The sequence below is a fragment of the Peromyscus maniculatus genome, chromosome 19 (assembly GCF_049852395.1).
Source record: "Peromyscus maniculatus bairdii isolate BWxNUB_F1_BW_parent chromosome 19, HU_Pman_BW_mat_3.1, whole genome shotgun sequence".
Lineage (NCBI taxonomy): Eukaryota > Metazoa > Chordata > Mammalia > Rodentia > Cricetidae > Peromyscus > Peromyscus maniculatus.
This window is the reverse complement of record NC_134870.1, coordinates 29,905,765-29,965,771: the sequence shown is the minus strand read 5'-3', so window position 1 is coordinate 29,965,771 and position 60,007 is coordinate 29,905,765. Positions and strand designations below refer to the sequence as shown.

General features: G+C 49.2%; 2 protein-coding genes and 1 long non-coding RNA gene across 4 annotated transcripts; 2 read left to right on the top strand and 1 right to left on the bottom strand.

The window, feature by feature from the left end:
* The first annotated feature begins 1,782 nt into the window (after positions 1 to 1,782).
* Pcdh12 (protocadherin 12) lies at positions 1,783 to 17,825 on the top strand. Its single transcript, XM_006989213.4, has 4 exons — positions 1,783 to 5,294; positions 8,389 to 8,489; positions 10,824 to 10,975; positions 15,826 to 17,825. Exons 1-4 carry the CDS (start codon positions 2,418 to 2,420, stop codon positions 16,233 to 16,235), a joined length of 3,540 nt encoding a protein of 1,179 aa, XP_006989275.3. The 5' UTR covers positions 1,783 to 2,417; the 3' UTR covers positions 16,236 to 17,825.
* Positions 17,826 to 22,037: 4,212 nt separating this feature from the next.
* Positions 22,038 to 36,808, bottom strand: Dele1 (DAP3 binding cell death enhancer 1). Its single transcript, XM_076555075.1, has 13 exons — positions 36,649 to 36,808; positions 35,834 to 35,948; positions 35,633 to 35,750; positions 33,478 to 33,625; positions 32,185 to 32,343; positions 31,430 to 31,518; positions 31,233 to 31,329; positions 28,374 to 28,516; positions 26,859 to 27,017; positions 26,665 to 26,757; positions 24,695 to 24,854; positions 23,761 to 23,988; positions 22,038 to 23,027 (listed from the first exon to the last, which is right to left on the bottom strand). The coding sequence occupies exons 1-12, from the start codon at positions 36,677 to 36,679 to the stop codon at positions 23,762 to 23,764; spliced, it is 1,539 nt and encodes a 512-aa protein (XP_076411190.1). The 5' UTR covers positions 36,680 to 36,808; the 3' UTR covers positions 22,038 to 23,027; position 23,761.
* Positions 36,809 to 42,851: 6,043 nt separating this feature from the next.
* Positions 42,852 to 48,750, top strand: LOC121824163 (uncharacterized). 2 transcript variants are annotated; one of them, XR_013046054.1, is made up of 3 exons: positions 42,852 to 47,281; positions 48,050 to 48,366; positions 48,637 to 48,750. It is a non-coding gene; the product is annotated as an uncharacterized LOC121824163 (long non-coding RNA). The 2 variants fall into 2 exon arrangements; XR_013046053.1 differs by having other exon boundaries at positions 42,853 to 47,281; positions 48,050 to 48,094.
* The last annotated feature ends 11,257 nt before the right edge of the window (positions 48,751 to 60,007 follow it).

Here is a 60,007-nt window from a genome sequence, read left to right as displayed (position 1 = left end):
GTCCACAGTGACTACACTGGGCTCACTTTTTCTTTTCCCCTACTTCCGCAATGACCGTAAGCCCTTGGGGGTCTCGGTCTCTTTACTGCCTGGTGCAGTGGTGGGATGAATGAGGGTCAGACAGTGAGGTCATCAAGTAGGCTGTCACCAGAGGACAATGGGCGTCCACTGTGTTACTGTGCTCTGAGGGGAACCGCTCGGCCCCCCTTGTAGTATAGGCTGTATCTTGCTCACCCAGAGCTAAGAGAGACCAGACAAAGGAAGAAAAAAATAAACAAGGAAACAAAAGCAGAAAGGTAAATTCATGACTGATTTCACATTTGCATGTGCGCCATTAAACCTGCAAGATGAGAAAGAGAAAATGGTGGACCCTACCTGCTGAATGATCTCTGCCAGACCCCACACTTAGGCCTCCATATGTATCACTTTTTTGGTCCTTACTGTAAACTTATAAGATAGATGACAGCCACACTCTCAGAGAAGGAGGCTAGGGCTCAGGGACTCCCTCAGTCATTGGTGTTCTAAGTCTGTGAGGGTCTGGTGGTCCTAAAGCTGTACCCTAGGAAATGGCCCTGTAGACTCAGGACCCCTGCCGTGGCTTAGTGGACTCAGTGAGATGGTTGAGCAAACTCCAGGATGGAAGGAAAGAAAGGACAGAGGAGAGGGAGTGCATGTGGCTACCCCTCAGCCACTCCAAGCCCGACTGCCATGGATCTCCATGCCAACAAGCCCCGAGTGGCGTCACTGTGTCCAAATGGGGCATCTCTGGCCCCAAGGACTCAGCAGTAGACACCCATCTTTGGGAAGTTGATCTTCATTTCCAGCATTTCCAATGCTCCACAGATCTGCAGAATAAACCTAGAAGACGGATGGAGGCAACAGAAGGAAGAACACAGAAGCCACAAGGCCACGGAAGCAGACCGCCCACCCCTCTGGCTTCCTGCACCTCGCCTAAGTGAGACGGTGAGCAGGAGGGAGAACTCACCTTAAGTCCAGGGCTGGGAGGCAAGGCAGCTGCCGTTCACAGGGCTCTCATAAACAAAAGTGTGGTGAGAAGAATTGGAGGAAGAGGGGGAAAGACAGATGAAAGGGAGAGGAAGGTGTGGGAGAAGGAAGTGTGAAAAGTTCGAGACAGAGGAAGAGAGGCTGGGGGTTCCCCAGACAGGGACTCAGGTTGGACCAGATGCAGAGAACAATGGATCCCAAGGATCTCAGGAAGGGAAGGGGGGAAGGGAGCCCTGAAGTCCGATCATACAGGTCCTTCCTTACAGCTTCTGGTAGAGCCTTTGGCACCCTCAGGGGGTCAACGTGAGCAAAAACTACCCAGTGGCCAATGTGAGAGCTCCAACCACAGGCGGAATGAGCTGTGTCAACGACAATACCCTCACCCAAACAACATTATTGTTTGTGATTTGGGACCAGAACCGGGCCAAGGGATTTTCTACATCGTTTTATCCAATCCTCACCATTTCCTGCAGGGAGGACAACTATTCTGCTCCCCACCTCACTTTGAAGATGAAGGAGTAGATGCTCAGGGAGGTCAGTCATTCGTTCCAGAAAACCCAGCTGATAAGTTGCAAAGTCAGAATTCGAACCCATGCCATTTTAGCTTGTGTGGCTTTTCTACTAATAATAGCTGCTTCCCAGAGAGACAAACTTGGGGGCAAAGTTGAGGCGGAGAGTCCAACAAGTATAAGAAAAAGACAGGGGCTTCTAGAAGGTAGGAGAATGGGGGAAGAAGGCAAAAAAAAAAAAAAAAAAAAAAAAAAAAGATGAGGAAGAGAGATGGAGAGCCTGATGTGCCCTAGAGGGACATCAGTATAGGTCAAGTCCTTCGCTCACTCGGCTACACAGTGGCTCCCTGTCCCTCATTGGCTGCCTTGCTGCTGCGTGGACAGCACCTTCCCATCCAGCCCGTCCCAGGAGCCCTGGCCTCATCCTCTTCAGCAACAGGCTTCTCTGCCTCACAGGAAATGCTCTTTCTCTAATTGCCATTGAAACTCCCAGCCCTCCCTTTTCCTGTAGGTGGGGTTTCCATAGGAAAAAGCTGCTTCTCTGTTTCCCCAGCCTAGTTACTGTTTGGAAGTCAGATCCCTACATCCCCCGCTTTACTAGGTCAAGTCTCTCTCAGACCGGTTCCTGCCCATCACTGCTAAGTGGACCAGCTGGTGCGGCTGCGGAGCAGGAATCTCCTCTAGCACTTCATCAGTTTGGAGACTTCTCGGATAACTTTCCACAGAGATGGCCTTGCCTGGGAATCCTGCTTCTTCCAGCATCTTCTAATTATGGGACAAAGTTGTACCGGCAGGTCTGAAGCGGGAGATCCAGGCTGATTGAGCCATTCAGGAGCCACTGGGGGACGTATCCTGCCTTTCAAGAGCTTTGGGTTGAGTCTAGCCCTCCCTGTGGTAAGCAAGATGCTACTTCTGCCATTCCTGCTGGGGCTCTTGGGGCCAGGAAGCCACTTATTCCTTTCGGGGGATTGTCAAGAGGTAGCCACTGTCATGGTGAAATTCCAAGTGACAGAGGAAGTGCCGTCAGGCACTGTGATAGGGAAGCTGTCCCAAGAACCGGGAGTGGAGGAGAGGCGTGGGAAGGCAGGAGATGCCTTCCAGATCCTGCAGCTGCCTCAGGCACTGCCTATTCAGATGAACTCCGAGGACGGCCTGCTCAGCACTTCCAGCCGGCTGGATCGGGAGCAGCTCTGCCGGCAACAAGATCCCTGCCTGCTGTCCTTTGATGTGCTGGCCATAAGGGCTTCGGCTCTGATCCATGTGGAGATTCAGGTCCTGGACATCAACGACCACCAGCCACAGTTTCCCAAGGGTGAACAGGAGCTGGAAATCTCGGAGAGTGCTGCTCTGTACACACGAATCCCCTTGGACAGGGCTCTTGATCAAGACACTGGTCCTAACAGCTTGTATTCCTACTCTCTGTCTCACAGTGAACACTTTGCTCTGGATGTTATTGTGGGGCCTGATGAGACCAAACATGCAGAACTCGTGGTGGTGAAGGAGCTGGACAGGGAAGTCCACTCATTTTTTGATCTGGTGCTGACTGCCTATGACAATGGGAATCCCCCTAAGTCAGGCACCAGCGTGGTCAAGGTCAATGTCCTGGATTCCAATGACAATAGTCCGGTGTTTGCTGAGAGTTCACTAGCACTAGAAATCCCAGAAGACACTGCTCCTGGCACTCTCCTCATAAACCTGACTGCTACGGACCCAGACCAAGGACCCAACGGGGAGGTAGAGTTCTTCTTTGGCAAACATGTGTCCCCAGAGGTGATGAACACCTTTGGTGTAGATGCCAAGACAGGCCAGATCATTCTGCGCCAAGCCCTAGACTATGAGAAGAACCCTGCCTATGAGGTGGATGTCCAGGCAAGGGATCTGGGTCCCAACTCCATCCCTGGCCATTGCAAAGTTCTCATCAAAGTTCTGGATGTCAATGACAATGCTCCAAGCATCCACGTCACATGGGCCTCCCAGATGTCCCTGGTGTCAGAAGATCTTCCCAGGGACAGTTTCATTGCTCTTGTCAGTGCCAATGACTTGGACTCAGGAAACAATGGTCTGGTCCACTGTTGGCTGAAGCAAGAGCTGGGCCACTTCAGGCTGAAAAGGACTAACGGTAACACGTACATGCTGCTCACCAACGCCACACTGGACAGAGAGCAGTGGTCCACATATACTCTCACGGTGTTTGCCCAAGACCAAGGACCCCAGCCCTTATCAGCTGAGCAGGAGCTCCGAATTCAGGTCGGTGATGTCAATGACAATGCTCCTGTGTTTGAGAAGAGCCAGTACGAGGTCTCCACTTGGGAAAACAACCCACCCTCTATTCATCTCATTACTATCAAAGCTCATGACACTGACTTGGGCATTAATGGGAAAGTGTCATACCGTATCAAGGACTCCCCCGTTTCTCACCTAGTAGTTATTGACTCTGAGACGGGAGAAGTCACTGCTCAGACGTCACTGGACTATGAACAGATGGCAGGCTTTGAGTTCCAGGTGATAGCCGAGGATGGAGGGCGACCCCGGCTGGAATCCAGCATCTCTGTGTGGGTTAGCCTCTTGGATGCCAACGATAATGCCCCAGAAGTGATTCAGCCTGTGCTCAGTGAAGGCAAAGCCACCCTTTCAGTGCTTGTAAATGCCTCCACGGGCCACCTTCTGTTGCCCATCGAGAATCCCAGTGGCTTGGATCCAGCAGTTACTGGTACAGCACCAATGGCTACCCACAGCCCCTGGTCTTTCCTTTTGGTGACGATTGTGGCAAGAGATGCAGACTCGGGGGCCAATGGGGAGCTCCTCTACAGCATTCAAAGTGGGAATGAGGCTCATCTCTTTGTCCTCAGCCCCTCCTTGGGGCAGCTATTCATTAACGTCACTAATGCCAGCAGCCTCATTGGGAGCCAGTGGGACCTGGGGATAGTGGTAGAGGACCACGGCAGCCCCCCCTTGCAGACTCGAGTTCTGTTGAGGGTCGTGTTTGTCACCAGTGTGGACCACCTAAGGGACTCCGCTCATGAGCCCGGGGTCCTGAGCACACCAGTGCTGGCAATGATCTGCCTGGCTGTACTGCTGGGCATCCTCGGGTTGATCTTGGCTCTGTTCGTGTCCATCTGCCGGACAGAGAAGAAGGATAACGGGGCCTACAACTGTCGCGAAGCTGAGTCCTCGTACCGCCACCAGCCCAAGAGGCCCCAGAAACACATTCAGAAGGCAGATATCCACCTGGTGCCTATGCTCAGGGCCCAGGAGGACGAAGCTGATGAAGTTAGGTCATCTCACAAGGATACCAGCAAGGAGGCACTAACGGAAGCAGGCTGGGACTCCTGTCTGCAGGCCCCCTTCCACCTCACGCCAACCCTCTACAGGACCCTGCGTAACCAAGGCAACCAGGGGGCACTGGCAGAGAGCCAGGAGGTACTCCAGGATACCTTCAACTTTCTTTTCAACCATCCCAGGCAGAGGAACGCCTCCAGAGAAAACCTAAGCCTTCCTGAGTCCCCACCTGCCCTAGGCCAGCCACACTCAAGGCCTCTGAAGGTACCCGGCAGCCCCACAGGGAGGCTGGCTGGAGACCAGGGCAGTGAGAAGGCCCCACAGACCCCACCAGCCTCCTCCGCAACCCTGAGGCGGCAGCGAAATCTCAACGGCAAAGTGTCTCCTGAGGGAGAGTCCGGTCCTCACCAGATTCTGAGGAGCCTGGTCCGGCTATCTGTGGCTGCTTTCGCGGAACGGAACCCCGTGGAGGAGTTTGCTGGGGATTCTCCTCCTGTCCAGGTACCTCTGGCATGGGCAGCTCTTTTTCTGGCCACCGCCCCCCCCCCCCCCCCCGCCTCCCCCAGAACACCGCCGAGAGCATTAGACACCCTTGTTTCCCATATTCACCCTTAGACTCAGCCAGCACATTGTGATCCAGCACTAAAGGGCACAGTAGCTGGGATCAACAGTTTGTAGCTTCGTGATCCTGGACTAATTACGTTTCCGAGCCTCAGTTTCCTTGATGGTGAATTAGGAACGGTAGTGAGAAGTGTGTGCCTTGCAGAGTTGTCCTGAGGACCAGACCAGTTAATTCCTGTAAAGTACTACTCATGACTGGAGTAAAAACTTGGGGGTAAGGTTGCCTGGGTTCACATCCTGGCTCCACCTCTTTCCACCTGTGGCTCATGGAGAAGTCACTCAGCTTGTAGTTAGAGGTACCCACTTTAGCAGCACGCGCCTCCCAAGACCGCATTAAAAACAAAATGAACCGATCCATGGCAGCGGCGTCTGGCCAGCTGCGTCTGCCTGGCCCGTACGTAGTGTATGCTCAGCAAATGATTGCCACCACCTCCACAAAGCACCTCTCCATCCCTGCTCTCAACCTGCTCATCTTGTCTAGGCAACCGCCCCCTTCCCCCCATGAAACAGTCAGGTCTAGGTGACCCCCCCCAAAGGGACTTGCTTGAGACCCCAAAGTTTACCAGCTGGGGAGACAGTGGGAACCACCGTCGAGTGAGGCAGATCCCACTTCAAACACGGCCACTTAGAACCAGAGAATGTAGGGAATGACCTTTAACAGTGGAGTCTCATTTTCTTCATCTACAAAACGGGAATTACGAAGTCAAACTCACTTGGTCCCCATTGCCCTGGAGGGGAGGATTAATGGGATTTTGAGTGGTAATGTGGTTCATGTCTTGGGATTTACTAAACACAAACGGGAGGTCTTTTCAGGGACGGTGCTTAAGTTACCCCTAACTGCTTCTCTGACGTCTGGGGGGGCTTTCACCATGCAAGGCTGTGTGTCAGAGACATACTTCTGTTGGGCCAGACAATCAGCTCAGGTTTCTCATGGATCAGGGACACAGCTTCCTTCCTAGGAAGCCACTTGGAGGTGGTTTAGCTATTCTCTTAGGAATTTCACCCTGGGGCTCCCTGCAAACCCAGAGGGAACTACAGCCTACTACTTCATTCATTCACTCATTCATCCACCAGCTGCTTTTAGGATGAACTCTTAGGCTGTGCCACTGGACATGACAGGAGAGAGCAGACGCTCTACATGACACACTGGAAAGGAAGTAACACCCATTTGGAATCAACTGGAGGTCGAGAGTAAGATGTCCAGGTCTTTGTGAGAGTTCAGCCGCACAATAAAGTCAGACCTGAGTTCAAGTCCCAGGCCTTGTCTCTGCGAGGGCTGTGAACCTCAGGTTCCATATCTACAAAATGCGTGGGATGGTAACACCTTCCTGCAGCTATTGTGTGGCGCAAATGAGATTAGTTGTCACCAGGTAATTACTAAGTGCTACCTGGGTTTCTATCAACACGTGATTCATGCACCTCAATCACCATGTGACCTCAGTGTCGTTATTATTCCCCTGCTACTGAAGGAAACTGAGGCTCAGAATCCATAAGCGATTTTCTAGGGCCAGGAAGATGGGAGGTAAGGTGGGGACAGACTTAGAGTGTGAACCTAAATCCAACTCCAGAGATTGGGTTCCAACTGTGAAGTGACTCTGAATGTGAGGATGCAGCGCTGGCCTTGGCCTTCGGGTTGTACTTACCTAGTGTTGCTTGGGTGAAAGGTAACAGGGGCCTGCCTTTTAAGGGCTACTGGGCCTGGTGAGGAGGCCGAATCTACCTGAGGCAGGTCCTTGACTCTCCCAAAGTCACCGTGCAAGCCTAGTTCTGGCCGCCCAGAAGCAGCATTTTTGAGGTAACATCCCTGAGTCTTAGTATCAATTTTTTCTCATTAACACTGACAATGCTGTGGAGAATTCAAACCCACTTCAGAGACTGAGAGATGACGAAGCTGCCGTCTCAGTAGGTCTCAAAACCTGCCTGAAAGTTCTCAAGCTAGTGCCCACGAAGGAGAGCTGAGTCGGCCGAGGTTGGCTCTGCTTCCTCTCCCTCCAGGACCTTGGGGTGCAGGACCCACATCTAGGCAATCCCCACTCCGCCCGTCTTTCTGAAACGCTACCGTTTTTCCTAGTCTTTGAGAACCCTCAACAGAAGCTGTCTTCACTGAATGTCCAGACCTTCCAGTCTCTGGCGGAATTCCTGGGGAGCCTTAGGTCTCAGCAGGAGTTCCTGGCACAGAGCCAGAATTCAAACAAACATTTGTTGAATTGCTTGAAAGCCGGGTTTGGTGGCGCAGGCCCTCGGGAGGCTAAGACGAGAGTTCAAGGATAGCCTGCCCAGCATAGCAAGATCCTGTTTCCAAAGACAAGAAAGTAAATGGATAGTTGTGACCCCGGTGCAGTCTCTGTACCTCTTCCCTGCCTTCCTTGTGAACCATGAACTTCCAAAGACAACAGGGGGTCCCTTTCTCATTCTTACAAGTCCCACGGAAGCGTTCTGCCTGGCACAAAGAAATGCTTTTAAATACATGTCCATTGATCGACAGGGTGAATAAGTGAATTGGCTAAATGATGCCATTTCTGCCCTGCACAAGGCAGTCTTGCATATCCCCGCCCCCCACCCCCAGTTCAAGCCAGAATGCTTGAATACTGCTCAAAGGGAAAAATAACCCTTGTAGACAATCCTTATCAAAATACCCACTGGATGATCCAGAAATGGCTTTTCACTCCAACCCTCCAAGTCCACCAGTCACTCCAGGGAATGAGCTTTCTGGGGATGGTTCCAAGGGTCTCCATGCTGTTGCCTTCAGCTGCCCAGGGCCTGCAGTGAGGTGCCAAAGCCGGGAAGCACCCTCCCCCAGGTCCCTGTCTCAGTCACACAGGTCCATTCCCCCAACCCCCTATCTGATCGCAGAAGCATCTGAAGCCAGAGGAAAAACTATAAAAAGAAAGCACCAGCATTGAGGGAAACATCCGGCGAGGAAGCGTGCTGGGTCGGAATTGTGTGGAGTCAACAGATTTTTCCTGTCTTGTAGCAAATCTCCCAGCTGCTGTCCTTGCTGCATCGGGGCCAATTCCAGCCCAAACCAAACCACCGAGGAAATAAATACTTGGCCAAGCCCGGCGGCGGCAGCAGGTAAACGGCATGTAGCACCCATAGCACAGTCTCCTTTGGGCCCCTAGGTCACCCTCCCTACAGCCTTGGTGAGTGTGGAGAGATGAGCACCCTGTGAACCCAGCCCAGGGGGTACATGCAGCAGACAGCACCCATCCCCCACTCTGGAGGCTCCATCCTGGGGCCACTGTATTTATGATATTTACAGGTCCCAGTGTCGCTAAGGAAATGACTTCATCTCCTAGCTCCGACTATCTCCCCTGATTGCTTGATTGGTTTGAAATCTGTAACTTTCACCTTTCTTTCTCTTGGCCTATAAACACGCTATATAAGGATGTAGATGTGAGGGTCTGCCCCTGAGGGCAACCCTGGAATTGAAGAGACCTCAAGAGGACATCAAATCCTATTCCTCGCTACGCATGGAGAAGCAGATTTTCCTTCTGCAGGCTCAACATTTGAGTCTGTGGAAATAAACTACCAACAGACCAGTGAACAGGAGAAAAGCCATAGTAAATTTAAAAAATCATTTTACATTTATTTACTTTGCATATGAGTAGGGGAAGTGTGTGTGTGGAGGACGGAGGGTAGCATGTGGGTGTCTTTCCTCTCTTTTTCATCATGTAGGTTCAAGGGATTGAACTCAGGTCATTCGGGTTTGCCGGCAAGTGCCCTTAGCCACTGAGGCATGCATCTCACTGGCCCCATAATAGTTTCTTTAAATCATTGTTTTATGTGATACAGAAGAAGCCTTTAGATTGAAGATCCAAAGACCCATTTTTAAGATTGGGTTCAGTGTTTCGGGACACCCGCGAAAATAGAATTGGATAAAAAGGGTATGAGCAAATTGAAACTTAGACCAGAGAGGGAGTCCCTGCAAGGCCTATCTGTGTGGCTTCTGGCCTGCTCTACTGGGCAATTCCTTGATTCCAGGCACGGGCCAGGAGCTTTGCTGGAACCAGGGACTTACAACCTGCAATCAAGCTGGGCAAGTCAGAGAATTTCTTTATTGCCAGCTCTTACATAGAAAGTGTGTGTGTGGGGTGGTGGTGGTGGGAATTCAAGTGTGCTTTTAGGTTTTATGGTTGGCTTTGGGAAGAGCTCTAGTTTCTATGACCTACTTTGGGAAAGGAATTCTAGATTGCTATCTATTCGCCTGGGGGTGGAGCTCTGGGACAGGAGGTCAGGGGGACAGATTTAAAGGCCTTCACATTTTGACATGCTTTCCTGAGCCCTAACAGCTCACATTCCGGAGTCACGGGTCTGGATTTGAATTCTTGCTTAGTTACTTAGTCCTTGGGGACCTCAGGCAAGCTGCAAAAATCTTCTCGGTGGTCAAATGGGAATGCCTCTTCTGTATAGGCTTGGAGGGTTCCAATGAGTGAGCGCCTGTTACCTTGCGTAGCATGAGGCCTGACTTGGGATAGTTGTGACCCTTACCCCCAGCTGACTACTTCCTGGCTGACCTCTTCATAGCAGCAGAAATGATCCCAGTGAGGAATGAGGACAACAGAAATCAAGCAGGAATCATGGGACTTCGAGCCCCTCAGGGAGACTTTTCACCTGTAGGGATGGGCTTCATGCTGAGTGACTGTCAGAGGCCTTGGGGGTCAGTGAGACATAGGGGCCCCAGGGTAAGCCAGGAAGCTGGGGTGCAGGTGTAGATATGAGTAGTTTAAGGATGCCCCATGCAGATGCACCCCCTCCACAGACCTGTTCCTCTGCTCTAAGATGTGGCCTTAGTAGGAAGGAAGACAGGGTCACTCATTCCATAGTGTTCGTCAAGTGGATGCCAGGCCATGCTCTGAGCACTTGACAAGTGAACAATGAATAAGAAAGGCAAAAATCATGGGGCGGCGGTGGTGCACGCCTTTAATCCCAGCACTCGGGAAGGCAGAGCCAGGCGGATCTCTGTGAGTTCGAGGCCAGCCTGGTCCACAGAGTGAGATCAGGGGCTGGTTCTGGGTAGATGACCACGTTGACTGAAGAAGTTTACTAAATGCCACTCTGTGCCATCCCCATCGAAGGTGCGAGGGAGAGACAATAGTGAGCAACACTACCACCGGCTTCGTTTCTCTTCCGTGTGCCTACTGTGTAGACTGTTGCAGGGCACCATGCTAAACCTTTTACCTATGAGGTCTCACTTACAAAACCCTGTGAGAGTTACTACTTATGACTCCCATTTCATAGCAGAGGAAACAGACAGCAGGAAGACTGGGAATCAAGACCCAGTTCACTCCCAACTCTCTACATCAGGCTACGCCCCAGTTCCCTGTATAGGTGACGGATGATCTAGATGCCGTGAGCAGACAGTTATGTGAGAAATCCTCAGCTGAAATCCGGTTGGCTTCTCCACAGGGCTGCCATCCCAGACACAGATGGCCCAGGTGTCAGGCCTGGTGGCCCAGCAGAACCTGACCTGGAAGAAGGCCCCCTAGGCCCTGAGGAGGACCTTTCTGTGAAGCGACTTCTAGAAGAAGAGCTGTCAAGCCTGCTGGACCCCCATACAGGTAGGGATGCCCCAAAGTCACCCCTGTGCTGTCTCTGTGTCCATCATCCATCATGCATACAAACTCCAAAGTCGTCCAATCCACTGTGGGGAGGAGTGTGGCCTGGAGAGGGGTGTGGCCAGCCTTTTATTTCCACTGCAGTCTCAGAAAGTGGTTATCTATCTGTTTATTTAGTTATGTGGTTGTGGTGGTGGGTTTGGTTGTTTATGACAGGGTTTCCCTCTTGTCAACATGTAGCCCAGGCTGACCTTGAAATCCTCCTGCTCAACTTCCCAAATGCTGGGATTATAGGCATGAGCTACCATGCCCAGCTTTCCTTTGTTTAATGACCAGGTTCTACTTTTTTTTTAAATGATTTATTTATTTATTTTGATTTTATGTGCATTGGTGTTTTGCCTGCACTTTTGTCTGTGGGAGGGTGTTGAATCCCCTGGAACTGTAATTACAGACAGTTATGAGCTGCTCTGTGGGTGCTGGGAATTGAACCTAGGTCCTCTAGAAGAGCAGCCAGTGCTATTAACTGCTGAGCCATCTCTCCAGACCCCATGCTCTACTTTTTTAAAATCATTATTAAGAATAATGAACAGGGCTTGAGAGATGACTCAGACTCAGTGGTTAAGAGCACTGACTGCTCTTCTAGAGGACCTGGGTTCAGTTCCCAGCACCCAGAGGGCAGCTCATAACTGTCCGTAACTCTAGATTCAGAGTATCCAACACCTTTTTCTGAACTTCATAGGCACTAGGTACATACATGGTGCACAGATATATAGGCAGGCAAAACATATACATAAAATAGAATAAATAAATCTCTTAAAAATTAAAAAAAGGTGTGTGTGGGGGGGGCTGGAGAGATGGCTCAAAGGTTAAGAGCACTGAATGTTCTTCCAGAGGTCCTGAGTTCAATTCCCAGCAACCACATGGTGGCTCACAACCATCTATAATGAGATCTGATTCCCTCTTCTGGTGTACAGGCAAACTTGCAGAAAGAACACTGTTTACATAATAAATAAAATAAATCTTTAAAAAAATTTTAAAAAAGAAAGAGAATAACTTAGCCCTGGGCTTGACTTAGGGTCACTGCTGAGTAAGCAGTTACTTAGTTCTTGGCCTGGGTGCCAAGCACCAGGAAAGCCTCCAGGCAGTCCTCTGGGGTAGATAGTACCAAGTGCAATGGACAGGTGAACAGAGACTCAGGAAGCAAGCTGGCCTGACCAGAGTCTCCTCGGTCCTGGCTGGGAGCCCAAACCTGAGTAGTATAAAGTCAACTGCACCGTTGCGTGTGGCATATTTAAATAACCTTTCACTCCAGAAAAGAGACAACTTCTTAATGTGCTAATTGAAGATAAAGAAATTCTTTGTTTGTTTGTTTGTTTTTTACCAAAAAAAAAAAGAGTTTCGGGTTGGAATGTAGCTCATTTGGTAGAGTGCTTGCCTGCTCCTGGGTTCATGTCCAAGCACTGCATTAAATGGGCCTGTTGGTACAGGCCTTTAATCCCAGTGCATGGGAGGTGGAGGTACAGGCCTTTAATCCCAGTGCATGGGAGGTGGAGGCGGGAGCGTCAGGAGTTCAAGGTCACCCTTGATGAATTCTGGACCAGTCTGGGCTACTTAAGACCCTGTAAGAAACAATGAACAAAGAGGAGGAGGAGGGTGAAGAGGAGGAGGAGGAGGAGGAGGAGAGGAAGGCAAAGCAATTAGGGTTTTTCTTGTTTGTTTGGTTTTCAAGACAAGGGTTTCTCCGTGTAGTTTTGGTGCCTGTCCTGGATCTTGATCTGTAGACGAGGCTGGCCTCGAACTCATAGAGATTCGCCTGCCTCTGCCTCCCGAGTGCACCATCGCCACCACCCAGCCAAAACAATTAGATTTAACTATAAACATACTATGAATTTTAATGCAAGACTCTGCCAGCCAAGTGCTGTCTGTGGGAACTGGTCTACCTCCCTTAAGTGACACACCCTACCCCTGGCCATCCCATCCTCTGCTTCTGCAGTTAGTTTATTTCCGTCTGGCCGCAAGGTACAGCAGGTTTTGCCCTTTCTGGGGCTAAAAACCATAACAGGCACTGACAGAGTGCTTTTTGGTGCAAGTCACCTGCTGTAAGTTTCTCTGGAGAAAATATGAAGAAAAAGGGGATGCTCATTATCCCCATTTCATAAAGGAAAAAAAAAAAACTGAGGATCAAGAGTGTTTAATGGTTTGACCAGGGTTACTTAGCTAATGGCTATTCATATAGGCAATATGGCTCTCAATTTTAGAGCTGTGCTGTTCAGTATGGTAGCCACTGGCCACATACAGCTATTTAAGTTGGAATGAAGTGAAATTAAATAAAATGAAACATTGTGTCCTTAGTCACACCAGCTACACTTTAGGGGCTCAGTACCCACATATGGGTTGGTGGCTACAGTTTTGAATTCTATCACTGACCAGCTGGTGCCAGAACCCGTGGACTCAATCCTTGACCTGTCCTGCCTCCCCACAGCCCAGAAGGCACTGGGCAATGTGAATGGGAAGATGGAAAATGGGAGTGGGAAAGACTTTGCTGTCCAAAATCTGGATGCCCTGGGGCTACAGAGAGATGTGTTTAGACTGGGGACTTGGTGATCAGATAAAAAAAAAAGCCATCTGAAGATGTGGTAATGATGACTCAGTGGGTGAAGTGTTTCCCACAAGGGTTTGAGGACCTAAGTTTGGATCCCCTAAAATCCACATAAAATCCAGGCATGACAGCATACAGCTGTAATCTCAGTGCTGAGGAGGCAGAGACTGGAGGGTCCCTGTGACTTGCTGACTAGCCAGCCTAGCTGAATTGTGAGCTTCCTGTTCAGTGAGAGAATCGGTCTCAAAAAATAAGTTGGAAATCAGGTATAGGGGTGCACACTTTTAATCCCAGTACTCAGAAGGCAGAGGCAGGTGGATATCTGTGAATTTGAGACTAGCTTGGTTTACATAAAGAGTTCCAGGCCAACCAGGGCTACAAAGTGAGAACTCACCTCAAAAAAGATAAAAAAGAAAAGGAATGAGACATCCTATATTGGCTTCTGGTAGCTGTACACCCACACTGGAGGGGTGGGGTGGGGTGGGGTGATGACTATTTTATTAGTTTCATAAACTCACTGAATTTGTAATGAAGGTTCACAGTGAACGCATCACCAAATTCCAGCTGTTCTCATTTGCCCCGTAACTTCCCATTCTCTTCCGAGGCTGACCATGAACAAGGAAAGGCTGGAGTCTGTCCCACCAAGAGTTCCAACTCTTATGTCTCAGAGTCTCAGGGAACTAATGTTTACAGTCTCCCAATGTCAAGGGTCAATCATCATGTCCATTAATCATACAACAGACACTCACCAAATCCCAGGCAGGGGGCCAGACCCCTCCTGTACAGTCCAGAACTGAAAACAAGAACCAGGGGGATTATTCACTGATCCAAGCAAACGATTAGCTGCACGTTAGAATGACCTCTTCAAGTTGCAAAAGTAGCATTCTGGTAATGTAGGAAATATAGGCAAACAAACAAACAAACAAACAAACAAAAAAGAACAAATCATTTATGCCCAGAGAATTTGGGTTAACATTTTGCCCTGTTTCCTTCCAGCATCTTCTTCTTGCACCTGAAGCAAGCTTTAAATATCTGTTAATATTAACACATGTTCTCCCTCGTGTGTGTGTGTGTGTGTGTGTGTGTGTGTGTGTGTGTGTGTGTGTGTGTTTCATAAGCAGGAAACTGGATTTCCTTTTTTCCCCTCCTGCTTGGCCTTTGCTTTGGGGGCTGGAATTCATGTCTGTTATTTGAGACAGTCTGATGCAGTCTTAGCTGGCCTTGTGCCCCGTGTAACCTATTCTATCCTGGAACTCCCAGATACCCTTCTGTCTCAGCCACCTGAGTGCTGGGATTACAGGCACGTGCCACCACATCCAGCTCCTAGGAGTATTATTTTGAGACAGGATTTTCTGATGGAGAAATAAGAAAACAGTGTGGTGGCCACATGAGAATCTAGGGGACATTGTTTAAAAATCCCCCAGCACCAGGCTGCTGCTGCTGCTGCTGCCCCTTGCCCCATCCCTTCCTCAGGACGATCCTCAGACAGGCAGCCCCTCCTCAGCTGGACACAAGACAAGTAACAGTGAGGGGGAGGGGAGACGGGGCCAGGTAGTGACAGTGCAGGCCCTGTCAGCCCTGGGAATTCCAGAGGAGCACCCAGGGGCAAGAAGGCCATGCTTCCTAGAGAGTGGGTACAGTTGGGGACTACCTGGGCCTTCAAAGTTATCAGACCTAGGTCCAATCTGGTTTTGGATCCCTAGAAAACAAGACTTCTTTGAGGGTCAGTTTCCTCATCCTTAAAATGGAGATAAGACTCTTGACCTCAAACATCTGAGTAGGTGAAATTAGATAATTAAGCAATTTCTTGGCATACAAGCAGTTAATAAATGGTTATTATTCCTTCTTTTTTGTTTTTGTTTGTTTGTTTTTGAGCTAGGGTCCCTGGAATGGCCTGGAACTTGAAGATCAGACTGGCCTCAAATTTGCTGTGACTCTCTTGCCTCAGTTTCCCAAGTGCTGGGATACCAGATGCGTTCCTCCATTGCCAGGCTGAAACAGGCTAATTCTGTCTATTCCTCACGCCTCCTCCAAACTAAGCTCTTCCGGCTTTGGTCAGCAGTTTTCCTGCCCAGGGAGCTTGCCTGTCAAGGCCTCTTCCTTCCCGTCCCTCTCTCACCGTGTGGTGTCCCCCACCATTTCCCTTTCCTTCTGTGTCCACTGCTCCTGACCTGCTTACGGCCCCACCCCGCCTGGCTTCCCGGCCCTTCCTCCCCTGCATCTAGCCCTCACCATGTCCCTCCTTGCTCTGCAGGTCTGGCCCTGGACAAGCTGAGTCCCCCTGACCCAGCCTGGATGGCGAGACTGTCATTGCCCCTCACCACCAATTACCGAGACAACTTGTCCTCCCCTGACGCTGCAGCTTCAGAGGAACCGAGAACCTTCCAGACGTTCGGCAAAACAGCCGGACCGGGACCCGAGCTAAGCCCAACGGGCACGCGCCTGGCCAGCACGTTCGTCTCGGAGATGAGCTCACTGCTGGAGATGTTGCTGGGGCAGCACACGGTGCCGGTGGAGGCTGCGTCCGCGGCTTTGCGGCGGCTCTCGGTGTGCGGCAGGACCCTCAGTCTAGACCTGGCCACCAGCGGTGCCTCGGGCTCAGAAGCACAGCTGAGTAGAAAGAAGGCAGCGGACAACAGACGTGACTGTGGCAGGAATCTATGACCATGCTTGGTTGGGAGAGCTTTGGATCCAGGAACCAGGTCCCCCCGGGAGATGTTAGGGTATTCAGACCCTGAGGATCTCAGGGAATGAGCTGATTTCTAATATTGTGGAACTCACTGGCCAGAGACTCTAACTTTAGGGTGACTGATGCTGTTCCCCACAGAGGAGGACTAACAGGTAACTGGCCAGAGCAGACCTTGTAACAGGGACCCTGTGGCTGGGCATTATGGAGGACAGGGGCAGCTTTGGCTCTCCCCGAGGAATTTGTGGTAAAACACAGAGTGTAAAGAGTTGGCCCTCAGGAGGAACAGATGCCACAGACTGTAGTATCATAAGCAGGAGGGTGGCCTCACTGGATACTGAAGGCTGGCAGAGGGCTGGCTCCTGGGGGACCAGGCAATGCTCTCTGACCTACTAATAAAGGAAAAACTGAAGCTCAGTCTCCTGTTTGCCAGAGTACCAGAGTGAGGGCAATTTGTCATCTAATTCCTGCTGGGTCATGGCAGGAGTGGGTCACACTGGTTCACAGTGACAGGTACGCAGATAATGGACATGTGTGTTCTTGACCCCACTGCACTATGTTATCCAACAACATGCTTCTCAGCTGGAAAATCCGAACCAAGTAAAGCAAGACTGTAAATAGAGTATTTATATGAGCCAGGCACCAGGCTTTAATTTGATTTTTTTCCCACAATGCTAGGTTGGTGGTATTACTATACCCATTTCACAGATACGAAGCTTGGAAAAGTTGAATGTCTCTCCCAAGAGTGAGCAGGGAGTAGATGCAGAGCCAGGATTTGCGCTCAGGCTGGCCCAACACCAAAGCCCATGCCATCAGCCGTGGCACTAGATTGCCAACCAAGGAATAGAAAAGGAGAAGTCCCTGAGATGCAGGCTTGCAGATAGAAGGCATCCAGGCCCATGTGACTGCATGCTTACAAGCACGGGTTCAAAGGAGCTTTGCATCTGCACAGTGCCAGTCCCGTCCCTTTCCAGGGAGCGGCCCTTCAGATGCAGAAGTCATCTTTTCTGACACCCCGGCTGGGGAAATCTTTCGCTATTGGCAGGCTTGGGTCTGGGAATTGAGGCCCCGGAGGATGGTATGTGAACTGGGACTATGAAATCCATACTGACAGCAGCCAGCCTTCCAGGGGTGGGAAGAGTGAAGAAATAGCTAATCTGTTCCCAAGGCTCTTTGTTTCTGGAAATTTCCAAGCAGTCACAGCTAATTTAGGATAGTATGGGGGGCTCTCCTGGACACTGGAGGCAGAGATAGTGTCTGCTTCACTTGTCCTCTTCAGGGCCCGGAATGCAGTGATGTTAGTCCAGCTTATAGATGAGCAGTAGGAGACGTAAAGAAGTTAAGCATTTCAGAGGCAAGGTCTGGGTCTCTCATGGCCTCACTCCAGGTCAGGGTGATCGTACGAGACCTGTGATTTTCAAGCTGGTTTGCAGAGCTGCTGGGTTCCAGGCCACTGAGAGAGGCCATGAACGCCAAGTGAGCAGGAGCTCCAGCTTGTCCAGCCTGGCACAGTTGACACTAGAGATACTTGTTGAGTGGCTATATGAATGAATAAATGGGTAAAGAAATGCCTCAGAATTTATGTTTATTTATGTTGATACTCCAGGTAGGACTTTATTGGGGGGGGGGGATAATTCTATGCAAAAGCAAAGTGTAAAGACAGTAGTATAAAAGTAGACCATGCTGATCTCACACACACAAGTTACTAGTGGATTTGCAGGTGGAGGAGAGATGGAGTGGGGAGATGACCTAGGGATGCTGGAACCATGGCTGAGACTCGGTCATCAGAAACACTAAACCAAGCTGGGCAGTGGTGGCACACACCTTTAATCCCAGCACTTGGGAGACAGAGGCAGGAGGATCTCTGTGAATTCTAGGCCAGCCTGGTCTACGGAGTGAGTTCCAGGACAGCCAGGGCTTTCACAGAGAAACCCTGTCTAAAAAAAGCTAACTAACTAACTAAATAAATAAAAATAAAAACAAAAACAAAGTGGTGGTGGTGGTGGTGCTGGAGAGATGGCTCAGCCTTTAAGAGCACTGGCTGCTCTTCCAGAGGTCCTGAGTTCAAGTCCCAGCCACCACATGGTGGCCACAGCCATCTATAGTGGGATCTGATGCCCTCTTCTGGCAGGCAGGCATATATGCAGATAGAGTACTCATACATTAAATAAATCTTAAAAAAAAAAAAAAAAAGACAGACTAAACCATTGTATCTCACTAGTCCTAAAACCCTGGTCCTTGGCTGCATACCAGACAAACCTTTGTACATAAGGAGTTTTATCTGAGCAGAAGATACAAAGTCCTCATCAGATTCCCAAGGAAACATATGACCTGTAAAAGTTTATGCAGCATGGCTTCAAGACACTAAACCATTTGCAGACCTACAGAGTCTGAACTTTTCATTGTCTCAACTCTTCACTAGAGCTGAGGATGACCTTGAATTCTTGATCCTGCTGACTCTACCTCCCAAGTCCTGGGATTACCAGTGTATGACTGTCACAGCCAGGAGAAACTCTTCATTTTACAGCCAAGGACATAGAGAGACGAAACCACCGGTGACTTGCAGTCAGGACTGAATATATTCTACATTACAGTGGCCTTTTTGTTTTTTTTAAACAGGGTCTCACTGTGTAGCCCTGGTGGCCTGGTAGACCAGACTAGCCTTGATCTCGCTGAGATCTGCTTGCCTCTGCCTCCTGGTTGCAAGGATTAAGGGCATGTACCATCATGCCTAGCCACTTCAATTTTTACTTTCTTTAGCAGGGGTGGGAAGCACACATACCACAGGGCATGCCTGTGGAGGTCAGAGGACAACTTGTAGGGGGTCAGGTTCTCCCCTTCTACTACACTGGTTCCAAGGATCAAGGTCAGGTTGTCAGGTTTGGGGGCAAGCATCTTTCCTGCTGAGCCCCTCTTTAGACGTCTCTCCTGTTTCTTTCTGTCTCTCAGATGGTCTCACAGTGGAACCTAGGCCACCTTGGAACGTACTATGTAGCCATGGATTGAACACTTGGCAATTCTCCTGCTTCGGCATCCTGAGTAGTGCTATTAGCCACGTTAGACACTATGCCTGGTTTCCATCCCAGGTTCTTAACCTACAGTGTCTGGGCTTCAGGATCTATGGACGGCTAAACCGCATGCCGAGCAGGGATGGGATGCACTCTCCTCTGGGCTGGAATAGTGCTTTCATCAGATTGTCGAAGTGGACTTCGACTTCAACTTCACTAAGACTGAGGGCCACTGCAGCCCTCTCAGTCTGTCCTCGGCACCCCTGCAGAACCCAGAGAACTCCTGGGCAATGCTGTTTTGGGGTGGGTGTGTGTGTGCGCTAGGGCTGGTGCCGTATCCTGCGCCCAGCGTCCCTTCCTAGCTCGCTGACACCAGCACTTTTCCCCAAAATGGGCTCCGAGCGAGCGAGCGAGCGAGCGAGCGAGCGAGGCAGTACATATGGTGACAGAACTGGGTGTGCTGAACAGGAAGGTTACAGAAATTTCTTGACATCAGCCAAGATGTCAAAGCTAAGGCTTTGGACATCACTGGAAACAGTTTCCACCAAGATGGGCTCTGTCCCCTGGGAGACAGAGAGAGCAGGCGAGCCAGCAAGCACTCAGTTAAATGTCGTCTTAATTTGGAAAGCACAGAGGGACTTTTTTTTTTTTTAAATCAATAGTCAGCCGTTCTCCAGCACCAAGAGTGCAATGCAGTGTTCACTCAGCCCGGGGGCAGCTCCGAGATTGACAGGCAGCCTTCCCGTCTGTCACCCAATTTCAGCTTGGCAGCTCGCTGACCCTACCTCTCCTCTGACTGAAACAAGAATGAGATGGCAACGCTACCCTTGGGACTCTGGAGGGAACCAAATTCCCAAAAAAGACAGGGTGGGGGAGGAGGAAGACTCAGTATAGGATCAACTTAGCACATCATATTTACCTGCCAAGTAGGTCAGCGTTTTCTAGATCCTCCTGGGAATGGTGTATACTATGAGGGCAATACAAACATCACTCAATAAACTTGTCTGAGTCAGAGTCTCTCACTGTAGGCCTTGAACTCAAGGCAATCCTCCTGCTTCAGCATCTCGGGTGCTACGATTAAGCCACACTTAGCTATATTTTTTATTTCTTGAACAATTTCTAAGTGTCAGAAGTAGCATAATGATCATAGAGAGGAGAAAGGCATAATCATTCATCCACCCACAAAATAATTACTTAAAGCGCCTACTATGTGTAGGCTTGTTGCTGGGCACAAAGCAGACATGTTGAATACACACACCTTCGCTGAGCATCTATTAAGTCCTCTGCACTCTATCAGCAACAAAGACCTAGTGATCTGAATGGTTGTGTTCCCACCACAGCATCATGGCTTCCAGGACCTCAGAGTATCAGTACAGCTTTGCTCAAAGGTCTCAGGGCTGAGGAGCTGGTTCCATGGCTAGGCTTGGAACCCTGTGTCGCCGGCACATAAGCCTCGCTGGCCCTGCTGTGGGGCCATCTCCCTGCTCCCCTCTCACATTGTCCCTCAGGGCACTGATGAGTCATGACTAGAATTCTAATGGCAGAAGCATAGCAGTGTGGGGTCTGTCCCTGAAGCCTGTCCCCTGGGGCTGTGCTGAGACTGGCAGAGACTGAATTGAGGCCACAACGCCTGCACAGCCTGGTTTCCCCCCCCCCTCCCATAACATGTCTTATGACTTCTACCCTTCCCTCTCCCCAGGCAGAGGCTCTTCTTTCTGAGACTGGAGAGTTTGGAAATACCCCACCTCAACCTGGGTACCCAGACTGTTTGTGTTTAGCTCAGCAGGGACTGAGTGGGGTGAGAACCTCATGGCACCATCCCAGCAGACACTCGGATCCAGTCTGACCGACATGGTTGGGGAAGCAGGAGGGGCTGGGGGGACCCAAATGACTTAACAGCTGCTGGGTGAGACCCCTGAGAATGCTCGTGGTGACATTTCTCAAGGCACCCAGGAAGGCTGTGGCCTCAGTGAGAAACCCTGGTCTTACTGCAGGGCTCCCTGGAGCTCACGCTGCTGATGTGTGCGGTGAATCTATAAAAAGGGGCCATCTGGGGCAGTGCTTCCCAAACTTACTCGACCACAGAAACCTTTCTCATTTATTTATTTTTGCCATAGCGGTTAGGGTACTGCAGGGCTTCAAACTCCAAACATGGAGCCCACACCGTGCTTGGGACACTGCTCTGAGTGCTGGGATATGACCGGGTGCCCACGGCTAAGGAGCATGGTCTGTGGAAGGCATCATCGAAGGTGTCCAATAGGGGTGAGGATGGTATCATGGCAAATCTGGGTGGGAAGCAGGGAGCAGGGGGGCCACTGGGTCTTCAGGGGAAGGAAGGTGCTGGAACAGCACAGCACACACAAGTTAGGAGAGGCAGAGGCGGGCAGCAGAAGAAAATGTGAACACTTACCCCTGGAAAACCCTCCCATCTCGGAACAGACCATGCTGGCTAGGCGAGGAAACAGTCACGGGGGTGGGGGGGAGGTGGGGGGAGGGCTGGTCCTCAGTTCCTCCCACCCCCTACCCACAGCCACATTTCTGCTATTGAACTTGGGCTAATTTCCAGAAGCCAGGGAACAGATATTCACAAATTCAGTAATTGGAGTCATTAGCGTTGACTCAGAAGTCATTTTTTTTCTAAGTCTCTCTCTTGGAGAGCTTTTAAGACCCTTTAAATTGGTTAATGGAGAGTTTAGAGATGAGGATGGAGCCTTACTTTCTGCTCCCCCTGCCCATCTCCCTGGCTCTCCCCAACACACTCAAGGGCAAGAGTGAGGAGATAATCCACCAGCTGTTTTATTAAACACTCGTATATTCCTACCTGACCTTTCCCAAAAAGGACTCACAGTCTCGACTCTCTGACTCCAAGACTCCAGGTCCTAATCTCTACTGATACCCCACACCTGCAGGGTGATGATAATGTTTCCAAACACCACCACAGTGGGAACTGGGCTGGAGTCATGATGTCAGCTTCGATCTTCATTCAGGTTTCTTTTTTCTTGTTTCATTTTTGTTTTTTGCTTTTTGAGACAGGGTTTCTCTATGTAGCCTTGGCTGTCCTGGAACTCACTTTATAGACCAGGCTGGCTTTGAACTCACAGACATCCCCCTGCCACTGCCTCCTAAGTGCTGGGATTAAAGGCACTCGAATCATGCCTGGGGGTCTGGTGACTCTTTTTTTGTTTGTTTGTTTGTTTTGTTTTGTTTTTCGAGACTGGGTTTCTCTGTGTAGCTTTGGTGCCTGTCCTGGATCTCACTCTGTAGGCCAGGCTGGCCTCGAACTCACAGAGATCCACCTGGCTCTGCCTCCCAAGTGCTGGGATTAAAGGCGTGCGCCGCCGCCGCCGCCGCCGCCGCCGCCGCCGCCGCCGCCGCCGCCGCCGCCGCCACCACCACCACCCAGCCCCTGGTGACTCTTAAGGCCATAGAACTGTGGGCATCACTCTACCTTCAGGCACCTAAGCAAGGACTCAGGCCCTTTCTGCAGTGAAGTGGCTGTACCTCAGTCCTTTGAGGCAGAAAGGCACATGCTACTGTCCTTGGTCTACAATTGAGAAAATAATGTTAGAAAATCAGGTCACTGCTTCCAGGTGGCAGAGCCAGGCCAGTGGCAGAGCCAGAACCTAGGTCTTGACACGCTTCTTTATGGTGCTGGGGAGGTGCTGAAGGTTCCAGGAAAGTGAGTAGCTAACTGGCCTCTTCTCTGGGATTCAAGTTGTGATATCTCTGAGAACTCTTGGGCTCCATCTTTCAGGTAGAGGTCTGAAGAAAATTCAAACAGACACATGTAAGCATCCAGGCAACCTCTCCCTTCCACATCAAAGATGAAGATGATCATTGAGTCCATTGGGGATAAACAGGCCGAGAATGTTGCCGACACTCAGGATTTCCCAAGCATCAGCTACTCGTGGGAACACCTCCACAATTCTGTTATCTTCCGGATCTGCGCTCCATTTGACAGGATGCTTTAGGTCGATTCCCTGACCCTTTTTTTTTTTTTAAAGGTTAGTTAGTTTTGTACATAAATGCAAAAGAACTATAGGCCAATTTGCTCATTATATTTGGCATTATATAGTAAACATATTACTAAAGTAAAGCATCTTGATTTACATGCCACGTAAAATCTTGTCAACTACCAGGGGCATGCGCACATCATGGGTGCACACATCACGGGTTACTGGCAAATTATAATATGGTCTGAGCTGGGAAAACTGAGGCACAGGAACAGAGAAGGTTAGTTATTTGCTCAAAAACAAAGGCAAAGGTGACAAATAGGGTTCCTAGGGTCACTGAATGAATATTTTTGGTGTTACTTGTGAGGCTACCAAGTGGAAAAAAAGACAAATTCACTGATTAGCCACGCACCCCAAACAGGTGGGCACCTGAGTACCAGTACTGGATTGTTACTCTAGGAAGGGGTACTAATACCCAGTTTTTGCCACCCAACCTCCATCCAGTCCACCCTCTCCCTAGCCAGGGTTGCATTTTATCTCACCTTAGCCGAAACCCAGTCTCAGGAGACTCCTTTCCAAGGATGGATTAGCCCTGCTGGGGGCTCCATGGCTGGCTCCAAGATGGTTCCTTCCGCAGAGGAGGCCGAGGTTCCCAGTGCTTGAGGCATGAGGGAGGCCTGAGGCGCCTGCCAACAGGGTGTTCAGGCTACAGAGGGAGGGGCTGGAGAAAGACTTCAGTCCTGTCGTGGCCAGGTGGCCGGGCCCTGGGGCTACAAGAGAGGTGACAGCAATGTTTGTCCGTGCAGTTCTCCCACAGGATCTTTAAGTCAGGGTCTCTACAAAGTCCCGGAACTCACTATGTAGGCTACACTGGTCTCAAACTCAGATCCCCCTGCCTCTGCTGCAAGTTGCCGGGATTAAAGGCGTGGGCCGCCACACCTGGCAGAGCAGGACTTCTTAAAGGCGCTGGCTCTCCCCTGGCATTGCTCGTGGGGCCCAGCCCCAGTGACTCAGGAGTGAGTGGGGCTCTCATAGCCTAGAACGGTACCTCAGTCAGCCTCAAGACACTGGCTCTCCCAAAAAACCATGACAGCAGCCATCACGTCCTGGTTTACTGGATACTTACCGTATGCTAGACTCTGCTCTGCTTTATTTTCAAAGGCGCTGTCTGGCTGTGTTACCCAAGCCAACCCGGGAATGCACGCCTTAGCATCGCAAAGGTTGCGACTCCTGGCAGGCACCACCAGGGCTGCCTGTGCTAAGGACTTAAGCTGTACCGCTCCTCTGACTGTCAGAGGAGACGCCAAGGCTGAAAGGCGCGGAGCCCAGGTCAGTGACAGCAGAGGTCAAGACACGATGACCTTGCTCTGAAAGCTGGACTTCTAACTGCCAGGACGGACCAGGGGACCGGGGGCTGCCGCCCTTTGTCGTCACAGGGCACTAGCTTGGAAGGAACCAGGCCTTGGCTTGCATTACCTGCCGCCTCCACGTTAAAGAGGGTCCGAAGCCTCTCCCGGGCGGGTTCGTTCCCCAGAGCTGCTGACTGCTGGTAGCACTTCACAGCCTCGCCCAGATTCCTCCGGACGCCCAGGCCCCGCTCGTAGCATATTCCCAAGTGGAATCTGCTCTGAGAGTCCTAAAGGAGAAGACAGACAAACGGAAGAACTGGAATGCGTAGCCAGGAGTGAGGTGGAGTCAGGTGGGTATGCTGAGCCTTCATCCGCGCGGTCGGCCACATTCCAAGCCCCTCAGCTGTGAAATGCCCAGTGCTTGCCGAGGAGTTAGGTCCCTCTGCCTGGGGAGATGCCACCCCACCGTTATGAAAGCTTCTCTTGCTGGGACTGTCTGAAAAACAACTGCCGAAGGGTTTGGCCCTAGATGGGAAGGACACGGGGAGGTGAGCTTTGGCCTCTGACAGAAGGCCGGAGTACAAAGTATTCCCAAAGATGGGTCCGCCTTCCTGACTCCACCTGAGAGGACTGTAAAACAGAAACCACAGCACAAGCGTGTCTTCTTCAGGGGCTCTGCCCCTGGCCTGCAGCTCTGGGCTCTGTGTCCTCACTGATGCAGCGCTCCTCTGTGAGACGGAACAAGCAGGCGTGAGAGCCTGGCTTGCAGGCTAGCCTTCCTGGCTTCCAAGCCAGGTGCCTCAGTCTCCTCACCTAGGGAACAGGGGTAACAGAAGCACTCCTTGTTTAGGATGTCTGCATGAAAGGTGCTCAGGACAGTGCCGCTAGTGTCAGACTCCCCTCCAGCCTCTCACACCACTGAGCTCTCCTCCCTTACTGGAGACCTCTTATCATATTTAATCCCTCAATTAAAAAAAAATTCTATCGACTCCCAACCATGGTCATGGTCCCATTGCTCCTTTATGCGCCACACGTTTCTGCTACATACTCTTTTCCCTTTTTTTTTTTTTTTATATATATATATTTCAGGGCTGAGGACAGAACCCAGGGCCTTGCACTTGCTAGGTAAGCGCTCTACCACTGACTCTGTTCCCTCTTAGGTGACGTGAAGGCCAGTCTGTCATGAATGCAGCAGACTTGGAGCTGCAGCAGGGCAGACATGAGACCTGACGACACCACTCCGTCCAAGCCCCTAGGCACCAACCCAGTTCCCGAAAGGTTCAAGAGTGGAAGGGCTATGTCCCCACACAGTGCTCCAGTGTCCTACACGGGGAAGTGACACTGTGCACACTGCCTGCTCCAATCCAGGGTTCCGGACCCTTCCAGGTACAACGGGAATCCAGTGAACCACAGATCACCGTGGCATTTCACAGTGATAAAGAGCTCTGAGATTGTCTACACGCAAAACAGCTTTTTTTCACTTAGTGCTCCTGAGGTCCAGGTAACCATTCCCCTGGCATTCCTCATCAACATCCCAGGGAACCAATTCTCCGTGGAACGAACTGGGCTATGCCACTTGAATGCCAACACCCAGGTCAGACAACCCAGTTTGCCTCTCTCACGGGTCTGACTTCCCAGGCCACCACAATGACTGGCCACGGGTACAGCTTAGAGAGGTCGCACACCTGTCGCCTTGGTCTGATGCTCCCACTAACCCTGTGAAGCAGCAGACAGTTAAAGTGGGGATTGTTATGCTTGTTTTAAAGGTGACGAGACAGGTCTGAATCAAGAAGTGATGGCCCGATGTGTGGTGAATGTGTAGCAAGCAACAGGCTGGGTGGCTGGTAGAGAGGAGCCCTGCTGTGCCACACTTCACAATGTCCGAGCAAGTATTTCCACTTCAGCCTAGCGGTATCCCCACCTTTAAGCTCAGCATCCCAGTGGCCCTGTCCAAGGTCACACAGTGGGAGCCATGACTTGGCTAGCCCAAGGCTCCTGGAAAATATATCTTGAGCCCAGAGCTCAGAACCAGTTCCCAATTCCTTTTCTTATCAGACCTGATCCCCGACATGCACAGACCAGAGATCTCACACGCACCCCGTTGCTGGCTGCCAGCCATAGGTATTTCACGGCTCTCTGCTCATCCAGGTGTGGCTCCTTGGTGAAAAGCACCCCAAGGAACGCTTGGGCCTGTCAGGGAGGAAGGAAATGGGCATCTTAGTCACTTCCAGGCTCTGCATACCCCACTGAGAATAGACCCCGCCGCCGCCGCCGCCGCCGCCGGTACTCACCTCGGTCAAGCCAGAGTCTGCAGCCTGCTTCAGCATAGACACCGCCCTCTGGCCCTCAGGGTCTGACAAAGAGCCTGAACTTTGCAACAAGCACCGGGCATAGCGATACCGAGCCAGGCTGTGGCCCTGGGTGGCGGCCAGGCGGTAAAAGAGGATCGCCTGGGGAAACGAGAAACAATCAGTCTGCAGGTAATTTGCCTCTTCCTTTGCATGAAAATTTAAAAATCATTCAAATAAATACATAATCATTATAGGTTAGTCAAGTAAATGCTGTTAAGTCAAATTTAAAATCAGAAACCCAAAATACAAATGGAAAACCCCAAGATATCCTGCCTCCTAAAGAGCATTAGGACTTTTTTTTTTTTTTGATCCATTGTCTTTTTTTGTTTTTTTTTTTTAAAAAAGATTTATTTATTTATTATGTATGCAGTGTTCTGTTTGTATGTGTGTCTGCACACCAGAAGAGAGCACCAGATCTCATTACAGATGGTTGTGAGCCACCATGTGGTTGCTGGTAATTGAACTCAGGACCTCTGGAAAAGCAGTCAGTGCTCTTAACCTCTGAGCCATCTCTCCAGCCCCGATCCATTGTCTTTTTGAGAGGAGTCTTGATATAGAGTTCCTGCAGCCTGTTACTACCTATATAGCCCAGATTGGCCTCAAATGTGTAAAAATCCTTCTGCCTCAGCCTCTAGCGTGATGGAATTATAGGTGTGTGTTACCATGTTCAATTCAGATCATTCTTTGTAAAAATTTAGTGTATAGGCTTCCAAGTCGTCCCCCCCATGGATATATTATTATACACACTGCACACACTGTGTATACATTTACATATGTATGTTTGTGTGTACATGTGTATACATTATGTATTTTTATTTTATTGTTTTTATTTTGTATACATGGGTGTTTCGCCTGCATGTATGTCTGTGCACCACATGTGTGCAGTGCCTGTGGAGGCCAGAAAGGATGTCCGACCCCCTGGAACTGGAGTTATAGGTGGTTGTGAGCCACCATGTGGGTACTGGGAATTGAACCCAGGTCTTCTGAAAGAGCAGCTAGTCCACTTACTGCTGAGCCATCTCTCCAGCCCTACCCATTATATTTATGTATGAATACACACTCATACAGTGGAAGAGACATAAGATTATAGCATTAATATCTCCCCTGTCAATACAGCTCTGATATGTCATTGTTAAGGCCCCGTAGACATAAAGGAACAAGTTGATTTCCCCTTTCCTTTCACATACGGCTCAACAACATATTTTACACATGACACCCTTGCATACTTACCCTTTTATCTTAAAATTAATCTATTTATCAAGGTATAATCTAGGCTCTGAGAGTACAGTGCAAAGAAAGCAAAATGCCTGCCCTGCCTGAGTTTGGAGTACATTAATTTAGGATTACTTTGGAATCACAGTTGGGCTCCAGTGAAGCCGGGGCAGAAGATGAACTATTAGTCCCTCTGTTTACTACTCATTTCTGAGCTCCCTGGCTCTGGGGATGGGACAGTACCTTGCTGAGGTCCCTAGGGGTGCCTCTGCCATGCTCGAGACACAAGCCCACATTGTACTGCGCTTTGCTGTAGCCACGGTCTGCGGCTTTCTGGAAGTAAGAGAAGGCTGCTGTGTAGTTCCCTGTCTTCATGTTCTCTGTCCCTGTAGAAAGCATGGAGCACAAACACATTCCCACTGTGACCTTCCACATGCTCAAGCAGACCCTCAGGTTGCTCATCTCCTCCCAGAATCCCTCTTTGTCTTGTGCTGATACAGGTGTGCTGCATTTACTTCTCAGCTGGCTCACTGGTGCCAGAGACATGGATGGGGGTGGGGGTCGGAGGTTTGCTGCCAGAGATGGGGTGACTGTGCTTGCTTATTGGCTAATAGTTCTGGTTGCCCTTTGGGAACAACCCTTCCCCTGGGCTGTCAATCACAGGCCTGTGCTCTTCCCCACCACGGAGACTTTGTCAGGAGCGTGAATCTTAATCAGGTTGAGAAGATTCTCATGAGGAAAAAGAACTCTTATGTGCTCTGACAGCAGCAACCTTGAGACACTATCACGGCTGGCCCCTGGGTCTCTGGAGCTTCATGATCTCCATTCCCCCTGAGGCTCGACAGGTCAAGAGATCCCAGAGATTCTTTGGTTTATGTCAGCTAGACAGGGTTTCCACTGCACACAGGCGATCTTGCTCAGCTAGTCTAATGGGTCAAGGAGGAAGCCCTAGCAGAAGACAGCCAATGCCTGGCTGACATCAAACTCCAAAGCCAGGGCCCAGTGCTTTGCCCCGGCACTAAGGAAACAGGAACTGCACAGGCAGGACTAACTTTGCCAGTTTTCATCTCTGCTCAAACTGGCTCCTGCCTGAAGCCCTGGGTTCCGCCTCCATCACCAGGTCCCCCATTGTTTCTCCTCTAGAACCTTCAGACCACACTTGGGGTTTCAACTCTTTTGAGCACTTTCCTAATATACCAAACCTTTGTCTATGGACACAGCTGGTACAAAAGAATAAGCCCCGTCTCCTCAATTATACTGTAAAATCCTCGAGGCAGGCAGAACAAGAACGGAGAAGTAATTTTGCATGGGATGAAAATTCTACATAAATGCAAAATATGATTATAGCTTGTGCTGTCTTTGTGCTCTGCCACAGGGCTCAGCACTTGCTGAATAAATGAATATATGAATGGGGGAGCGGGCAGGAGGGCTCTGAGAAGAGTCTGCCCTCAAAATCACCCACAAAAACCACATTCCATTCTGCAAGCAGAGTTAGACTCACGGCCCTGCCTCCTGAAAATCCACTGTCCAGAGTTCACTGAGTCCTCTGTCCTCGGGAAGGAGATGCGATGGGCAGATGCGCCCACCACTCACCAGCAGCCTGGATTCCTCTCCTCCTCTGTCTCTGCTGTCTCTAACCACAGCTAAGCCTCATCACATCCTCCTAGTTCTCAGCAAGTCTTCCTGCTGGGCGCACGTCCCCCTTCCGGCCCCCCTCAATCCATGCTGGTCTGTAAACAGCCACCCAGATCTTTGGAAGAGTAAGTCAGATCACATGACCATCCTCTTCCTGTCTCACGTAGGAAATCCCTGCTCTCTTTCTGGGCTCACAGGGCCGTCCGTACCTGAGCTGGCTCCTGGCTGTTTCTCTGACTTCATCCTTCTGTCCTTTCTGTGACCGCTAAGTCCCAGCCACAGTCCCCTCTCCTTTGTCCCTTAACTAGTAAAGCTCGGTGCGGTGCTGCCACAGCACCTTTGCTCTGGCTCCTCCCCCTGCTGGAGAGCTCTTTCTCCAGATGGGAACAAAAACAGCTTGCCTTTGTCAGTCAGGTTTAGCTCAAGGGTCTCCCTTCCGGCATATTTCTACATGAGAAGTTGTTCCTTGCCCAAGTTAGTGAGACATCCCCTTGTTCAATGTCTTCATAACATTTATCATCTGAAATTCTGTTTGTTCATTTGTTTTTTGAGACAGGGTTTCTCTTGGCTGTCCTGGAATTTGCTCTGTAGACCAGGCTGGCCTTGAACTCAGAGATCTGCCTGCCTCTACCTCCTGAGTGCACCACTGTATCTGGCCAGTTTACTGTTTACTATCCTTCAATTCCCATGTGAACACCATGGGAGCAAAGAACCACCGTATCTCCAGGACACAGAGCAGGCACTAGCAAAGGTGAACATTCAGTAAATATGCTCTGAATGAACTCCAGCCTCTCACCCACACAGCTACGAGGCCCCAGAAAGTGCTGCTGGGAACCCAGGGTTCCATCTTAGATGGCTCGAGACAAGAGCCAAGTCACCGCAGACCCAGGACAAATAGCCAGGTCATGTGGAGTTCCCAGACTTGATAAGGGTTCTTTCCTTCCCATTATGCACTTGGGGCCCGCTGCAAATGGCAGGAGCCTGCTCTTTGCTAAGCGTGGCAGAGAATGCTGGGTGTCCTCTAAAATTTCCTAATGCCTACACAGGACAGGACTGTCAAAGAAGCACATGGCCATTTAGCTGAAGACTACATTTCTCAGCCTCCTCTATAACAGATGGCCATAAGCCTACTTTGTGGCTTACGTACCTCTATAAAGGGCAACTTCAAGGTCATGCCCTTGAAGGAAAGCAGTGGTCCTCTAGCTGGCTGAGTCTCTCCTCCCAGCTGCCAAGAACATACACAGGAAGGCAGGAGCTGGAATGACTAATACTGAACTCAAGATGAGAGCTGGCTTTAAGACTGGCTGAACGTATAAGAGTTAAGGATGGATCCTGGACCCCTCTGCACCACGAAGCCACATCTGGTCTACCTACCTGGGAGAAGATAAACACTCTCTACTCTGACTGTATTCCACCCACCCCACTCCCTTTCGCCATCCCCCTGCCTTGAGGAGGGGAACCAGGTACCCAGGAAGTTGAAAGCGATGGCAACGCTGAGCTGAATGAGTTCCTGGATGGAAGACACAGCCTCCTCTAGGGGAAGAGCCTTGGGCTTGTCTTGTTCCTGGGGAAGACACAGAAGGAGCATCATGGGATGGTTCACTTGGATCTCCACCAGCCCCAAGAGTGGAGTGGGTACCCAGGGTACCAAACCTGGACCGTACATTTTTTTCTCCAGGAGGGCAGGCCTCGGTTGCCTTTGCCTGGGATGTGACGTCCCCGCTGGCATGCAGGAAGTCAAAGTCACCGAGCTCTGCAAGGGAAAGGCCAACACTCGGCAGTCAGGGAGAGGAGAAGGATATGACTTCTCCCTTCCTTTCTCTCCCAGTCTGCCCTATCTACGTCAGTAACTCAGTAACTCCAGAAAGCAAGAGGCCTCATAGGGGTGACAGCTGGACACACAGAAAACAGAAGTCCACCCACCAGCCCCTCCCCCTCCTGTGGGGTGTCAGGTCCACCCACCAGCCCCTCCCCCTCCTGTGGGTGTTAGGTCCATCCACCCCTCCCCCTCCTGTGGGTGTTAGGTCCATCCACCCCCTCCCCCTCCTGTGGGTGTCAGGTCCATCCACCCCCTCCCCCTCCTGTGGGTGTCAGGTCCATCCACCCCTCCCCCTCCTGTGGGTGTTAGGTCCATCCACCCCCTCCCCCTCCTGTGGGTGTCAGGTCCATCCACCCCCTCCCCCTCCTGTGGGTGTCAGGTCCATCCACCCCCTCCCCCTCCTGTGGGTGTCAGGTCCATCCACCCCCTCCCCCTCCTGTGGGTGTCAGGTCCATCCACCCCCTCCCCCTCCTGTGGGTGTTAGGTCCATCCACCCCCTCCCCCTCCTGTGGGTGTCAGGTCCATCCACCCCCTCCCCCTCCTGTGGGTGTTAGATCCATCCACCCCTCCCCCTCCTTTAGATACTAGGTGAGGTCCCACCTTCTTCAGGTAGGTTCAGAAGGCCAGCTCTCAGGGAGCAGTCTGAAGGACAGGACGGGGGCTGAGCTGAGGGCTCTTTCTGGCCCAGCCTTGGTTCCCTGAGGCCAGTGTACGTAGGAGCTGGGTGGTCAGGCCTGGGAAGAACGTGCCTCCGAAGTGCTGGAGAGAGCCAGCAAGGTCAGGTGAGAAAGAAGGGGATCAGCTCTTTGGGGGCTGGGAGCACTTGCCAGGCAGTCCTCCCCGAGGTTTGGGGAGGCCAGAGGAAGAACTGTGAAACTCCTGAGACACCTCCCTCCCACGGTTCCTCTTCTACTCCCTTTGCTGTCCTTCCTCTACAGCAGCGGTTCTCAACCTGGGGGTCACGACCCCTGTGGGTGGCTTACGACCATCGGGAAACGCAGATATCTACATTACGATTCACAACAGTAGCAAAACTACAGTGAGGAAGGAGCAACATAAACATTTTATGGTTGGGGGTCCCCACAACATGAGGAACTGTGTTAAGCAGCTGTAGCATGAGGAAGGTTGAGAACCACTGCTCTACAGGGATCCAGACTTACGCTGACCTCCCACCCTGAGCAGAAATCACCTGAACTCTCCCAGGGCCAGGGAGTGCCCACCTCAGTCACTACTGTAGCCCAGCACCCAGCTTTCTGCTTAATGCTGACACAAGAACTAATACTGCAGCTGACAATGACCAAGCGCATACTATGTGTTAGGTGCTGTGCTAAGTCCTTGACACATTAACTAATTTGGTCTTCCCAAGGAACCCCATTATTATTATTATTATCATCCCATTTCACAGATAAAGAAACTGAGGCATGGGGAGACTACAACTGATTTCTTCAGGGAACACAAGAGTGGTTAGGAAGCAGTAGTTGAGGGGTTGGGGCTCTTAAAGTCTGACTCCAGAGCTTTGATCACGTGGCTCTATGTTTTCTGCACACAGCCCAGAATACACTCAATAGTTTCAGTTACTGACGAGTGACTGACTGCAGGACTGAACCTAACTGGTTGGGGAGTGGGCAGGAAGCCACACCCAGGGTCTAAAGTAGCCTAGGTGTGGGGGCTTCCTCTCTGGGAGGTGACAGAAGGACACTGCGGAGCACTGAGGGCAGGCAGGGCCCACACCCAGTGTGGACAGCCCTTCCCCACACTCTTCTTCCTCCGCCTTCAGATAGGAAAGGCCAGGGGCTGCCGATGGCTCTTTTCCTGAGGTGGGGCCAGAGACACTTCCTGGCCCAGAGACACTCCCAGCCTGCCCCTGCTGCCCCTTGCAGATCGAGAACTCACAGGAGTGTGGGTGCCACCAGGAAGAGTGGAGGAAGCGGTACAGGGGATCGCGCCAAGGGCAGCGGTCGGCTGGCTGAGGCCCTGCTACCAGGGGTGCGTGGAAGTGGATCTGCCTCGCCAGGTGTAAGGCCAGCACGGCCAGAGTGCCCTGGGAAAGAAAGCAGCATGTCAGGAACCCAGCCCCCACCTGTCAATCATCACCTGCCGGAAGCCCTTCCTTCCGGACTAACTGGGGCAGCTCCGCACCACGTACTTCCACAGCACTTGAACCCGGCCTTGGCTGTTCTGTAATCCTTTTCCATCATTCACTTAGGGTCTGTCACTCCCTTTTAGTCCGCAAGCAGGACACAGGCAGGGCCCATGGACCATGCACATTCTGATATCCCTGGAGCCCAGGGCAGTGTTACATGAGACTGGGTGCCTCAAAAATGCACGCTGAATGCATGTGCCAGCAAGTGACAGAATAAAAGGGTCTAAGCAGGCAAGAAGATGCTGCGGTAAGTTGGAGCTTAGCCTAAAATACAGGGACAAGTCAGAGTCCCCAACCAACCACAGGAGTGCACACGTACAAGTGGAAGTTTGAAAAGGTGTCACAGAACAGCTGAGCTAGCTCCTATCCCAGGAGCTGCTTGCTCACCCCATCATCCCGTGCTGGAGACACCCCAACACTTGTTTGTTGCAACAGGAACTATGCCCAATAGCAAGTTAAGACAGACAGCGCCTGTGCCCTCCTCATGACATTGCGTTAAAAGAGACAAAACCTAAACTCACTGAGAAACAAACACAAGAACCTAGCGATTATGCAGAACACCAAGAGGAAAACAGATCAGAGGGTTACAAAGAGCCTGAGAGGAAAGAGGGCTGGGGTGACGACTGGGCTGCAGCCAGAAGGAAGAAAGACGAGGCGCCATCACTAGGAAGGTAAGGTGAACGGGGTTGGAGGGAGTTTGTGTGCAGGCCCTTCCACATGGGTCATGGCGACAGAACCTAGAGATGACAACAGGCCCTTGGCATCTAGATCCAGGTCCCTCAGGGAATCCATGTAGTACTGACCTAGGGCTCAGCTCTGTGACAAAAGAGCAACATATTCCCTTCTCTGTGGTATGATCTGCCTCCAGTCCACAGAAATCCAGACAGCCATGTCTATGTCATGGAGACAGCACAAGTTCAGCTCTGCTGATGACACCAAATTACAGGTTTAAAAGAAAAAAAAAATAAATGTGGCCGGGTGGTGGTGGCACACGTCTTTAATCCTATTACACAAGAGGCAGAGTTGGAGACCAGCCTGGTCTACAGAGCAAGTTCCAGGACAGCCAAGGCTACACAGAGAAATGCTACCTTGAAAAACAAAAACAAAAACAAACAAACAAACAAACAAACAAAGCAAAGCTCAGAGGGGTCAAGCCACTTGCCTACTGTACCAAGCATGAAGTACCTGGTTGGGATGTGGCAGACCCAAGAGTGATATATGCATCCATTTCAACAGCCAGAATCTCTACATGGAACACTGCCCGTGGGGTCAAGATTCTGCCCTATGACACCTAATGTTTGTGATGCATCCCTGACCTTAGAGATCGGTTCGACAAATATTTACTGAGCAAATATTAGGCATTGGGCTCTGAATTAGGTGTTTCTACAAGATATCCTAGGTGAAGCAACCATGTGGTACAGCTTGAATGTCAGGCCAGCAAAATCTGGTTGCTCTACTTAAGAACCATGTGACTTCAGGTATATTACTGATATTCAAAGACTGAGTGTCCTTGTCTAGGAAATGAAGGTTAAATTCCCCTTGCAAGACTTTTGCAAATATTAAACAAGATAATGTGTGCATAAGAGTTCATGTTGGTAAGTCATACTGTCCATCAATTTATTATCATTTATGCTAAGCTCCATGAAGGCAAGAATTATGATTTGCTTGTTCTCTGCTCTGTCCCTAGTGCTTAGCTCAAATGTGTTAAATAAATAAAACCAAATGGAGAAGAATAAATGCATGGCAGAGGCTGGAGGGATGGCAATGTTTCCATGAACATGCTCAGGGTCGAAGACCTCACCATGTAGATATGATCTTGCCCTTGTTTCTAGACTAGGATGTTCTCCCATGCAAGATCATTCTCCTCTATGCTGAAGGTACAGGACAGGGCTGGGGAAGCCTTACCCATGAGACGGCATCCCGAAGAGTGTTTGGGGAGACGGGAGCAGACATCCAGTGGAAGGCATCTTTCCACCCACGGCACTTTGGGTCTCCATTTCTCCTTGGACCATAGGAGCCTGACCTAAATTACAATTAGAGGCTGTTAAGTTCTGTACAAAATGGGAGCAGGAGGCCACATGTGACAGAATGTTAAGTCTCTCTCACCTGTCAAGGCCGGGTTTAGGAAGCAGTGGGGTAGTGAAGGTTGTCTGAGGCCCATCTGAACTGGTGGGCCTGGGTGGTACTCCTAGGCAGCCAGGTCCCAGCAGGCGGGGAAGAACTGTGGGAGCAAGAAGGATCAGTCACACCAACAGCCATGGGCTGAAATAAAGATGGCCTCAACAATCTTCCTTCTAATCTGTGAGGGAGCCCTACCCCAGGAACCCAGGAATCACTGACATCTATCTGTGCAGTGGTTTTGTTTTTCTGGTGCTCAGGATGGAACTCGGGACCTCCAGCATTCTAGTCATGCTCTCTACTATTGAGAACCTTGCAGAGGTTCTTAAACTAGGGTGCAAGACAGAAATCTTTAGAGAGTAGTAGGATTCCCAACGTACCACCCCCAAAACTAATAAAGTCAGACCCCTCAGAATGAAGCAGGTTTATTTTTGAAAAGATTCTCGCGGAGTTCCAACACTCTCCTATGAGTGGCAGCTTCTGTTCTAGAACCATAAATCCACAGACGCACATTCTCACTATACTGAGCACGAGTCTCTCAATTCCTCCTCTTTCATTGGCTTTCTTTTGTTGACTCCGCCCCTTCTAGAGCTCCGCCCACCTCCTTGGCTTTAAGCTCCACCTTCTCCCCACTCTGCCCTACCAGGTCTCAAATTCCAAGGGCTCCCGACTCGCCCCCTACGCTCCGCCCTCCCTGCCCCTAGCCCCGCCTACGGCCGCCCTGGCTGTCTTCCCGCGGAGCGCGGAGCGTTGCAGTTCCGAGGCCATGGCCTGCTGGAACTCGCCTTGCAGATGACCCTTACCTCGCCCCAGGAGCCCTGTCAGGCGCCACATGTCGTGGCCGGCACCATAGAGAGCTCGCAGCCCAGAGAGCAAGGCCGAAGGACCGGACAGGGTCCAGCGCGGCCGCTGCGCAGTCCCCAGAGGCCGAGTCCCCAGCCAGCCAATCAGCAAGGAGCCCTGCCGGAAGGACGGTGCTCTCGGGAGGAAGTGGTGGGAGGGGCGGGCTTGGCGCTGGCGGGGTGAGATCGACAAGGACGCGATGTGGGGCCGGGGCCGAGGTGTCCTCTGTCGCCGTCGCAGGAGCCGCGGAGGTGCGCGGATGCGAATGGCGGCTGCTCGGTGGGCCGAGGTTACCAGGGCAGGTTTTGCCTCCGGCTTCTAGCCCGGGTTTCTCTCTTTACATTTGGGCTGGTCGCTTCCTGAGGCAGGATTTTTCCATCCTAGGAAATCCTCGCCAGCGACCGGGCAAGAATCCCAGCACCGCACAGATAACAGTCGTTCAAGGCCCCTTTTCCTCCCTTCTCAGCCACAAGCAGTTGTGTCTCTAGTAATCTCACCAAAATTGCCCGGTTTACAGGCAAAGGACATGTACTAAACCTCTCGTGCAACCCCAGTGGCATCTGATTTTACGTTATCAGGTTATAATTCCATCCAAGGAACCACCCTATAAATTCACTTAACAAAAGAGAGAGAAGTGGGGTGGTTCTTCGCGACCCTTTGAGATGTAACTTAACCACCAAAGATATATATGTGGCTAATACGAAAAGAATTGCGACTGCCCCGCGAGGAGTCCATACTTGGGCATTGCCTTGCCGTGTTTCCCTGTGCGCCTTCTAAGCCTCATGCTTATGCCCATGTTAAAGTTATCTTTAATACAACCCCAGCTCCTCTTCATCATAGTGGTGAGTCCTGAAATTCTTTTCATCCTCTAAGCCAGGAATCCTGGTTTGGACTGGTCAGAGTCCCTAACATTAGGAGAGCTCAGGCTGCTGAAGGTAACTGTGGTGCTTTTTTTCCTGTCCCCTCACTGCTGATACTCTGTGGTCTGGTTACCCCGTGCAAGGATCGGGTCAGCTGGAGCAATCGGCACTACTTTTTCCTCATGTGACAGGCTGAGTCTTTTGAGTGGCTTTCAAAATACTTAAGGATTCACAGGCCCTGGTCAGTCAGAGCCCTCCAGTTCAGTTTCAGGCAGTGTTTTTTTGTGAACTGGTCCCACTTTTACTGCTCTGGAGTTCTATGGGGGGGGGGGGTGTTCAGACTTCCTCCCTCCCTTCCCCCAAATATGTGACTTTTAGGTGGGTGGAAGTCTCTGGGATAAGAGTACTGGGTGTACCTACGGTTAGACCCAGGCATGTGGCAGGAAAGTTGTGTTTATCTGTTAAACGATCTCGAGCCATATGCCAGCCACCATTCTAGGATCTGAGAAGACAGATTGATAAAGAGCACTTGTGGCCTCCAAAAATACATGGCTCCAGTACATTAAGAGTAGACTGAAGTAGGTGACATTAAGGCTTTAGAAGTGGAGGCAGGAGGATCAGTAGTTCAAGGGCATCCTCAGCTACATAGGTCTAGGCCAGCCTGGGCTACATGAGGTCTGGTTTCAATAAATAAATTAAAAAGGAGTAGACTCTGAGATAGGCCTGGGGACATAGGCCTGTAATTCTAGTACTGGGGCTGAGGTAGGAGGATCACAGATTCAAGATATAATGAGTTCTGGGCTGTTCTGGGCTGTATAGTGAGACCTTGCCCCAAAAAGAGCAAGAACGAAGTCTGTAGGGCTCAACTTAAGGCTCAGTGTCTGATGCCAGGCCTGTCCTGCACGAGACCAAGTTCAATCTCTAGCACTGACAAAAAGCAAATGGGCCGTAGTTCCACAAATAATGCTTTGAATACTAGCTTTCTGATTTCCTAGCTTTGTGGTTTTTGCAGGGTGTTTTTTGTTTGGTTTTGGTTTTGATTTTTCAAGACAAGATTTTTCTGTGTAGCCCTGGCTGTCCTAGAACTCACTCTGTAGAAAATTTAACATTTCCTGCTTTTTTTTTTTTTTTTGGTTTTTCGAAATAGGGTTTCTCTGTGTAGTTTTTGGTGCCTGTCCTGGATCTTGCTCTGTAGACCAGGCTGGCCTTGAACTCAGAGATCCACCTGGCTCTGCCTCCTGAGTGCTGGGATTAAAGGTGTGGGCCACCACTGCCCGGCAACATTTGCTATTTTTATTATTATTACTATTATTGCTTTTTTTTTTTTTTTTTTTTTTTTTTTTTGAGACAGGCTTTCTCTGTGTAGCCCTGGCTGTCCTGGAACTCGCTCTGTAGACCAGGCTGACCGCGAACTCAGAGATCTGCCTGCCTCTGGGATTAAAGGCCTGTGCTACTACCACCCCTTTGCAGGGTTCTTAAGCACACTTGGCCTGTTGTCTGTAAAATAGGGAAAACAATACCTCATGTAATTGTGAGATTCAAAACAACATATGTGTTTAGCATAGGTTCTGGTACAAGAAATATAAATTAGTATTAATTATAGTAGTGGAGGAGGTAAGCAGGGAACTGTAAATTATATTTTCACAGAAGCATGAGCAGTGGGTAGGGGATATATCATGGAAGGATTCATCCATGTGGTTTGCATTTTGAGTTGGGCCCTTAAACACAAGTAAGTTTGTCAGATGAGAAGGGGAAGAGCATTGCAAGCAGAGGAAACCACATAAGGTCCAGGAGCCTGAGTACGGGGAACTGTTCAGAAATGTTCTTGCGTGGGGATCAGGGACAGCCACCTTTCATAGCCCATGTGCTGCCTGAAATAAAACCTCAAGGGTGCTGGCTTGGCTCTGTTCCTCCGGGGACTTCTGGGCCCTCTCTCCTCTCAGCCTGTCTGTAGTTGGCTTTCTTCCTCAAGGCTCAGCCTGATCTCAGGGCCGCAGTGAAGACTCCCTAACTGGTGGAGCCCTCGCCACTTACTTCTCTGCTTTTCCCAGTCCCCGTAGTGCTTAATTTTTACTGCACAGTTTAGCAGTGATTATATGTTGTCCTGTTATTTAATTATCTCGTCTGTGTAAGCGTACCCGGTTCCTTCCCTCAAGGGAGGGGTGGCATCTTCCCATTTTGTGTCCCACATGGGGCTTAACACACACTGTCAGCCCACAAAATATATTTCCACAATCTCTCTTAACTGCACACAGCCAAAAGCACCAGACCCTTATCATGGGATGACTGATTTGAGCAAAAATGTGTTCATTCCATGTACGTTCATTGAGGTCCTGGCCTGTTTGAAGTTAGTTAAAGGAGTTTGAAAGAGAGACTAAGGTATCTGCCCCCATACACAAAATGGCATTACAACCAGGGGTGGTGGCACACACCCATCATCCCAGCAGGTGGTTGATTGAAGCCAATGGATCATGAGTTCAGGACCAATCAGATGCCTAGTAAGACACTGTCAAGGAGGAAGAGGAAAGAAGGAACATTTTCCCCCCAGAATCTTGGGAATATCAAGAGACGACTTGAATGAGAAGAAGTGTGGAGGTAACTGGAACCCTCACATCCATTCTGTTGTCAGTGCAAACCACGGTGACACTGTTGGGACGACACTGACTTTTGTCTCTACTAGAAATGCCAAGGCCTGAAGCCATCAACCATTTCTTCTTTGCTCTCACAGTCTGTTTTTTTTTTTTTTTTTTTGGTTTTTTTTTTTTTCTTTTTTTTTTCTTTTTTTTTTTTTTCGAGACAGGGTTTCTCTGTGTAGCTTTGCGCCTTTCCTGGAGCTCACTTGGTAGCCCAGGCTGGCCTCGAACTCACAGAGATCCGCCTGCCTCTGCCTCCCAAGTGCTGGGATTAAAGGCGTGCGCCACCACGCCCGGCCCCACAGTCTGTTTTTGGATTATGGCCCAAAGTCAAGTTGATTCAATCCTTTTACAAAGGCCAGCTGTTTTCATTAAGAACCTATTGTCTAGGTACCTAGTAAATCACTTCTTGTGATGTGTATTCAAGCTATTCTGTTCTTACAACAGGAGTAGTGTAGACATTTGTTGTTGCCTTTATTTTTGGAGACATTTTAAATTTATACTAATCAAGTTTATGAGAGTTTATTCAGTGTTAGAGAATGCCTGGAGTACTTAACAACTTTTTTAAAAAATGGATGTGGCCCAGTATAGTGGCATATGCCTATAATCCCAATACTCAGGAGGCTGAGGGAGGAGGATTGTCATGAGTTTGAGGGCAGCATAGTCTACATAGTGTGATATAGGCAGCCTAGGAGATCCTGACTCAAAACAGCAAAACAGGTCAAAGCAGCTTGCTTTTGCAGTGGGCAGCAGTCAATGCAGAGATAAAAACGGACCCAAGAGCTGAGAAGTGACTGAGCACTCAGCCCTAAATAATGATCATCTTCCAACCTCCAAGACTTAAGGAAGACTTTTGAAGAGGAGGCAGAATGTAAGAGCGAGAGGATGAGGAGGGGTGCTGTGAAAGCTGTCTTCAGGACATGCCATGGCTCTCACTCGTGAACTCATGGTAGCTGTGGTTCCCTGCACAAAATCAAGCCAGCTACAATTCTGATACTGTTGAGAGGTGCTTTCCAGGCCCCACCCCGTATTTGAGGAGCCATTGGCAGTTGATATCTTCTGGGAGAGGGAAATTTGTTGTTTGAGGATGTGGCTGCTGGCGGGTGGGTTTCCCATGCTCCAGGGGATGGCCCCACATCCACGCACATATGGGCAGCTGATATAACCTTATGTGCCATCAAAGGAAAAGGAAGATTTGAAGTTGAGAAGGAGATGTGTTGGAGAGATCCAGAGGAAGTTGGAGAGGGAAGTGGGGGTGTGTATGTATAAGTGTATGCAATCATATTTCATTGTTATATATGTATGAAATTCCCAAGAATCAAGAAAAATTATAACAAAACCCTGCCCTCACTGAGGAAGTGATGTAGTAGGGCGAACAAAGCCAGTAGGCAATTAAAATACAGAATGGCATTTAGTTATTTATTGCAGCATAACAAACACTCCAGATCTTGGTGGCTTAAAACTGTCATTATTTCCTTTGGTGCAGTAAATGGGTGGGACTCAGCTGGACTGCTGTCACTTGAAGTCTCTCACGAGGTTGTAGTTTGGTGGCAGCTGGAACAGAAGTCATATGAAGACAACTGGGGCCACAGAAAGGCTGGGCGTCTTCTTCATGTAGTCTCAGGGCCTCTCGACTCCACTCGGCCTCCCCATCTGGGCAGCTGAGCTTCTTACCCAGTGGCTCAGAGTGTCAAGAGCAGACCTGGCAGACCCCTCAAAAATGAGGCCCGGGACCTGCACTGTTTCCCTTCTGCGCTCTGTTGGTTAAAGCAAGTTGGGAGGCCAGCCCCAAATTAGTGTGGAAGGGGAGACCCCAGAGCGTGACTGGGAAAGTGTGGTTCTTCGGAGACTCGCAGGATCTACAGAAGGGACTGTGCAGGAGCTCCATATAGGATGACAGTGACTACAATAACAGCTCTCCTCCTCTTCCTTTTCCTCCTCCTTTTCTTCTTTTCCTACTTTCTTCTCTTCCTCCTCCTCCTTCTACTGTATGTATGCATGCAGGTGGGTATGCGTTCCCAGGCACATGCGCACAGAGGCCATAGAAGGACATGGAGTGTCTTCCTTTATCACACTCTACCTTATTCCTGTAAGACAGGGTCTTTCACTAACCCAGAAGCTTCCCGTTTGGGTAGACTGGCTGGCCAGCAAGCAAGCAGGATCTGCTTGTCTCTGTCACCATCCCCACGTTGGAATTGTTACGTGCATGCATAGCCATGCACAGCTATTTCCATGGGTGCTGGAGGTCTGAACTCAGGTCCTCATGCCAGCACAGTAAACTCTCTTACCCACTAAACTATGTATCCAGTCTCCATGGGTTGACTTCTTTCAAAACTGAATGAAGAAGGGCCAGAGATATAGCTGGGGTGAGGGAATGTAGCTCAGTTGGAGGAGTGCTTGCCTAGAATGCATTAAGACCCGTGCTCAGTTCCCCCAGGACTTCATAAACAAGGCATGGTGGCACATGCCTGTAGTCCCAGCCCTAGGGAATTGGAATCAAGAGGATCAGAAATTCAAGGTCAATTTCAGATACATAGCAGATTGGAGGTCAGCTTAGGAGGCATGAGACCCTATCTCAAAAAAAAAAAAAAAAAAAAGAATGGTAAGGACTAGGGACTGTGTGCGTGCGCGCATGTGCATGCGTGCGTGCGTGCATGTGTGTGTGTGTGCACACATGTGCAAGCGTGCCCATGTAGCTGTTGTGTGGGATAGATTGGGTCCAGGAAAGAGGTCAAGTCCTCATTGTCACTCTGTCTTTTCTCAGCCAGCAACCTCACATTTGTCACTGAGAAGGCTGAGTCATTACCTCAACATTGGTATTAGTTCTTTTTGCTTTTTACTAGGTGGATTTTTTTTTTTAAATGCAAACTCCTTTTTACAAATGTTTTGTTTTGTTTCATTTATTTTTAAAAGAACATTTTGTCGGAAACCTGCTGCCTGGTAGGAACCTGGACATGGGGTTGGTCAGGTGGTTAAACAATTTATACTTGGGTGTGAAGTGTGCTGAGGAAGAACCTGCTGGCAAGGAGCAAGGAGCATGCCATTGACCTCTCAGATAAAAAGATATATGAAATTGAAATTATCTTTTCATTACCAATGAAAAGGTAATGTAGAAGAGGGCAAAGAAGGTCGTTAAAAGAGTTTCTACTCTAGTAAAAAGTCAAATAGTACTAAAGGGTTATATCAAAATGCAGCAGACCTCTGCTACATGCTCTCTACCCTCCAGTCCGGCTCCCTGGGGGCGGCCATTTTCAACTCTTTGAAGTGTCAGGAAGCAGCGCAGAAGAGCAGGAGTTGTGTGACATCAACACAGTGCTCCCACTGACTGCCTGGTTATCTTGGACAGGTTAATTATCTTTTCCCTCAGTTCTCTTATCTGCATCATGGGACTAAGGAAGGTAGTACCCTTATGAGAAAACACAATGAGTGGGGACTCCATGTGACGGTGATGATGATGATCAATGAGTGGGGACTGCATGTGATGGTGATGATGATGATGACGATCAATGAGTGGGGACTCCATGTGACGGTGATGATGATGATGACCATCAATGAGTGGGGACTACATATGATGGTGATGATGATGATGACCATCAATAGTGGGGACTACATATGACGGTGATGATGATGGTGATCAGTGAGTGGGGACTACATGTGATGGTGATGATTACAATCAATGAGTGGGGACTACATGTGATGATGATGAAGGAGGAGGAAGAGAAGAGAACTTGAGAGCCACTGTGAACATACTTGGACATTAGTCACACACCATACAAATAAATAGAGGGCACAGTTGTGACTTGGGGGACATGACAAGAACCCAGACTCAGTTGGAGAAGTTTGAGCTTCTCCTTTGTTCTAAGCCCAACTGTTTGTTCTTAGTCCCACTCCTCTCCTGTCTCTTCTACAACCTCGCCACTGTAATTATCCTGATCCTCATATCAAAGCATTCATCTCTTCACTAAGTCTTTACCATCTACCTATGAAATATGCACAGGCCTTTCCTTGATCAAGTCTTTTAGTTGGTCCTCCTGCTTCTTCAGTTATCAGTCTGTTTCTTTGTCTCCACTGCCACATTTCTCAACATGAATGCTGCCTCTTGTTTCTGTAGGAATCCCTGACTTCAGCCTTGGCATCCACTTCCATCTGTCTTTCTGCTGCACTGGGCACTAGGCCCTCAGAGCCCACCTCGTTAGCCACCAGGGTACATTTGGACCCAGAGGATTTGACTGGGTTGGCCACATTACTCCTTCAATCTTACCTACAAAGACTCACCATCCCGCTTCCCTATTTCTGTCTGTGTTTCTCCAAGTGATCCAGGAAAGCAGCCTTGAACTCCAGGTTGGCTCAGTCCCTTCTCAGTCCTCCTCGTGTTAGTTTAGACTGTCATTGAAAATACTGAAAACTCACTGAAGCTAGCATCTGTTGCATCAGAATCTGGAGGGGTAGGGGTGGGGATCTAAGGAGTACCAACAGCCGGAGCCTAAGAAAGATAAAAAATGTGGGTTCAGGAGCCAACCAAGTGAGCCCCTCCACAGACTGCTTTATGGGTTTCTTGTGGTCTGTACAGACACCCCTAAGGTGTCAGACACTCCCACACCTAGCTGATCCCCAGGTCGTGCAGAAATCACCCTCTTGCAGCATGTGCTTGAATATGTCTGTCCAGCTTCCCCTGAGACATCCCTACCTCGTTAGCTTGCCTCCGCTGCCTTTGTTTCTGTGAAATGGGGTCCTTAGTACAGTGATTGGCACACCGAAAGGCCCCAGTGAATGGTGACAAGGGTCAGTCTTGTCATTGTTCTCTTTCCTGCCTGTCAGTCCTAGCCCACCTTCTAGCCACTTCTGTTAGAAGTTCTGCTGCGACCTCAGGTCCGCCTTTCAGAGTTCTCCCGATACCTGAGGCTGGGCGTGTGGCTCAACTGGTAGAGTGCTTGGTCGCGTGCACAAAGCCGAGCTCACTCCTCAGCACTGAATAAAACTGAGCGAGGTATCTCATACCTGTGACGCAAGCACTTGGGAGGTGGAGGCAGCAGGGTCCCAAGTTCCATCTTGTCCTCCACTATGGAGCAAATTCGAGGCTAGACTGGCTACATGAGACTCTATCTTAATTTTAAGAGGGGAGGAGGGCTGGAAAGATGGCTCAGCAGTTAAGAGCACTCATTTCTACAGAGGACCCAGGTTCCATTCCCAGCACCCACATGGTGGCTCACAACCATCCGTAACACTCTGGAACATAGACATACATAGGGGCAAAATATTCATATATGTAAAATAAATCTATTTAAAATTTTTAATGATTTGTTTTTATTTTATGTACATTGGTGTTTTGCCTGCATGTGTATCTGTGTGAGGGCTTTGGACCCCCTGGAACTGGAGCTACAGACAGCTGTGAGCTGATATGTGGGTGTTGGGAATTGAATCTGGATCCTCTGGAAGAGCAGCTGGTGCTCTCAACCATGGAGCCATCTCTCCAGCCCCTAAAAAAAAATTCTTTTTAAAGTAAGAAATAAAGGCTGGCAAGATGGCTCAGCAGGTAAAAAACTCTGGCCACCAAACCTTACAAGCAGGGTTCTATCTCTGGGCCCCACGAGGTAGAAAGAGAGAAGCTCCTCCTACAAGCTGCCTTCTGACCTTGCTGCATGTGTTATGGCATGCACACTCACACAATAAATGTGATTTAAGGAAACAAAGAAATTTCAGATATGGAGGAGGATGCAGGCTTCGGAGTGCTGGGGGCTGGGGAAACTTGAAAAAGCTAGGTGGTCTCATCAGCTCCTTGAAGAAACCCCTGTCTGGCTTGAGCCAGGCCTCAGCTCGGAAGACCCCGAAGCAGGTCCTCCCTGCTCCCAAAGCCTGTGGATCTAGGTGTGGCTGCCGTTGAAGCGCAGCATAGAGGATGCGAATCCAGCCTTTCACAAGCTGGGGATGCTGAGAGATGTAGCAAGATCTGCAGCGCTTGCAGGGGGTGAGAGGTGAGAGCAGCACCCTCAGGGCAGTGTGCCAGGCTCAGACTGGGGCCTTCCCCAAGGGCTGGCAGCCAGAAGCCAGAGGTGCTCCCGATTCTGCTGAGCACTCGCAGGTCCTCTCTGCACCCTTGAGAGCATTTCTCATTAGGCTCTATGTGCGAGCAGGGTGCCTGGCTTCCTCGGGTCCAACAACCGTGCTCTCCCCGCCTGCTCCTGGGTGGTGGCTCCCCTGCCTCTGGACTGCAGCTCCCACTCCCACCGGCGGCACAGAACTGGGGGTGGAGCAGCCTCACAGCTGTTTGCTCCCAGGCAGCATGGCTAAGTAGTTCACAGCTCTGGCTCTGAGTCAGAACCCGCCCATTTCAATCCCTCTGCTGCCATTACTATCTTTGTGGCCCTGGGCGACTTAACTCCGTTATGCTTCATCTGTGCAGCAGGGATAATGATAGACCTTCATACTGGCCCTGAGCTTTACTATGATAATGCAGAGAAGGCACTCAGCTTGGTCCGCCTCTACCTCCTGGAGCCCAGGGCCCTGTTCTTGTTCCTTCTCTCTTTCTTTTTAAATTTTATTTACTTTATGTACGTTGGTGTGAAGGTGTCAGATCTCCTGGACAGTGGTGGGCTGCCATGTGCATGCTGGGAATTGAATTCCGCCGGAAGAGCAGCCAGTGCTCCCAGCTGCTAAGCGTCTCTCCGGTCCCTGCCCTGTTCCTGTGGAACAGCTAGCCCCCTGCCTCAGCACTCTGCTGTCTCTCTCCCTCCCATCTGTGTTGCCCTCTGTTCACATGTCCATCTCCGCCTGTGGGCCAGAGCACCACTAGGTCAAAGATAACATTGTATGTGTCTGTGTTCTTGGTGCCCAGCACAGGGCTTGGCCTATTTGACAAGAGGAATGTGAATTCACTGTTGGAAGGAATTGGTGAGGCCGTATAGAAGACCCAGAAGACGGAGACTGGAGGGATGGCTCAGCAGTTAGGAGTACGGGCTGCCTTTGCAGAAGACCTGGATTTGGTTCCAAGCTCCCACAGAGTGATTCACAACTCCAGGGTATCTGACACATTCTTCTGGCCCGCACGGCCACCAGACTCCCACGTGGTGCACATACATGGAGACAATGAAGAAAAAAGCCAGGTGTGGTGTGTGCATTTCATTCCAGCACTCTGGAGGCAGAGGCAGGCAGCTCTCTATAAATTCTAGGCTAGCCTGGTTTACACAGTGAGACCCTGTCTCAAGAAGAGGAGGTGGAGGAAGAGGAGGGGGAGGAGGGGGGAGGGAGGAGGAGAGAGATAGAAGGGGGTGGGGTGTGAGAGGAGTCATTCTGTCCTCAGAATTCCATCTGGCTTTAGTGGCTCACCTTCCACTCTGGTCATTTACTGCACTTCAAGAGTCTATTGTCACAGGCTTGGCCTGGGGGCCAAGAATACTGCAAGGACCACAATAGATTGGGCTACTGACATTATGGAGCAAATACCAGATTTATGGACATTAAGCATATAACCAAGTTAAGGGTACATTTCATCCAGGAAACCTTGCAAGGAAGGAGAAGCCCAGGCTAGAACAGAGCACATTTGGGGGAGGGAGGAGGCAGTAAGAGTTTCCTGGGTGATGTGAAGGGTAGGCTGTATTGAAGCAGAAGATGAGAAAGAACCTTCCACAGAAGGCCTCAGGCAGAAGGGAACAGGGCTGTTGGGCAAAAGATAAGGTTAGCACAGCTGTAGCCGAGCGATGGGATGGGTCAAGACCTCTACAAGGCTGCGGAGCTGGAAAAACGCATCCTGCAGATCCACAATGAGAGATGTGCGCCTCTGTCCTAATGATAATAGCTCACACTTATTCAATTTTGTGTATATGTACACTGTGCTAAGCACCTTGTGTGCTTTTGTCGTGTACCACCCACAGTCCTCTAGGAGCCTGTTACTGTTATTCCCACGCTGCCTCGGGAAGGTAAATCTGCTCAAAGGCGATCAGCGGGCTGCAGTAGCTAGGATTTGAATCCAGACATCAGGACCCAGCACCTTCTTTCCTAACCCTTGGGTGGTCCAGCCAAAGAGCTAAATGAACATCTCGACCAACCGCACGCTACTCCTTAGCAGCCCTGGCCCCGGCAGGTCAGGTATGAGCACCCTGGCTGCGGGGTTGACCTGGAGAAGCTGTCACAGAATCGCCAACCTGGACTTCCACCCGCGTGGGACGCGACCGCAGTGCGGAGGACGCTAGTGCGTGTGCACGCGCGCTGTCGCCGCCGCTGTGCGGGCTGCAGCCGCGAGCTGCCCCGGTCCGGTGGCGGGGTCGCCCCGCGGCGTCCGGCAGGGGGCTCTCGGTCCCAGGCTCCCCGAGCCAGCCCACAGCCCGGTCGCCTGCATCACATCCCCTCTGTCCTGGGGGGGTAGGGGGTGGGGTGGGAAGCGGGCTTTCGTTTCTGATTTAAAGCGACTATTTTAAAATGGTTTTCTATTCTTTTTTTTTCCCCCTGCTTTCTCTCACAGCCAGAATAATGGAGAAAACGACACCAAGAATCCATTCCAAACGAACAACCAAGAGGAGATGGCAGCTCCCAGATGTTGATGTTTTGTTTTTTGACATAAATCTTCGCACTCATATGGGAGTTTTCATTGATTCATGTTCCCATCTGCTGAATTTCCTTTTATTTATTTAATATGGCTTTTTGGGGAAATCTTGCTTCGAAGCTCTGGAGAAGCATAAAGCGTGGCAACCGCTGCAGTCCTCCTTCCTCTTCCAAGCCGAGGCTGCTGGGGGGCAGGGAGATGCGGTGGCGGCCTGCAGAGGGGGTGCTGGGCGTCCTCGATGGGGGTGGGCGCTGCAGACCTGCGCTAACGTGGCGATTCTGCCTCTTGGAGCCTTCCAGAGGCAGGGAGAGGGAGGAAGGGAAGAAGAGGGGGTAGACTGGCCGACTTCCTTGTGTTTCCTGCTAACCTTCAATACTACGCTCCTTTTCTTTCGTACTAACATGCAGTTTCCTTTTGACACATTGGGTACCAGGGAACATCTAATAGTGGACATCAATATTAATATGGTGGTGTATCTCCCCCTCCATCCTGTACCCTTCCACCCCAATAGTGATCCATCAGCAATTACAGACTCCAACTCGGGAATCAGCCTGAATCTTGACGAGTTTCCAGAGGGAATGCCTGAACAAATTAACTTTTTAGAGCTTTGGATTTCCTACATAGAAAATAAGAATAATTACTACATCCTTGATACAAGTTATATTTTACAGATAAGGAAACCGATGCAGAAACAAATTGGGGCATTGTCCAACTCATCTCCACCCAAACACACATCTCTACAGACCTGACCACTCCAGCTCCTCCCAAGAATTCAACTTAAACCATTTGCCTGGCAAATATCAGAGCCTTTTTTTTTTTTTTTTTCATGAGTCAGAAGAAAAGGCTAGAAGTGAGTAATTCAAAAGGATGGCTAATTGAGAACAATATTCACTGAACTTGGAAAAATAGGATCAAACTTGGGGGAAATCTAGACATCATCCTCTTGGGTCCCTCACCTAATCCGTACTGTCCTTTCTGACAAGCAGGGAGACTTCACTTTTGCTGGCACCTGTTCTAGTGGAGGATACTTTGAGACATTAAGAGCCCCTAAGGCCAGGTGTAGTGGTGCACAAGAGGCAGAGGCAGGTGGATCTCTGAGTTTGAGGCCAGCCTGGTCTACCTAGAGCGTTCCAGGACAGCCAGGCTGTCTCACCCTACTCCCAAAAAAGCCCTATAGATTATGGGATAGGAGTATTTGAATGTTAGAGCCACACAGACCACACCCCTTAAGACCTATCTTTGTCCTATAGCTGTGAAGGTCAGTTCTGAGGAGAATGGAGTTTCCCATGTTGTGTGGCCTTTTCCTGAGAAGAATGAACAGATGTCTGTTCATCCCAGATAGGGCACCAACCACAGACTGAAGAAACAATCTTAGCCAAGTCTAGCTTGGTAAGCCAATGAGTTTAATCAGGAGCCTGGGTAATGGTTTATGTACAGGAATGCTTTCAACTTATGGGCAGCTACACCACTAAAGAAAAGCCTCTCTCCCAGCAACCAGCACCTGCCTATGTATTATCCTTGGGGAGGGCCAGAGCTGTGTGAAGCCCTCCTCCCTCTGTTACTGATGTTAATGGGCCCAGTCTTGTGTGAATCTCATGTTCTCATAGCTGCTGAGAGTACAGTTGGACAACAGCCATGCCGTGCCAGGAGGACAGTGCTCTACGACACCTGAGGTCACTTGAAGTGTAGCACTAGACTACAGTGCCATCTTTTGGGGGTTGACACTGCTTCCCTATGCATATATCTCACCCAGCCCAACCTTCTCTCCATGTTCTGGGGGGAACCTCTCCTGGCTCGGCATATGCACCTGGATATCTGAGGTGGAGTTGGTTCTGTGTTTCTGAGTCTTTGCACACATCTGTAACCTTCATCCATCCATGCTGTTTTCTGGAACCCCTTTGAACAGTAAACCACACAATATTGGCTCGTGTGCTTCAAACGGCCCAGGAAGTGGACACTCAAAATGTGTTCAGTGAAAAATGAGATCATATGAAAGACTGTTCCTCTTCACTTTGCCCAAAAGCCACCTAGGCTGAAACCATGACTTCACTGGCAAACTAAAGCCTACTCATCCAATCCATTATTTGTCCTTGAGATAGCTGAAACAGAGCATGCACCTCACATAAAAATCCAAAAAACAGGGGCTGGAGAGATGGCTCAGCGGTTAAGAGCTCTGACTGCTCTCCTGGAGGTCCCGAGTTCAGTTCCCAGCAACCACTTGGTGGCTCACAGCCATCTGTAATGAGATCTGGTGCCCTCTTCTGACCTGCAAGGACACATGCAGGGATTCTGGATCTTTAGCTCCGTGGTCGAGTGCCTGCTTAACATGAGTGGGGCCCTAGTTTGATCCCAAGATCACACACAGAAAAGATGGAGAGCGTCCATCACAGACATGTGCAATAGTTACGATATGTGTAACCAGATGGCGATATGGGGGACGGTTAGTTAACTGCTCATATGCACATTTTGGGTATCTTCTGGACATGTTACACTTCACAATAAAGTTGTTTAGATATAACTTACCTGGTAAGTTGTGTGGGCGCTGAGGGAGACAATGGGTTTAAAGCTCTAGCCAATAGTAGTGTAGTAGGCCCTCAGTGGAAACGAGTTTTTCATGGTGAGGGAATGATTTGAAGCCGTGGAGAAGGCCACATAATCAGTCACTGTCAATATTAAGAAAGCCCTTTCCTCCAAAGCATTGACTGCCTATTTTTGTGTGTACGTATATATGGGAGTAGGGGTGTTTACTGATGTGGAGAAATGGACAGCTACTAACCCAGTGCAGAGTTGGAAAACATTACTCTGAAGCCCCCAGAGAAGACATGGAGGGAAGGGATAGGAAAACTGGCTGACTCCAGAGGTTCTGGACGAGAGGCCTAAGAGCTGAAAGGAGAAACTTCCACAGGACTCATAGGAAGGGACCAGGTCTCAGGTTCCAGTAGACCCCTGGAGGGCTCACCTAAGCCCACCTGGCTGTCTCATGCTTTGGGCAGCGTGGACGAGACTTGAGAAGCCAGCCCAGGCGACAGTGGGTTGGCCCAGGCCCAGCTCATTGATGGTGAGGAAAGCCGTTCTGCTGATCGTGCTCTAAAGGCACCGTGGAAGTGGCCAAGAGTGCTCACCCAGCCAAAAGGCACTGGAATCAGCCGGGGAGGCCAGGGAAATCTGGCCAGAGCCTTCTAGCCAGGAGATGCCAGCAGAACTGTGCACCTCTGGATACAAGCCTTTTGAAGGTCTCAGAGCCAAGACTGCTCCGGCCAAGCCAGCCATACGCTCCAAGATAGGGCTGCCCAGACGGAGCCTGGTTTGGGGTACTGGGAACGGCCTCTTTTCCCCAGTGTCTCTGTCTACCCTGTGATGTCACCACACGATGCCATAGACGGGACCACAAACAACGGAAGCGTGTTCTGCTGCTGGTACTGGAGGCTAGAGAGCTCAAGATCAAGGAGCCATATTTGACAAAGGCCTTCCTGCTGCACTGTAACATGGCAGAGGGGCATTGCAAGCACACCAAACAGAAAGACAGGACAAGAAAGAGAGGGATAAGCCCGCTGTCGGAGCCCTCACGGCTCTATCCTTTCTTGAAGGTCTTCCCCTTAAGGTCGGCACAATGGCCAATTTCAGATTGAGTTTGGGGACGGATGTGTGAGACCACAGCACCACCTGCCTCCACCCTGTGTGTTGACACACGCCCTGGCCAGTGAAAGTACCAGAGACAAGATGTTGAAAGCTTGAACCCACAACCAACACTGTGGATGCTCTTGACCCTTTAGGATTTCTTTCACTCTCCTCTAATTTGTTCTAGTTAACTTAGTTCCATTATTCAATTCTGTAGGGGCCCCCAGACACAACTGATGCCATGTCGGAAGTACCATTCAGGCCATAAAACGCAGCACGCAGACAGCACCACCCGCCAGAGTGAAAACAAAGACCTAATCCATCAAAGCCCACGGTTCTGGGAAAGTCTCTAAATGGACTCACCTTGCTTTTCGCCTTCTGTAGTTCTGCTTCTGGCTAGCTGTTCTTGCTAACTGAAGTATGTCAACACAAAATATATGAGTGGTTTTTTTTTTGTTTTGGGGTGTGTGTGTGTGTGTGTGTGTGTGTGTGTGTGTGTGTGTGTGCTCACCCTGAGAAAGACTACTGAGTATTTGGGATCTCGAGCACTCAATGTAGCTACCGGCCAGCTAATAAAGACTTTCTATTGGCTTAAATCCATGCGTGAGCAATCTTCTCTGGTGGATACCCTACAACTTTTTACCCTGTGTCTACTGACCCCATACAATATCCAGGTGTCCTTTTTTTTTTTTTTTTTTTTTAAGGTACTGTAGATGCTGGGGTTATTATGATAAACAAGGAAGGCATAAATTGAAGTTTACAATTTAGGGGCATGTTTTAGTTAGGGTTTCTGTTGCTGTGATAAAACACTATGACCAAAAGCAACTTGGGAAAGGGAAGGGTTTATTTCATCACAGCATGTAGTCCATCATTCAGAGAAGTCAGGCCAGGAACTAGGAGGCTAGAATTCATGCAGAGGCCATGGAGGAGTGCTGCTTACTGGTTTGCTCCTGGTGACTTGCTTTTTTATTTATTTTATTTTATTTTTGGTTTTTTGAGACAGGGTTTCTCTGTGTAGCTTTGGAGACTTTCCTGGAACTCATTCTTAGCCCAGGCTGGCCTCGAACTCACAGAGATCCGCCTGGCTCTGCTTCCCGAGTGCTGGAATTAAAGGCATGTGCCACCACTGCCCAGATCTTTTTTATTTTTATTTTGTTTGTTTGTTTGTTGTTGTTTTCTTATGTTTTTTTCAAGACCAGATCTTACTATGCAGCTCTGGCTGTCCTGAAACTCACTATATAAACCAGGCTGGCCTCAAACTCATAGAGATCTATCTAACTGCCTCTGCCTCCCAAGTGCTGGGAATAAAGGTGTGAGCCACCATGCCTGACTTCAGCCTGCTTTCTTACACTGTTCAGGACCATAGGCCCAGGGCTGGCACTGCCGACAAAGAGCTGAATCATCCCACCTGTCACTAGGAATATGCTCCATAGGTTGCCTGCAGGCCTATCTGATAAGGACATTTTCTCCATTGAGGTTCCTTCTTTCCAAATGACTCTAGTCTGTGTCAAGCTGGCATAAAACCAGCCAGTCCAGGCGGAAAGAGGTGCAGAAAGTTTATAATTATGACTTGTGTTAGCAAAGAGAAGCTCAAGTATCTGTTGATGGGAGGTAGGAGCTTGTTGGTTGGCTTGTTTGCATGTGGCAAGGTTTTGCTATGTAGCCTAGACTGGGCTCAATCTCATGGTCCTCCCTCCTGAATGCCAGGGTTACAATATGTATCCTCATGACGAGCAGATAGGAGGCTTAATGTAGTTTAATGATGCTTCTCCCTGGACTATCTATCAAAAGTTTGAGCTCCTTGTCAAAAACTTTCACATCCTGGACCTCATACCAGAGATATCAAGTGAAAATACGTCTCTCTGAAAATAGGACTCAACCAGTAAGACGGGAAAGCAGGGGAAAGCCTTTCCTAAGCAAGCATGTCAACCTGGGTGGGATTCCTGGAACCCAGGGAGGAAGGCAAACATCCATCCACACAAGTGCTGTGGCATGCAGGAGCCTGCCCTCTCTTACACACACAGTATTAATAAATAAAGTAAAATAAAATTGAAAGTGGAGCACAAGTAATCTGCTTTTTAAAAATAGATAAAATGTAGCTAAGGAAAAAAATCAGTGCACACATACTTCCAGTACCCTATAGTGTTTTTCCAATGGTGTGCAATCACAGCTCTGTCTAATTCTAAAACACTTTGGTCAGCCATCAAAGACATTCTACCCTTAGGAACCAGGCACTCCTGTTCTCTCTCCTGTAGTCTATTTCTGTGGATTTGTGGATCCTGAACATTTCATGTAATAAAGTAAATACTACATGACTTTTTGTATCTGGCTTCTTTCATTTTTATGTTTTTGAGGCATATCTGTATGGTAAGTCAATATTTCATTTTCTTTGATTGTTGAATTATTTTAGCCCTTCATCCACTGATGGACATCTGGGTAGGCCCCACTCTTTGGCTGTTGTGAACACATCATTGCTGTGAACATTCTTACATATGAATCTCATTGGGTAGATGATGTGCAGATAATGTCTATAACACAATTTGTTTGATTAGATGTTTTCAATTCTCTTGGGTCCACACCCAATAATGTAATTGCTAGGTTATATAGTAATTCTCTGTTTAACTTTTGGATCATTTTGTTTATTTGTTTTTGTTTGTTTGTTTGTTTGTTTGTTTGAAGACAGGGTCTCATGTAACCCAAGCTGGTCTTGAACTCTTTTTTTTTTTTTTGTTTTTGTTTTTGTTTTTGTTTTTTTGAGACAGGGTTTCTCTGTGTAGCTTTGTGCCTTTCCTGGAACTCACTTGGTAGCCCAGGCTGGCCTCGAACTCACAGAGATCCGCCTGGCTCTGCCTCCTGAGTGCTGGGATTAAAGGCATGCGCCACCACCACCCAGCTGGTCTTGAACTCTTGAACTCCCCTGATCTCCTGCCTCCACTTTTCAAGTGTTAGAATTACAAGTGTGCATTACCATACCCCGCTCTATATTAACTTTTTGAAGAGTCACCAAACCACTTTGGTTGTTGACTCTTTGCCTGTTCCACTTTGGTTTCCATAGGAATTCACAAATAACCATCATCTACATATTCTTGCCAACACTTGTGATTCCCACTGACTGTAATCATCATCATTGATGTGAGGCAATATCTGCATCTTGATAATGACCAATGCTGATGAGCATCTTTTCATGTACCTATTGGCCATTTATATGTCTTATTTGGAGAGATACTGTACTGGTTTAAATAAGAATGGCCCACATAGGCTCACACATTTGAATATTTAGTTCTCAGTTGGTGGACTTTTTAGAAAGGACTAAGAAGTGTGTCCTTATTGGAGGAGATGTGTCACTGGGAGTGGGCTTTGAGGTTTCAAAACCCCACACCAGGCCCAGTCTTGCTCAGTTTCTGCCTTGTGACTGTAGAGAAGATGTGAGTTCTCAGCTACTGCTCCAGCACCATGCTTGCCTGCTGCCATGCTCCCTGCCATGATGGTCACAGCCTAACCCTCTGAAACTGTAAGTAAGGCCCCAATCAAATGCTTTCTTCTATAAGTTGCCTTGGTCATAGTGTCTCTTCACAGCAGTAACTAAGACAGATACCTAGTTAAATCTTTTGATCACTTTAAGAACTGAGGTGTCAAGTCGGGTGGTGGTGGCGGCGGCGCCGCCTTTAATCCCAGCACTTGAGAGGCAAAACCAGGCGGGATCTATGTGAGTTTGAGACCAGCCTGGTCTACAAAGTGAGTTCCAGGACAGGTTTCAAAGCTACACAGAGAAACCCTGTCTCAAAAAACAAAAAACAAAAAACAAACAAACAAAAAGAACTGAGGTGTCTTTTATTGTTGAGTTGGAATGATTATCTATCTATCTATCTATCTATCTATCTATCTATCTATCTATCTATTTATTTATTTATTTATTTATTTATTATGTATACAGAAGAGGGCACCAGATCTCATTACAGATGGTTGTGAGCCACCATGTGGTTGCTGGGAATTGAACTCAGGACCTCTGGAAGAGCAGTCAGTGCTCTCAACCTCTGAGCCATCTCTCCAGCCCTGGAATGATTCTTAATATATTCTGAATACCAGAAATTTATTGGATGATATATAATTTGCAGTTAGAAACAAAAGGTTTTTGTTTTAATTTTTTGATGGTATTTATTTACACAAATGTTTTGAATTGTGATGTAGTCTATATATTGTTCCATTGTTGTTTATATACATGCATATTTACTTAGTTATATATAAATAGTCTCACTATAAGCCCAGGCTAACCTTAAGCTCAGAATCCTCCTGCCTTAGCACCCCAAGTACTGAGATTACGGGCATAATGCTACTCCCAGCTTGTTGCTTGTAGTTGGTTTATTATTATTATTATTATTATTATTAGTAGTAGTAGTAGTAGTAGTAGTATATTGATTGATTGAGGGGCATGTATTTGCCACAGCCCAAATATGGAGGTCAGAAGCCAGCTTGTGGAATTCAGAGGACAACTTGTGGGAGTGAATTCTCTTCTTCCACCATGGAGGTCATGGAGATTCAACTCAGCTCACCACTCTTGGCAGATAGTGCTTTACCCTCTGAGCCATCTCATTGGCCTCGTTGCTTGTAGTTTTGACATCAGAGTTAAGAAACCATTGCCCACGAGGCATTCACATGTCTGTGGGAAGGAGAGGTAAGAGACTAACCTGGGTTTAGCGAGAATCTTTCTCAAAGGAAAAGAAGGAAGAAAGGAAGGAAAAGAAACCATTGCTAAACTCATGGTCATGAAAGTTTACCCTCATGTTTTAGTCGAAGAGGTTCGACAGTTCTTGCCCTTATATTTAGTCCATGGGGGTTAAAGTTTTTGTTGGTTTGTTTTGTTATCACCACTAAATTGTGGCAACTTGTTACACACCAATAGGAAACTAGCACAGACATGGAACAGGAAAAGGTTTTGAAGCTGCTATATGTGGTGGTATTCTAATTGTACTGAAATGTGATTTTGATTGTATGTTAATAAATAAAGTTGCCAGGGGGTCAGAGCTATTAGAGCCATAGACAGAGTGTGGCGGTGGTGGCACACACCTTTAATCCCATAGATCTCTGTGTGTTCAGGGATACAGCCAGCATTGGAGACATATGCCTTTAAGACCTAGGGGGCTGTACATTCAGACAGTGACGAGGCAGTCACGTGTTTAGATTTACAACCAATGAGAAGGAAGAACAATAATACTATAAACAAGACGTATAGACAGGATATAGCTCTCTTTCGGGAAGCTGGGACAGCAGAAGGAAGGGTGAGATTTTAGCTCTGAGTTCTGACCTCTTGGCTTTCTCTTTTACATTGTTTCTGTGTTTCTTATTTAATAAGACGGTTGGTTACATCTACAGCTATAGGTATACTATAAGCTGCTTTGAGGCTTGGCCTTATGACCCACCAGTTCAACATTGTTCCAAGTGTCTGTTGCAGATAGGGACATTCATGGACCACCCAGAAATCCCTGATCGAAAGATACTGATATATCTCTTCTTTTAATTGCAGCTCTGCCCTTTTCCTGTTCTTCTTGTTCTTCTTTGTTGTTGTTTTGGTATGGTTTTTCAAGACAGGGTTTCTCTATGTAGCCCTGGCCATCCTGGAACTTGCTGTGTAGACCAGGCTGGCCTCAAACTCACAAAGATCCACCTGCTTCTGCCTCCTGAGTACTGGGATTAAAGGCGTGTGCCACCCCCTCCCCCACTCAGATATGCCTTCTTAGACAAATGTGTTTATACTTTGAGAAACCAGCTCCCAAGTTTGCTCCTTGGCTCCGGTAGAAGCCAAATGCTTGATCTGGAATACCATATGGCTATATGACATTTACCTGTCTATGACTCAGTATTTTAAAGGATACATACAAACAGCTGTGTGGAAAGGATAGGTAGGCCCAGGCATGTGGATAGGGAGGTAGAACATCCATGCCCTCTCCAGGAGTGTCCAGCTACCTGGAAGCTCTTTAGTGAATTTTTGTACATGATGTCAAGTAGTGTACATTAGTTACTTCCTGAGACAATGCTGTGTCAAAATACTCGACAAAAGCTCCCAAGGAAGGGGTTTTCCGGGCTCACAGCGTGTTATCACCGGGAGGGCATTGCAGGCCTTGGGGGCGGCTGCTCATAAGTTGCCTGTAGTTAGAAATCAGAACGATGAACGCTGCTCCTCAGCTTTCCCCCTTTTCTTTCAGTCCGAGACTCTTGCCTGTGGAATGGTGTTGACCACATCCAGGGTGGGTCTTTCCTTTTCCATTAAGCCTCTCTGAAAACACCCTCGTAGATGACACACCCACAAGTGTGTCTCTTAGGTGCTCCTACAGTCGATCAAACTGACAATCAAATTAACCGTCATAATAGGGGCAATGACTTCTGGGACTTTTGTTACCTGTTTGTTTGTTTTGAAGTAAAGTCCTGACATACAGTTCAGGCTAGCCTTGAGCTGAGACCTTTCTACCCCAGTGCACCAATTGCCAAGATTATGGCTTTTCTATCATATTCAACCTCTAACTTATTTTTTTATGTATAGATATCCAGTTGTCCCAGCACCATAAGAGATTCATCTTGGTCTTAGAACTTTTGCTAAAAATCTGTTGAGCACAGTTATATGAGCTTTTTCCTGAGCTCTCAATTCTTATATACATTATATATATATGACCAGGCTGGCCTCAAACTCACAGAGATCCACCTGTCTCTGCCTCTCAAGCACTGGAATTAAAGGCGTGTGCCACCATGCATGGCTTCAATTCTATCATGGTAGATGTATTGACCCTTAATCAAGTATCAGACTATTTTGTAACTTGTAGCTTTGAAATCAGAAAGTGTGAGTCCTACAACCTGGTTCCTTTTCAAGTTGTTTTGGCTTTCCGGAGCCCCTGCAGTTTCACGTGGACTTTGGGATCAACTTTTTCATTTCTGCACGGAATCAAAAGATCTGAAGGCAGAGCCCAGGAGTGACTGAAAAAAAATAAACACATAAGTTATGGGTAAATACACATAACTTAAAGTTGACTGCTTTAACTTTAAAAATGCATTCACTGACTCTGTGTGTGTGTGTGTGTGTGTGTGTGTGTGTGTGTGTGTGTGTGTGTGTGTGTGTGACAGCACACGTGTGAGGAGGTAGACGACAATTCTGAGTCAGTTCTCTCCTTCCACCTTTATGGGGGCTCCCGGGACCAAATTCAGATTCCCTGCCTCATGTGGCAAGTGCCCGATTTTTAATTTTTTGAGGGACTACCATACTATGTTTTCGTAGAAACCGTACCATTTAGCATTCCTGTCCACTGTACCCAGTTCCCAATTTCTTCACGTCCTCACTAATACTTGTTATTTTCTGAGATTGGGTTTCCCCTGCCCCCTTCCTTCCTCTCTCTTTTCAATACTATGAAATGACATGTCACTGTGGTTTGGCGCAGAATCTTCATTTTAAAATAACTTTTTTGGGGAATAATTTTAGACTTATAAAGAAGTTGCAGGTAGTAAGGAAGCCCCTGTGTGTCTCAGTCAGTTTCCATCTCCCCAAATGTTATCATCTGACCGTGGTACTTTATCAAGTCTGAACAGTGGCTTTATTATCACAAGTGTGTATATTCATGCACATGTACGAATACACACACACACACACACACACACACACACACACACACACACACAAAGAGACTCTTCC

What these genes read in the sequence shown, in the direction of transcription:
- Dele1 (XM_076555075.1), bottom strand. Translation starts at nt 36,679, where the DNA reads ATGTGGCGCCTGACAGGGCTCCTGGGGCGAG. An exon ending in GGCTGGCAGCCAGCAACGGG is followed by an intron (nt 24,855 to 26,664) that starts GTGCGTGTGAGA and finishes CTTCTCCTTTAG; the next exon opens with GACTCTCAGAGCAGATTCCA. An exon ending in CTTTAACGTGGAGGCGGCAG is followed by an intron (nt 23,989 to 24,694) that starts GTAATGCAAGCC and finishes CCTCTCTTGTAG; the next exon opens with CCCCAGGGCCCGGCCACCTG.
- Pcdh12 (XM_006989213.4), top strand. Translation starts at nt 2,418, where the DNA reads ATGCTACTTCTGCCATTCCTGCTGGGGCTCTTGGGGCCAGGAAGCCAC. An exon ending in GGGATTCTCCTCCTGTCCAG is followed by an intron (nt 5,295 to 8,388) that starts GTACCTCTGGCA and finishes CCTGTCTTGTAG; the next exon opens with CAAATCTCCCAGCTGCTGTC. An exon ending in AAGCCCGGCGGCGGCAGCAG is followed by an intron (nt 8,490 to 10,823) that starts GTAAACGGCATG and finishes GCTTCTCCACAG; the next exon opens with GGCTGCCATCCCAGACACAG.